Source organism: Amphiura filiformis, chromosome 16, assembly GCF_039555335.1.
Source record: "Amphiura filiformis chromosome 16, Afil_fr2py, whole genome shotgun sequence".
Classification (NCBI taxonomy): domain Eukaryota; kingdom Metazoa; phylum Echinodermata; class Ophiuroidea; order Amphilepidida; family Amphiuridae; genus Amphiura; species Amphiura filiformis.
Genome location: NC_092643.1, coordinates 28,623,103 through 28,695,191, shown reverse-complemented (window position 1 = coordinate 28,695,191; position 72,089 = coordinate 28,623,103). Strand labels below are relative to the sequence as shown.

The window sequence follows — 72,089 nt, the reverse complement described above, 5'->3', positions numbered from 1 at the left end:
CCTCGAAGATCGTCTGGGCGACCTGCGGAGCAAGGGACCATTCTGTAGGTCCCGACACCTTTCCTCGTGACAGATCGTCCGCGAGGATGTTGGTGACTCCCGCTATGTGCATCGCTCTCAACGTAATCTGCCTGGCCTTGCACCACCCTATCAGGCGTAGTGCGTGCAGGCACAACCGTGGTGACCTTGTGCCCCCTTGTCTGTTGAGGTAGGCCACCACGGTTGTGTTGTCCGTTTGGACAACGATATGAGATCGCACGATCACCTTCTCGAAATGCTGGAGAGTTCTCTCCACTGCCCAAAGTTCGAGAAGGTTGATATGGAACTCCGTCTCCGTGGCGACCATAGGCCGAGACTGAGTCCCGTGGATGTGGCCCCCCAGCCCAGTTTTGACGCGTCGGTCGTCACTACGTGGCCTTTTACCGCTGGTGCAGGGAACCTGACACCTTGAGTCAAATTGGGCTGATGGGTCCACCACCAGAGTTCTCTCTCGCGCGATCTCCGACATCGAACCGCGAGGATATTGGGTGACGACTGGGCCTGTAAAAGGCTAGAAGGTGTAGTTGTATAGGCCTCCTGTGAAAGCGGCAGTACGGTACGATGTCTACCATACTGGCCATAAGGCCCAAAACCTTCATCCATGCCACAGCGGGTGCTCCCTCTGACTCGGCCAAGAGTCGGGCACACCTCGCCATGTTCGTCACCCTCTCGGGTGAGGGCACCGCGATCCCCTCCTTGAGGTTGATCTGGGCCCCTAAGAATAGTGGTGTCTGCGTCGGGACCAAATTGGATTTCTTGGCGTTGATCAGAAATCCCAGGTCCCGCACCGTCACGGACTACTAACTCCACGAGACACTGTGTCTCCAGTGGGGTGCGTCCGTAAATGAACCAATCGTCCAGGTAGCAACACATGTTGACTCCCCTGCGCTTCAGATGCGCTGCCACCGCCCTGACCAGGAGTGTAAACACTCTGGGGAGGTGGACAAGCGAATGGCAGAGCATCGAAACTGGTAAGTTTGACCCTGTACCTTGAAGCGTAGAAACCTCTGATCTTGAGGTGCGATCGGAACATGCAGATATCGTCCGAGAGATCTAGCGATGCCGCCCACATACCCTTGATGGGGCAGGCTAGCACCGGCGAGAGTCTCCATTCTGAACCTCTTGGGCCTGATGAACTCGTTCAACGGCTTGAGGTTCAGAATGAACCTCAATCGCCGGTCTTCTTTGGAGCCAGAAAAAAGCGTGCTCCAAAAACCCTTGGTGAAAGGGGGTAGACCGGGACAATCGCTTGCTTCGTGAGAAGCTGAGTGATCTCTGACAGTAGTGCCCGGCGCTGGGGGCCGTCTGGCGGCACTACCGTGGACCTCTGAATCGTGCAGGCGCCACGAGGGTGGCTGGTAAATTCCAGCCTGTATGCCCCACTGACCACTGACAATACCCAGGCGCCCGGTGAGATGGCATGCCATCTCTGGGCGTAATGCAATAAGCGGCCGCCCACAGGGGGAATCCCCTGTGGGAAGTCCAAGGCCTGCCGGCATGGACTGTCGACCGCCGTGCCCTCAGGACCGATCTGGTTTGCCACCCTTAGAAGAACGGCTCTTCTTAGGGGCTTGCCATACTGGTCCAGCACTACTCTTGCGCTTCCCAGTCTTTTGGGAGGTGCTGGAGTAGCCTCGGGCTCGGGTGTAGTCTGTGGTGCGCGTCCTGCTGAAGCCGGAGCTGGCGCTGAAGAACGCTTAGAAGACTTCTTCTTCTTGTGCTTCTTCTTCGCCTTACTGCCCTTCCCTTGGTCAGGGCAGCCTCCGACTTCTTCAGAGTGCTCTCATTGGTGGCCTTCTTTGCCCGGTCCTCAACCGTAGCGCAAAAGGCCTGTCCAAAGAGTAGCCCCTGTCCCACCGAGTCTGACTTCTTCATTGCATCAGCAAAGTCGGAGCCGTAAGTTGACTGGAGGGACAGACAGGCATTCTCCCGGCGGCGAGATGACATCCTATGGGCTAGGCCCATAGAACTCTCGTTGAGGTTAGCTGTTAGCACCGCTAACAGATTAACCTCGCGGAAGAGTTCCGGCGTTGCCCGTGGTCGTTCGCTACCTTCCTACCGAGGTGCTCGGCAAGCGTGGTAGCGGCGCTAGAGACTCTGATAAGCGGCGTGCTCGCTTATCGATGAGCTTTTAGCTCCTCCTCCCACTGGGGAGAAACGACCCGTCGCCTTGGCCGCTAGCGGCAGGCGCTTGCAACGTCTGGATCCATGTCAGGGACCCTGAGGTAGGTTTCGTAGTCCTCCTGCGAAACACGCAGTGTGAAGCGTGCAAGCAGCGGCGTCGAAGCTCCAGCGAGCCTGACAGACCTACGAAACCTACCCTTGAGGTCCGCCGGGAATGCAAGTGCGGGCGACCCTTGTGTGGACGCGCTAGCTGGGCATCCTACTGAAAAGATGCCCTGGTCCTCCTGAACGGACTCCTCCTGAGAGAAAGCCAGGCCCAAACCTTGGGCCACACGGCTCATCACCTCAGCGGTGTCCGCAGGCAGACCATTGCTAGCGAGTTCCTCACGGGGAAGCGGGGAAGGATACCTGAAGCTAGCTGCACAGTCTCAACAGACTGTGAGTCGCTACTGGTTTCATCTTCCGACTCCTTTCCCTCGCCTTCAGACTCTGACTCACTCTCTGATGAGGAAGAGATCTGATGACGGGCATCTGAAGGTGGACAGGGAGGTGTCGCCACCGTGTGGCTAGCCAACTGAACACCAGCAGAAGAGGGAGTACTCCCGCTAGACCCCGAGATGCTAGCTATAGCACCCCGGGATCCGCACGCTCTCGCTGCTGTCGCCCTAGCCATAGCAGTGTGCGGCCTACCCTGAGCTGTATCAGGGTTAGCCACTCGCCGCCCGGCTTGGGTCACAAATGGTGGTACTGCTTGCCCAACGCTAGGCGGCGGCACTTGCTGCCACGGTGGAAGACCGTGGAAGAAACCACCCTGCGGCGGATACCACGGGCATACCCTGTTGGTAGCTGACCCTGAAAGGATCCGCCACCAGGGAAACCCCATGGAACGGCAGTACCAGTACCGCCTCCCCTGTTGCCACAGAGACTGTGGTAACCAGGGCAGTACTGCGGTACCTGCGTGGTTGTAGCGTAGGTGCCCGGTAGGGCTCCGGCTGCGTACCACTGTACCCATGCCTCACAGCGTTCCCGCTAGAGGATCAAGCCGTGTGTATGGGTACCCGCTATACTGGCTGTCCCTTGGCTAAAAGGAGCTTGCCTAGTATCACGGGTAGCTGAGCGTGTATACCCTCGATCAGTCACCTCGCTACCTGAATAGGCAGTATCAATCAATGGAGCCATGCTCCGCTGAATAGATAGTGATCGATCATAAGAGGGTAATTGACCCATTGACTGTAATGGATCACCCACGCTCTGCTGGCTCTCGAGGACATAAGTGGGTTGTTGATCAGCCAGGCTGTTCAAACTACCTACCTAACCTCTTGAGCCTCGCCCAAGGTCGCTGGGGGTGGCGGACCACTCACGGCAGCTATGGGCGCGTGCATAGTGGCTACCACTGAAGTCAAGCCGTAGCTTCGTCTCGGTAGCTGCCACTGTTTGCACTTGGGTCGCTGTCCCGTGAGAGACTGCGAGCCCAACCCCGGTATAGCCGCTAGCCAGTCCCGGAGGACAGCCGGCAGCCATTCCAAGGCCCAGGGAATCACTCGGCGGTCCCACCATGGAACGCTGCCGTGTGACAACCCCAGTTGGTTCTGCTAAGACTACACCTGAAGCGTTAGCCCCGTATCGTCTCTGCTAAACCCATGCACGTTTTCATTCGACCCTTGCGGGAACGAAAGGCGTGCTGCGTGCCGTGGATCAACCCAGGCAAGCCCGGGTTCCACTGGCACGCTGCGTGCTGAACCGGCCGAGGCAAGTCCGCTGCACGCTGTATGCTGAGATTCAACCCAGGCAAGCCGGGGTACCCTTGGCATACTGTCCGTCTCCGGCTACTTCCGCGGGTGGCAGACCCGCTCGAGCGCCAGCAATAGACGGGTGTCCACCTGCAAGAAGCTCGCTAGAGATCTCACTGGTAGACTGGTACTCGCCTGTTAGGGCAAGTACCGCCCTGCTGCCTGCTACTAGCTTAGACGTAAAGTCAGTGCATTCGCTGGCTGCTAGGCCTTCGGGCTCGCCAGCAGTCCCGGAGGGTCCGCCTGCTTGCCGGGACCGGAGCCCCAGAGGTTACCTTAGCGTGGCCCTTGCCTGCCTCGCTAGTACCTACCATATCAATCTTACCTGTAGGCTTCTGTTTCTTAGTCTTCGTCTTCTGTCTGTGTCGAAGACCCTAAACGAGCGCTACTTTCTAAATCCTCGAAGTGGATGTCCGATAAGCCTATGCAAAAGGAAGCACACTTATTTGATTTAGAGCAATCCCTGTGGGAGTAGCAGAGTGGATGCGGTCCCACTCTGGTACAAGGGAAGGGCATGATTGACAAGGCCTAGACATTGTAGTAATCGGGAGCGTACAGCACTACCCCCGAACACAAGCTCAAGCCCAATAAACAGACCCACACGCACAGTGGCTGACGCTGATGTAGTGGTATGATATAAAAATATATATACAAAGGGATGAAAAACTGAAAACCTTTTGGGGAAGATTTGTCAGGCTGGTCCATTCGGAAACCCACCGAACTATTAGAAGTAACTCGGCGTCATCAGACGCGCACTGAAAGATATAACGATAGAGCACACCATAAACATAGCGATAATCACTCACCATACATGTATACACAGTACTGTACAAACATCTATTGTAACTTACTAGTCTGTTATAGTTGTTTTACGTGAGAACAAAAATAAAATGGCGTCCCCTAGGGCGGCCATTTTTGAAAACGGTGTCCCGTATATGAACGGAAACACACATACAAGCTAAGTTTTTGGATCGTTTTGTCACTTTTCTAGCGAAAAATGTCGTCAAAACTATCTCCTAGCGACTATACTGGTTGGTTTTACCTCAGTGTAACAAACAAACTGTATATCTCGTCCTTTGGTTCGTAATGATACTTAGCGTTGGTAAAGAAAAATCCACACGTCTATCTCATCTAGAAACCAAGGAGGATAAGGGGTGATTATCGTGTGTGACGTCACCGAATGGGTGAGTCCACTCGGGGGATCGGGGGTTTTTGTTATTTATTCATTTATGTGGGACAAAATGACTATTGGTTTTTTCCGCATCTCGGGATCGATGCAAGAAGTATCTTAATCAACATCGGAAACGGTAAGATCGACCGGTGTACTGAGTCTAAACTTTTCATTCAGTTCATTGCCAAATAGAATTTCATTATACAGTCAGTGTCCGAATTAAAGAAAAAAATTAGGTTGTCCAGAGGATAACCTGAGCATGGATTCTGCTTGTCCTCAAAATATTTCACTTATCCTCAAATTGTGTGATTTTTTTTGGTGCAATTATTTTTTTAAATCAAATTTGTTTTAAGTTTTTCTACACCGGAAAATTCATATTTTACTAACAGTACACAATAAGAATACACAATGCACAGCACAATATCTTATTAAAGTTATTTCTTTTATCTGATGGATTACTGAGTCCAACTGCTCCATTATTTCCATTATTAAACAAGGAAGCTTGTCTTCCGGCTTGCCTAACCCGTTCCTGGGGTTTCCCCGGCGCCGCAAACGTATTACGCCATTACAAGAAGTCACTGAGATATACGGGCTCATTGCACCACGGGCTGAATTTAACACACACCGACGGGGGCGACGGTCCTACCCGCTGACGATCAAAAGTTAAAGTTTAGGATCGCCAATACTGATGACGTGTGCACTGAGCCTGTATCATTTCCCGATTTTGTCATGATGCATTGCATGAAACGGGGAATTACCGGAAAATGAATACGATAAAAATTAAACTATTAAAATTTCATGGAATAATGGATGAATACGAATAATACGATTAAATTTCATGGAATTTTAGCAGAATAAAGGTGTCTACAAGTAGCACAGAGAACATCAAGTGTAACAACTACATAATCATGAAATTGGGAGGTAAAATTTTGTTGTTATCCGCCGGACAAGTGCATGGTTCAATACGCTTGTCCGCCGTGATTTTTGGACAAGCGGACAAGCGGATTTAAGCACTTATTTCGAACGCTGGTTACAGTCTTACTTTTTACTGTATATTGGGTTATTTTTGCCAAGTTACTTTTCTGTCATTTTAAATTACAGCTAGATGCACAGCTTCATATTGAAACCTATGGGTTAACAACATTTTTGGAAGGTTTAAAAGTTACAGTTGCCCGTTTACCAGCAAAACGTGTGAAAATAACCCCCCCCCCCCAACTAAATATCCTCTATCTGGCTACCAATAATTCCACTGATCAGTGTCCTTACCCCGTATAGCTGATGCTGGATGACCATGTCCATGGAAATGATGAGGTATCATCCCACCCATAGGCGGATACTGCTGCTGATACGGTGGCACATTACCAAATGGGGCAAAGGGTGCAGGCGGTGGTTGTACATTGCTGAAGGTTGTGGGCGGATAACCACTCGGGACAGATGTTGAAGCTGCTGTCGAGTGCTGGAAGAGAAAATGGTTGCATTATATATTATATATTTTATTATACCTTGACTTTGTGCATTAAATTTCTCATCAAAGAGATGCCCCCTTGTGCAATGTGGTAGTTCCCTAAAAGCAAGTTGCTGCTTTCAGGTCATATTTTTCCAGCTTTGGTTATTTTGCTTTAACCCCATGAGAACTACCTGCCAATTGGCCAAAAAGAAGTTTTCATTATCAATTGGCCCAATCAGAAACACTATTAGAATAATTTCACCACGCAAATAAATTGGGGTAAATTATTTGCAAAGCTCCATTCTGATTGGTGATTAAAGTAAAAATATCATGTAATTGACCAATCAGAGGCAATGTTAGATCGGCAGGTAGTGCTCAGGGGGTTAAAAATAATAGTTTATTTCTGCAGAGTAATACATTGATCTTATAGGAAATGAGTCAAGGAATCCACTTTATATGTGTATTGCAGTTATTGAGTTCAAAATGACAAAATATAGGTCAAAACAAAGTTTCGCTCTTCCCCCTCCCAGTGAAAATCATGCACAAGGGAAGGGGGGAAATGTAATTATAATAACCCATTACAATCAGCCTTAAAATCTTATGTATTGAATCCATGAGCATTTTCTCTATGAGTGTGGGCTTTATTTATCTTTCTCAATATTTGAGGACAAACACTGCTGACTCACCCTAATCAACGATCCTGCTTAAATTTAGTTTTTGCTTTTTTTTCTAAACACATCACAAGAAACAAGTCCCCCTCTCAAAATTTCATCATAACATCCTATAATAAAAATTTGTACCAATAAAACTAACTTAGAAATAATTATATGACTGTTTACTAAGTGCTGCGTGAAAATGAAAGATGTCCATGACTTCATGGCTGAATGAGCCCAAATTGAAGACAAAAACTGCCCTTTCCAAAAGTCACAAAGTAGGCCTATGCTTGTTAACTGCAAGGTGTATTTGGACAAGAAATGGGACTGACCATCTTACAACTCACTGTGCTGAACTCTGCACCAAGGGAATTTGCATGGCTGAATGATCAAGAATCGACACACATTAGAGTAAATGTTCACTTGGTGAGGATTTTAAACTGCACTCAACCACATGGGTTTTCCATTTATAGTTACAAACCATGAATCAACTGTTGTGACAAGAGTAGGCCTACTTTGTGACTTTTGAAAAGGGCAATTTTTGTCTTCAATTTGAGCTCATTCAGCTCTGAAGTCATGGATATCTTTCATTTTCACACAACACTTAGTAAACAGTCATATATGGTCATTTTCACAGTAAAGGGTGTAACTTTTGATTTTTAGGGTCAAAATTTCAAACCACTTAAATATGTTTCTGTTTACTGAAATCATGCATAGAAGCAACTTAAATTCCAGTAAAATATATTTCAAGGCTTAAACCTTTTGATTTCTAATAAAACATTTGACATTTCCATAACATTTTGGTTAAAATCTAAGAAAAAATGTGTTTTACATAACCTCAGAAAATTATGACATAAAAGCTGGAATACATGTGAAATCCCATTCCAAAGTAAGTCAACATATATAAGTTCAAATTTTATACCATGTTTTGCTATGTTTGTAATTGCAGTTTTGAAAATTTTTAACATCAAGTGTCCTTTACAATGGAAATTTCCAAACCTTAAACATATTTTTAAAGTTTTAATTGGGTTCCTAAAATAATTTGAATGTCGAACTTCATGTACAAATTTACTACTTGATGAAAGGAACCTCCCAGCCAAGTTTCACAGAAATTGGAGTTATTTTTTAGAATTGGCAATTCAAGCGATTTGTGTTTCGGAGGCTTCAGTTAACAACACAGGTGATCATAAAAGTAAAATATTTGGCTAACTACGGTACTACAAGTTGACATAAAAAAATAGGTAAAAAATATCACAATTACCAATTTTCATGCTTTGCTTCTAAGTATTGAATTTCATTTGTGACAGAAATTAAATTATCACAGCAAGTCATTTTTTTGTTTCGGAGGCTTCATGTTAACAATTGTTAAACATTGCAGAAGTAGTTTTTTTGAAAACAACAGTGTTGGGATCATCTAAGCTGTTATTTTCTTGTGTGTATTGAATCAATGATTCTATGCGGCAGATATTATAGATTTATCACATGTTAATTTTTTCACCCATTTGTTAAGGGCTGGGGTATGAACGTTTGGACAGTATTTATTTTGGCACATTAGAGCACATCAGACATATCGAATTGCATTCTGAATACGAAGAATGTCATTTTGATATCAAATTATTTTGAATTTTTGAAATTCGCAATTTAATACACATTTTATGGCAAATCATTAAAAATTGATATTTTTGATATTTAACAGTACTTGAAGTAAATTTTATAAATCTGATGATTTATACTTAAAGTGTATGTAGGTGGGTTGAAAAGCCCGACGATCAATTGAAAATTTTGACCTTTAAGATTGAAGATATGGATTTTTTTTCCCAAAACACCAAAAAATTAGGTCTTTTTGGGAAAAAAATCCATATCTTCAATATGAAAGGTCAAAATTTTCAATTGACCGTCGGCTTTTCCTCCCTGCTGCATACACTTTAAGAATATATCATTAGATTTATATAATTTACTTCGAGGACTGTTATATATCAAAAATTGAAAAATATCAAATTTTATAATTTGTCATAAAATTTGTATTATATTGTGATTTTCAAAAATGTAAATTATTTGATATCAGAAAGACATGCTTCATATTCAGAATACAATTCGATAGGTCTGAGGTGCTCTCATGTGCCACAAAAAATACTGTCGAAACGCAATAAACGCTCATTTTAGATCCCTTAAGTATGGTGTTTTTTGCATGTGAAGCCTCCGAAACAGGCTTTTTGGGTATCAGTATATTTTTCAAACATTAACCATAATGTCAAATTTTTTTTTAATTTATGACATTCTGCACATATCAAGTAATAATTACAATGCAGAATTGCAGATATCAGTATGACACACACCAATTTAGATATGCATAGATGATAATTAATCTTATTGTTGTTTCGGAGGCTTCAATTGTTAACGGAAAGTTTGTATTGGGTCCCATTTTCAAACGGTGAGATATATCTCCACGATTTAAAAACATGTGACTTGAGGATCTACTTTGCTACATTTTGATAAATAGATTGGATGAGCTCTTTTATTTATATTTGCACAAGGTTGTTGAACAGTTTGTTTGGAGGCTTCAAAAAGTTAACGGAAAAAGCGGCTCTTTGAAGTCAAGATTTTATAAAAATTTTAAAAGCTTGCAAATCGACTAATTTCTGTTACCCATTTCAAGTTAAGATAACAACTGTTATGAATCAAGAAGAAGTGAAGAAATAACCAAGAATTATGAACCAAAGCTACACCCACAAAGTTTGTTTTAACAATTGTTAACGGAAAATGAAGCCTCCGAAACGACAAATATCGAAGTCCGGTTCTCAAAAATACAGGGCTGTTCACAATTAAATCTAATGTGGCAGTGTTTACTGAACATATGACTGTAGGCCTACTTTCAGGATAAGAAAAATTATCCATGAACTAACTGAAGAAAACACAGGGTTTTACAAAAATGTTATTGTTTTTTATAGTTTTTCAAAATGGCAATATTAAGTACATTTTAGCCTGCTAAAACTGAACGCAGTAACTCCCAAAGCTGAGTATGCTACCCAAGGTAGCTGCTAACTAGATGACTTATGTGGCCAATCATGGAATTCTGTGGCTTTATTAGAACACTACGGATTAAAATGTTAAAAATCCAAAGTTACACACTTTACCGTGAAAATGACCATATATAATTATTTCAAAGTCAGTTTTATTGGTACAAAACGAAACCTTACAATGTTATGACGACATGTTGAGAGGGGGACTTATTTCTTGTGCTGTGTTTACCCTTGCTGATATATTAAAACCATGTTTACCTGAAGGATAGCTGGATCATGGGCCAGGCCACTCGGTGGCTGCTGTGTTTTGGGTGGCTCATTTACACACAGGTCACTGATGTCGCTGCCACGGAAAATGATGTAATTATAAACTTCATCTCGAGGAGCTACAGGGTGATCTGAATGCCTTTCTTCAGTTCCAAAAGATCTCACTGTAAAAGAACATAGTAATAGTATACAAATTATTACAAGTTACAATGTGCGTTACCCCAGGGGTCCAAGGGGGCTGTAAAAAGTAAAGAAAACATATTTTCCTATGGGACCGTAACAGCGAAGAAAAGGGACCTCAGGGGCAGGGACTGCCTTTTGAGGAGAGCGAGAGCAATCGGTGTTCCCAATAGGGTGGTGTTGTTTCGTTTTGAAGTAAAAAATGACATGAAGCCTCCGATTTTAAATAAAGAAGTTGCGAGTAATTAAGTAAACGAAGATGCAGGGTGGTGCAATTGGGATACGGAATTGGGATACGGTTTGCATACATGTAAAGTCTATGGGAGAAAATGTGCACCCAGTTCATCAAGGCATATATTAGAACAATGAATAAAACCTTTAAATAATATACTGTTGTAAAGCTAATCAGTTGTAGGGGGCCTACTCTACTTTTATACCAAATTCAATTGTTTTGCGTTTTTGTTAACGAAGCACTGTAATTAATTAATTACCCCATAGACCAACAGTATAAGTTCCTGGGACACGGGACACGGATCACGCACCATCTTACATTGAAACACTCATAATTTACAAACTATAGACCCTATCATAGCAAAATTATACATTTTCTTGAAGGAAAAAGTCTATTCTATCCAAATGTATTTATTTTCCAGTAGGGGCAAGTCTTAAGCAGTCCAAGCAGTATTTCTGTATTTTCCACTCATTTTGAATGAAAATTTACGTAATATGTCATTCCCTGTATCATAACAGTACAGGGTACATCAACTAGGGGCAACCTTTTCAAAGTATACATATTTAGATGGGCTATTGCCTCTACTTTGCACTGATAAGGTTGTTTTTGTGATATGTGCTATGGTTTAGATGTTGCATATTTTTGTTGCGGTGCTACTTGTTGACATCATTTTCATGCATACAAGAATTTGCAGAGACTTAAGACTTGCCCCTACTGATATTTACATGTAAATGCCATATTTGGAAGGACTGGACATGAGTGGACATTATCCTTTCAGAAAATATACGTTTACTATGATAGACTTTGTAAATTATTAGTGTTTCAATGTAAAATGATGCGCCAACCTTGAAATTTACTGACGAAACGCAAGGGAACACCACTTTGTGACACACGGCCATACATGTAGGAGAGTGATTTTTAGCTCTCCTTAGTTGACCAGAGATGTCACAGGCTGTCCCAAAAAAATCCTGAACTTGCGAAGCGTAGCGAGCGAAGCTGTCGTGCAACACGGCCGGGGGTCCGGGGCCGCAAGGGCCCTGGTGGGGTCAGGGGCGAAGCCCGTCAAAGTCGAGGGCTTACCTCAATCCAGATGGTTTCTGCACATTTAGCACCACAGTAAAGGCCATTTCAGAGGGTAAAAAGAACAGTTCAAAGCTCCTGGCTTGTTCTACACTTTTAATGGTTCAGGGCCACTCCAAAAGCAAAAAATAAAAATTAAAAAAAATTTAAAAAAATTTAAAAAAAAAGAATTTTTTTTTTTTTTTTTTTTGAAAATCGGATTTTTTTTTAATCCCCAAAATCCGAAATCCGAAATGTGACATCTCTGGTTGACCAGTCTCTCCTTACATTATATTGTAAATGCTCTAAACAGCTCTCCTTTTTCCTTTTCTTTGCTTTTTTACGGGCCCACTACATGTACATGTACGGTCTCTTTTATTTGCCTTATGCGCTTTATGTGTCCAACGGTAGGCCTACTATAAGCAAGGGCTTAGGCAGCTAGCCGTGTAGGGAGTGTTTTACACACACAAATTTGTAAAATACACACCTACTTTGTACACAAATTATCTTAAATTTACACACCCAGTTTTTTGAATTTACATGTAGGCCTACACACCCAAACCTTCAAATCATGCTTAAGACCCTGATTATAAGGTCCGTTTTCTTTGCTCTTTTACATGGCCCATAAAAAGCAAACAAAAGTAGCGGGCTGTTGTACAAGGCTAATAAAAGTTGATTCTTAGTTTCCCCGTCACCCGCCCGCATCCGGGCCCGCATCACCTTTTCAATTTGACCAAAACTTACATTATTTTCATACAAAAAGTCAATTATCTGAAAATTGATATGGAAATAATCGAAATTGAAACTCAAAATGTCTGACATCCCCTAATGCATGATCATATAAACCAGCAGTTTTTCTTAGTCATGTTAGTTAGGGTAGGGGATGCAGTAAATGGAAATTTAACTTTTAAGGATAACCTAAGTATCATGTTTCTAGTGATTAAAAAATTGCAAATTTCTTTTCATTTTAATAAAAACAAATTAAAATCTTTTCTCAACTCAATCTGTTGCAAAATATCTGTAACATTTGATGATCTACATGTAAGTAGTTTGGGCAATTTGGTGACACTATTTTTGTCTGCAACTTCAAAAGTATATGCACCAGAAAGTAAACATGATTGACCCCGTATTGTTTAGAACTTCTTCTTCTTCCTTTGATTGAAGTACATGCAGTCCTCTCTACAACTTGTATTGTCATACATGCATAGGCCTACTGTAGGTATGCCAGGCAAACCTATAGTTAACACATTTGCTAGTCAGCGAAATTAGCCTAGACCGGGGACCAAACACAATACATACTAGGCCTGGCATTTTCGGGTAATTTTGTACCCGGATAACCAACGCAAATATCAGACGAATAACAAAGAAAAAAAAAAAAAAAAAAAATAAATAAATAAATAAATAAATAAATTGTCGGTTTTGTAGTGTCGGTGGACCTAGACCTAAATGCTAGGATCATTCATGGTTGACCTAAAAAAAAAAAAAAAAAAAAAAAAATTCAAGATGTTTTGTATTTTTAATATGAAAATTGATAATTTGTACATTCATGTCATACTCTATTAATGATTTCAAAATGCATTGAATTTGAATGCATTTTGTATTTTTTTTTGAATTTCGCCGGGTAATGTAATCTCGGTGGTACCAGTTTACCAGCCGAAAATGCCAACCTTAATACATACATGTACATGTATTTACATCTTTCAATTTTTTTCAAGAACAGGTCGGTCAAGGAAACCTACATAAATATGTTTTCTATACTTCACTTGACCCAAATATATGATTTTTTATGGTGAGGACACTCACACATGGAATTTTAGAGGGATTTTGATAGCAGTTCCATTAAAAAAAGCTGCTATATCATCAATTCATCATGAGACTAAGATCTAGAAACAAACCCCGTAATGCTGTTTTGGGGAATTTTTTGATGAAAGTCGATCTTTGAAAAGATGTAACTTTGCCACGGAAAGTGCTATGACAAAAAGGTTTTCAGTTTTGGCTTTCTTTACTCAAGCACTTGTCATTGTCAAGGGCTTTAATTTGACCCCGTAATGCTGTTTTGGGGAATTCTGCTAGCAGAATCTTTTTTGATGAAAGTCGATCTTTGAAAAGATGTAACTTTGCCACGGAAAGTGCTATGACAAAAAGGTTTTCAGTTTTGGCTTTCTTTACTCAAGGGCTTTAATTTGACACCCCCCGTAATGCTGTTCTGGGGAATTCTGCTAGAGAATCTTTTTTGATGAAAGTCGATCTTTGAAAAGATGTAACTTTGCCATGGAAAGTGCTATATGACAAAAAGGTTTTCAGTTTTGGCTTTCTTTACTCAAGGCCAAGGGCTTTAATTTGATATATAAAATGATGCAGTTTGATGGCAAATTTAAATTCACCTGGCATACCTACAATGCTACATCAGCTAAAAAATATTTTATGAACATCCCTAAATCCGAGTTTTTGACACAGTATTCACGATATGTACGTACGCCGTACATGACGTACAGGGCTACAGTGAGTGGTCGTGAAAAAATTACCCTTTATATTTACATGAATTTCTGGCCACTCATGATACCCCTTCACAGGCCCTTGTCATGCTTGTCAATGACCAGCAGTGCAGCTGCCCCCCCTCCCCGGGACATTTGCGTATCGTAGCAAGCCTGGTGAATTTGGCTGATAGGACACTATACCAGGTACTAACATTCATTTAGTTGTCAATCATGCAATGCAATGCAATGTCAATGAAGCCGAGACGAGATTTCATGTCATCGACATTAATTTGGCTGGGTTGGGTTTTTTTTCATATTTTTAATAGATATTAACACACAGGTATCAAGCCTTATTAGGTGTAACATACTAAGACACATTTTTTATCAATTCCTGCTACGAATGGACAGGCACAGACTTGCTACACAAACATGCACACAGGAAAGTATATCAGAGTAATTCATTGTTTACATTCACTATACCTTGCGACAATGTTACCGTCGACTCGTCGGTGTTAATTGTGTATAAATAACCCTCATATCTGATACCAGCCTTCGAAATTAGGCTAATTTTACTCCCAATATACGGAGTTCCCGAACTCATGATGGTTTTTTGAGTCCTAACGACTCGCTAGAAGGATGACTGGCGATAGAAAATCTCCCTTTCAGTGAGATTTCTTCGCGTATGTCCGGTCCCGTTCACGCAACGCAAATTGTTTGATAAATGGCACGCGCAGTGCATGATGGGAAGGTCATGTCTCTCAATCAATCAATGCAAAATCACAAAATTAGGGGCTGTGCAATAATTACAAGCCCAGATGGGAGGGTAAAATGGGGGGGGGGGGAGGCGGGGGGGGAAGGGGGAAGCAATTTTGGGCAAGCCGAGAGGAGCTGAGAGGGGGGCAAGCGATTTTGGCACACATTCATGGGGTGCCTTTTTAATAAAACGCCCTAAAAGGGACCGTTCACAAACACTTGTGATAGGGGGCCTGCAAAAAGGGGAGGCCCTGAAAATTGTTGACCCTCCTAAGGGGGGCCCTGAAAAAAATGACCACAAATTTCCCTGTGAAAATTGAGTTTATATGCTTTTCTATGGGGTTGACCCATAATTTTCATCATAAATGGGGGGCTGAAATTGTTGAGGTCTGCAAAGGGGGCCCGAAAAATTTTCGTGATGAAATTTTTTTGCATCAGGCCCCCTTGTGTTTGTGAACGGTCCCTAAAAAGGCATGGGAAAAGCCCGAGAAAATAGTAAGCCCACGGAAACGCTTAGACTAGCCTAAAATATGCAAATTTTTCTGCTTTTTTGGACTTTTTGGTAGGAGGGACTTGGAGCTCTGAACTTGGAAGCTCTTGGAGACTTGAACGGTTGGATCCCAGTCTTAGAGCTTCTTAGGCGTTTATTTTTCACTCTATGCCCTGGAATTCTAGCTAATTCTATATTCTACAGTGTTCATAATGATCATAAAATGTAGGCCTACTAGGCCTAATGCAGGGGTAGGCCTAACTTCGGAATTGATCTGTAAGCCTAAACACGACCTATAGGCCTACCGACAGCAAAAATGTGATTCTTAATAGATTAATAATTTATAAATTATCCAGTTTATGGACATGTTAAACCAATCACAGAACAGAGTTTTCCCTTGTCTCGGGCCTGAGACACTAGGCCCTATGTCAGGACCGGCACAAACTGGTAGAACAGGATAATCTTTATTCTCTATTGGAAAGCAATAATTCATGCGACAACCTTCTAATTATATAACTTGATTAGGGGGGCTGTAATTTTCTTCGGAAGGGGGTCATGAATATGGTGGGTTGTCATAAAATTTTAGACCAAAAATAGGGGGGATTATATTTTTAACACCCAAAATAAGGGGGTTATAGACCTACAATTATTAAGGGCTGGTGACTCAAAATGTCTACGCGCTGTGCACGCATTCTTTAACTTACCAATCAAAATGTGCGCACAATCTTTAGTTCATACTGTATAAATGCAAACTTTTTGCACACTCCGCGCACCTTATGCGTTTATGATCAAAATTTTAACGCACTCCACGCGCTTTCTTTGCCCTCGCGCTCCGCGCCTTAGTTCTGGCAATGAATAATTTACTCCAGTTACCGACATATTCATGCCCCCCCCTTCCGAAGAAAATGACATTCCCCTAATTGTGGTGCAGAAATTGCTGTCAAGTATTAACCTACCTCCAGAGGGCAGTCTTTTGCCACTGGATCTCATCTCATTAAATATGCATATATTCTCTAAACAGCTATGACACATGAGGTGGTTCAAAATCAAAACATTCTAGAAAATTTTTTGAGAGTTAAGAGGTGAAGTATGTTTAATTGTTTACCGAAATTTTAAAAACAGAGTTTTTTGGTTGATATCAATATTTGACACCATAAAATATGTATTTGTTGTATTTTACTGATTTATAAGCACTCGGTTTCCCTGATAAGTTGTGGGGTGGTGAGATGCTTGCATAAGGGGCAACATACAGGTAGTAGCTTACCTTATATTGAGCCCCTGGGAGGGTCTGAGACAGAAGCTCACAATTCTCTAGAGGGAACTGTTGTAATGACAGGTGGAACACCAAAAAGGGGCCTTACAAGATGCATTGGAGGCCTGTGACACTTGAGCAAAGTGGAGGCTGCGCATCTGTGTATTGGTTGGAACAAGTCCATTGCTGGCAAATCTGAGCGTTGCACTTGCGAGGTGGTACACCGTGCCATAACTCTCAATTCAGATCATACACTCTCACCATTCCTTTTGCCTAACATTGAAATGTAGATGTTCTGGATGTTATCTTGAGGGGGAGGGATGCCAGTGATTCATATTAGGCCACAAAGGAAGTTGTCAGTAGATGTCTCTGGTACCGTATTCCGAAATTTGCTTTTGTGCCCCGAGTCCAAAGTTTTGACAAGTTACCTATACTACCAATGATCTTCTTTAGGTCCCACTATTCCTATGGCTGTTGTTACGACTAACCCCGAGGCTGAAGTTGAACTGTGATCTTCTTTACCTAGCTGGGGGGGGGTTACACCCAGCTAGGTATTGTAATCGAGTTGGTTTCTGCTTCCTCTTCTTTTCTGTCAACATTCATCTAGCTCAGGCATGCTTGACACTGAAGGGGGTAAAAGGTCACAAAGGGGTCAAGTAGGGCAAAAATGTGATTTCAACTAAAATGCTCCTACAGATTACATGGTACAGTATAAATGAGATTTGTACATTGACCTTGGATATAGACGGTGCATATTAATGGGGACCTCACAGATTTGGGGTCAAAGGTCATTAAGGGGTTATTTTCGCTACATAACCAATTACCTTCAAAATGCTGCTTCTGCTACATATTAGCACAATGACATCACTTGCATCATATGTGCATCGGCTTTACCCAGTGCCCATAGCTTCTTCACATAATCATGGGGTCAAAAGTCATTAAGGAGGTAAAATCTTACAACTTTGCATTAATATATGGACATCTGTAAGGGGTATGGGGCTCAACTCAGTGACAACAAATCTCATGACCAGGGGAACATTTTGCAAGGGTCAGGTCAAAGATCATGCAGAGGTCAAATTTTAGAAATGCATTTTCTGGACATCTGTAAGGGGTACGGGGCTCAAACTCGGTGACCAGGGGAACATCGTGGAACACTTTGCAGGGCTCAGGTCAAAGGTTATCTTGGGTCAACGACCAGTGGAACATTTTGGAACAGTTTGCAGGGGTCAGGTCAAAGGTCATCTATGGACAAATCTTAGAATTGCATTTTATGGACACTGATATGTAAGGAGTATATACGGGATTCAAACTAGGTGACAACAAACCAGGGGAACATTTTGCAGGGATCAGAATCCGTCAGATACCTCCACAGCACCAACACGCCCAGCTAGGTGTGTGGTCTATGACCAGTTGACCACATAGGCCTATAGGTTTTTAAAAATGTAGGTTTTAAAAGTCAAAACCTCAAGTGTTCCTTATAATATTCAAATTTTATGCAAAATAATGAACATTAAAGGAGGATTTCGTGATCCTAGCGTCCTCTTTTTATGCCATTTTCCAGTAGATATCCACGAAGAAAGCTTATTCCCAAAATTTCAGTTGATTCCGATTTCGCGTTTGCGAATTATGCATGATTATGTGTATTACACATAAATCATGCATAATGATGTGTATTACACTGCTCCATAGACAATGTGTTGTAATTTCGTTCTGGTCAGAACGAAATTCAAATTTGGCTATATTTTTGCTAAACGAATTTATCTGCAAGAAATTTTTGGTACATAAACACTATAGTAGCCAGAGGTATCCAGTGGTATAAAAATTTCAACTTTTTTTTAAATAAAAAAGTGGGGGATGAGGCTGTAGATCACGAAATGCCCTTTTAACAATGGCCAATTCTCTTTAAATTGCAAATCTTGTACAAAAAGTTTTCGCCATGTTTTTGGCATTCGGTTGTAAATTCAATGAACTATATGACTTCGCTAAAGGGCACTTACAAATTGATGTGGCATGAAAAAAATAAATTGGCACCATAATATTATTTTTGTTTGTAGGCCTATATAGGGTGCGTGTCACGGCCATAAAATAATACGGTATTTGGCCTATAGGGGCCCGGGGAGGTGTATGTAAATTATTGTAACGATATGCTACATAGGCCTACACTGTAGAAGATTTTTTTTTTATAAAAATCAGTTTTTACCCACAACTTTGGCCAAGTTTTAATGGAACAATAAGGCGTGAGAAGCACGCGAAAATTTTCATTTTGCACTATTTTAGAACAAAATCAAAGCGCAAAAAAACACATAGGCCCTATTTCCAATTTCAACAATTTTTTAGCCCCAAATGAAATGAAGGTGCTATAATAGATGTCATGGCAGTGAGTAGGCCCTATCCAATTTGCTTAATTAATGAGTTATAATTTGCATAAATGCTAATGGTGTAGAACAGTGCGCTCATCTTCTCTGCTAATACGCTGGACGTCAGGAATGACTGTGAAGAGTAGCTAGTGAAGAGTCCGATGCCTTTCTATGATGAGGAATCCGATCAGGACGACCACACACACTGACTTGCAGTAAGCTCAGTAAGCCTTTGACTTTGTTCAGCACCTCCTGGGAAGCTGAGAGGTAATGTGAAGGGACGTCCAGCCAATTGGTCAGATCGCAGCAGTTGGAAGCTTGTAGTCGCCTGCTCCGCAGCCAACTGATTTTTTTTTTGTATGGGCAGGACCGCGCCGGGGGGCAGAGGACAGGTTGAGTTGAACTGGGGAAAATAATTTATCTGCCCACCTAGTTTATTTTACCTCTCTCAGATACCTTCAGATCATGATGTACGGTACATTGTGTTTATTGTATAACTATCATCAAAACTTTCAATTTATATACCAGGACAAAATCCGGACAAAATATCGGGCAAAATGTGTAGGCCTACAAGTGGCTAGTATGTTCGTGGACACACACAACATGAAATAATTTTCATTTCCGGATTTTGTTAGACAGCAGGTGGCGCTATAACAAACCGCGAGAAGAAAACGCCAAACATCCCATAATATCATATCTGCGCACACTCAGTTTCATTATCTTTGATGGCATCGCAGAGGAAAGATGGCGGGCACAACCTCCATAGAAGATATTCTCTCTTCAGAGGTCGATGAAAACGCTCTTTCTGCTTTGATTGGATCACTTGAGTCCAAAGTAGCTTCCCAGTCTGCCGGTGCATCTGCTGGACAATCTCAAGAAAGCTCTTCAAACAGTAATCACGTGTCCGAAACGCCGATTACTTCGGCGAATGCAAGTGAGAAACAACCCGTGCAAAAGAGTGTGGACAACAACACTACACACGGGCACCATAGGAATACTAGGTCGAATAGTGCCAGCAGTACAGCAGCAGGGAACGGTAAAAAATCAAACTCTGGTGTAAAACAAGGTGCAAGTAACACACCATCAAACTCACATGTTAATAAAGAATCAGGAGGTGCAACAGTTGTGATCAAAGACAATAAAATTAATACCAAATCAAATGCTAACGTGAACAATACTAGCAATTCGAATAGCAAAACAAATTCAACTCCCACGTCGTGTGTGCGTATCATTACTTTACCAACAAGTTCCGGAGGCCAGATTTTGGCCACCACCGGAGGAAAGAACACAACATTAACTGTTGGTAATTCAAGAACACAACAACAAACAAGTTCTGGGCCAGTAAAAAGTCGTAACGGCTCAAGGGTTACAGGCGTGGCGGTTCCGACCACCACGCTCCAACCCGTGCCAACCGTAACGCCATCGGGAGGCGGTGGTGTTAAAATGACCGTAAGGAACAGTTGGCAAAACAACAACAAGAAGTTGTAACTAAACCAACAATTGTAGCAACTACTTCAAACCCAACAACACCGCATGTTGTGTTACAACCTGCACCAACAACAATAGCCGCATCAGTTGTCGGAACATCTGTTGTTGGAACTTCTGTAGCAACAATTTCTAGGGCGACTCCTCCAGTTATAACTTCAGGCCATGCAGGAGCACCAAAAGTTGTAACTGTTAACTTGCCCAATTCATCTTTGCCTGTCACAACAATTGCAGGCCAGCAAGTAATCATGTCTAATGTTTTAGGTGGCAATTTGCCAACAACTGTAAAAAATGTAGCACCTGGCCAGGTTTTATCTCATTCAATGAGGATAGCTGGGCACCAAATGATTGCACCGAGGCCTGGAGCACCCTCGGGACAGATTCAGGTGCGGCTTCCTCCAGGAACAAATTTGCCACCTAATGTAGTATTGATAAACAATAAAGATGGCAGTTTACAAGCAGTGCAAGTTGGTGGTACTATTGCACAGTCAGGAGCAGTACCAGGCACTGTGACTTATAGACATGTACAGGTGGGTATTCTCAATCTGAATGGCTACATACAAATGTAAATGAAAATTTCTGGTTCAACCCCGGGGGTTCAACTTCTTTATAATTAATAATTATGTTAAAATTGATACTCATGTACACTTGTACAGTGTTGTAGTTGTACAGTGTACTGTTGTTTGTGTGTGTTTTCTTATTCAAAGAAAAAAATAAATACAGCATTGTGCATTGCAGTTTTTTGTATTCAAAAATAAATATCAAAAACCGCAGTGCGCATTGCACTTTTCAGTATAAACTTGTTTTGTACTAACAGTATAAAATAAAACTTGAGTTTGATGTACATTTGACAGTATGTCATACATTTGTACATTGTCAACCTGTACTTTTTAAGTTTTTATTTTTTGCAGGGGATGTATGTGATCAGTTCTTGATACATGTATACAATTTGTTAAGCTGTAAAATCATGACTGATAGTGTCAACAACAACTCTGTCTTTCCTGACAAGTTGTTTTTCCTTCCCATCATTCACTCGCAATGTTAAATGAAATACATGTAATAGGTGAATTGAATGTATGGTACAGTGTACTGATATCCATCACTACATGTACACTGAAGTTTGGCCAAACAAAAAATTATCTCTGGTCACCTGCAGGCATTCAGTAAGGAAAAACTTTTTTTTTTTCAAACTTTTTTTCTCTCACTTTTTTTTTCAAATTTTTTTATTACAAAATTTAAACTTCTTACAAAATGTTAACTTTTAAAAAGGAAATGCTAAGAAATGTACTGGACAGGTCATCGATGGTTAACATTTTTCAGGCCATCCAAGTTTGCGAAATGCTTATGAAATACAGGTGGATGAGTCACTGGCTATTCAAGTTACAAGGGTAACATATTTGGTGCACCTCAGAAAAAAGGAACTCCAGTTGAAAGGCTGTAAAGTTTATTTGGCTTATAGTCGAACATTATTCCATTTAAATGTAAAGTTCTGCAGGCTTAAAGAAAGTTCAAACTCATGCTCGCGTAAATTCACATTGCGTGCACCAGTCAATCACGCATTAGCCACGCGCAACTAGCATTAAAGTGCTGCGCCCAACTGCACGTACGGCACACTATTCTACACAGATGTTATGAGTCTAATTTTTTCGCCTATTATTTTAGCCAAACAATAGCTTTGTAGAGACTATAGCCTCATGCTTGTGTGTATGTTTTTCAGGGTGCCCCTGAAAGAACTATGGTTGGAAAAATTTATGGTATTTTTGTGCCTGAACCAACCAAACCTTTAAAAGTAGTTGATTGGTGACTTTAAATTTGGACGCAACAAAGAAAAACTATTATTTCATAAATTGTAGTTTCTTTTACTTATTAATATTTCTCAAAATATTTCTTTGTATTCTTTTGGGGTATTTATGGTATGATCAGTTGTATGACTATGGTTCTCCTAGGTGTAATTCATTGCATTGATGCTTTTCACACAAGTTTCCTACATGTATAGCATAAAATACAGCTTTCTGGTAGCGGTCAAACTTTTGATTCTCTACAAGAACAGAAGAATGGAAACATTGGCCTGTTGGGTGGATATCAAACACAGTGGGGTACTGCACCTAGCTGTGAACTACCACCCTTTGCAGGATAAAATATCACCCCAGAAATTAGCATCATTTCTAGGGTGACTTCGGACATATTTTACATGTTGCATCCAAAGTCACCACACTGACTGTCCCTAGTCACCCCAGTTTGAAATGAAAATCGTTTGAGTTGTTTGTTAAAAACATTTAGAAACTTGAAATATATGTTTTCATAAATAAAACTGATTTGATGAACTTTGCAACATGCCAAAAACACTCAAAGTGTGTGGAGTTTCCAATAACAAAAAATTATATTAGTATTAGTGGAAAGAGTTTTTTGCACCCATCTACACATATCCTGTACATGTATGTGTATGTCATTTTCAAGCAAATCTGTGCATGACACTGTAGCAGTTTAAACCATAGCTGAATACTAATCCTTCAGTTAGTTCTAACTGGCAATAAAAGTTAAATGTTAACATATTTGACAAATTTTTGGAAATACAATGTAAAGCCGTTTTTAGGGTGTTTTTCGTATGCTGTGACAATCAAGCCCTAAGACTTGTAGGGTACTAAGACTAATTTTGTGTTATAAATTCCAGTTTTTGGAAAACACATTTTCTAATAACTTTTACATAGAACCAATTATCAAAATTAACATAAAAAACTAAATTTATGAGAAACTTTTAGCATAAATTCCAAATTTTGAATGCTTAGACTTGTGCCAAGTCCTTGAATTTTGTGACTGCAAACTTGTGCAATAGTAAGAAATCATGCAAAATTGCATGTTTTTTGGCCCATTTTCCCTCAAATTGCAAAACTATAATTATTAAAATTTGACTTTTATTGCCAGTTAAGAAGTAGAACTAACCAATGCATAGAAGAATTAGCTTTGTTTCATAAATTTGGCAAAACGGGATACTCTTTTTTTTTTTTTTTTTTTAATCCAAAAAATTAGTTCTGTATCTTTGTGGAGTAGAATGTGAATGTGAAAGTCATGTGATGTATAGTGGGACGCACAACTAGTGGGAGGTGATGTGTTATATATTTTACTCTACTTTCAGGTTTCAGGTTTACCTTGCTGATAGTTTTGCAGAACTATTCTTTGTTTCATTGTATCATTGGGCTCATTTTACAGCCCGATTTACTGTGACACAATCTGATCCACTCAGACTCAGAATTTTGAAACTTCGAGTTATTACATGTTACCAACTTGCTATAGGCAAAATATCTAATTCTAGATCATGTCAACTTGGGTAGGCACAGATATTTGTGTCGAACGTACTACTACTACGCAAAGACCACACGCTTACGGCGTAAAAAACAGCTTATGAGAATTGGCCAATCAGGTTTTCGAATATGGTCGTCGCTAGGTAAGGTCAAGGGTAGGTCATGTAGGTTGCGCAATCGTGTTATTCCACAAAAGGTATATTTAAGTATCCTCTCATGATCGAGAATTAGACATTTTGCCTATAATATTGAAATCTCTAGGTCTAGATACCGAGGTTATAAATCTATTTTATGAAATGTTTTTTATTTTTCATTTGCTCCTGAATTTGGCCTATATCTGATCACAGATCCTGATCAGATTAACATCACATTAATAATTTTTTAAGTTAGTGATAAATGTTAACAAAGATATACCTTGAGTTGAGATAACGATGGACGTCCATGTACAAACACTATGAGGAATTTGGTGGAGACAGGGCAGCTTTTTGAATTAACAATATACTTGTTTGACAAACATTTCAAAACATGTCATTTTTCAATCTAAATGTATTTCTTTTTTCAGCCTGGCGGCTCTCAGCAGCAGCTAATAGCACCTAGAGCTCCAACGCCTACCATAATTCACCAGCCTCATCATCAGCAGCAATTCATCACACACAGTGCAGCAGGGAAACCTGGCACACCCGTCGTAGTCAGCGTCACCAAACCTGGACAACCGAACATGACAATGGTGTATACCTCATCGGGAGGCCAAAGAACTGTAGGCCCTGTTACTATAGGGGTACCCTCCTCCCAGTCCCCGATGCAAATGTCGCAGCCGGTGGTGACACATGTACCACAACAGCCGAGTACTTCATCAGGGACACCGGCCACAGTGCAAATTCCAATGTCTCAGTCTGCCATTGAGAATGTAAAGAAGTGCAAGAACTTCCTAACGACGCTGATTAAGTTGGCGTCCAATGCTAACCAGGCTCCGGAAACTGTGCAAAATGTCAAGGATTTGGTGCAAAATCTAATTGTAAGTACTGAATTTAAAAGGATTTATAGATTTTGACTCTTCCAGGTGAGTAATGGAATGCTCTTCTGGGAATGTGGTAGGAATAGGAATGAGTTTTAAATATAAACTGAGAGTAAAATTGCTATGAGCTTCGTACACATACATTTACGGAAGCTTAAAGTACATGTAGCAAGTTTTTCGGAAAACAGGAAACAATCATGGAATCAGTAAAAAATGGGGATGGAGCTTAATGGCAAAATTGAGCTTATATCCACCTAACAAGATTTCGGCTTTTTTGAATACACATTCAGCAAAAGCCCCAAGCAAACCCTTATCTGAAGGATTTTCAGCAGGCTAAAAGGGAGGGTAAGCAGTTTTGTCGCACCGGCACTGTACCCAAGGGCCCTTGTAATTATTGCATAGCCCCTGAGGACTTACATTGTAATTGTGCTGCAAGTTACATTGTTTACAGAAATTGTATTAAATGACAGGATATGGAGTCAGGAATCTGGAACTTGGAATTCCCTATGTCAATTTAGGCTACGATCTAAGGGATAAAATCAAAACTCGACCGGCTGTTGACCGCCGGTTCCGTCCGGTTGCTATTGTTCTAAACAATGGGAGCCGCCAGGCGAGTTTTGATATCATCCCTAAGTGATTTTTGTGGTGCTCCTATCCATCTGAGTGAAGGGATATTTCTGCAAGATAGCACTGCGGTAGTTAACCTCGAAATGACAACATTCCTGTATGACATGCAGCTGGCTAATTGTTTCTTAGGGGGGGGGGGCAGGATTGAAATTTCACAGTTTCTTGGCAGATGTAGCATAATCATCAATAATAAAAAATAAAAATATTTTTGAATTTATTCAATATTTATGTCACACCAACTGTATGAAAATGATTTCATTGCATAGGATGGCAGAATAGAACCAGAAGGATTTACACAGAAACTTCAAAAGGAATTGCACTCATCACCCCAGCCATACCTGGTGCCATTTCTTAAGGTTAGTGATAACAATATGATAATAATACTACATGTAATAGCATTTATAATACACCGTCAATCTCTAGTAAAAAAAAAATTGGAACGATTACCGAATAGGGTGCTATTCTACTACATGTAGTCTTATTACAAGACTGCCCTACCCCAACCCTAAACCCTAACCCTAAACTCCGTAAACGAGGACTGGACTCAAGTCTAGCAAGTTGCACCCTATTCGGTAATTGTGCCAAAAATTTATTTGAATAAACACAGCTGCGAACAGCGTGACAATTGGCTGCGTACACCGTGTGACGAATGCCGCATGAGCATATTAAACATGGAAGGGAACCAAGTCACTTGGGATTGGTTAGTATTTTCATTAAGTATGCTAGGTGGTGACCAGGGTTGTAGCTAGGACACTTTTAGTGCTCGGTGGCATTTGATGAAAATCTTGCATATTTGGCAATTTGTTGTTAAAATTGATCAAATTCTTGAATAATTCAACAAAATTGTGTAATTTTGGACTCTTGAGTGGTGGGTTCCAATGCCAAAATTTCAGCTGAGTGGTGGGCACCAAAACTCTGCCCACCACCTCCCACTGTAGCTACAACCCTGGTGGTGACTTCGCTTTATATTTTGAAATATGTTTGGGGTTTGATTGCATAGCAGTTGGCAGCTGTGTTCATTCAAATGAATTGAAGCAAGTTGAAATAGGGTTGTGTCATTATTCCGAAGGCTTGTTATTCCAAAGGGTCATTATACCAAAGGATGACAAGTAAGATATTTATATTATAGGGGCAAGGACTACAACTACTGCACTGAAAATTTTATTTCAGCACAAACAACAGTTGTGGAGTTACAGTCAAAAATTAAGGAAAACCATTATTTGATCAATAACTACTTGCCTTGAGTTGCTGAATTTTCAGTGCAGTAGTTGTAGTCCTTGCCCCTATAATATACATATCTTACTTGTCACCAATGCCCTATTATTTTTGAGAAAAATGCAAAAATAGGCACAAAATTTGCCAGTGGTGTACCCCCTTAAAACATGATGCATGGTTAGAAAATTGAAAGGTTTCTTTCAGAAAATGCTGTTTTACTTGGAATACATTTTATATTAAATGCTACTAATACATAATATCTTAATAAAGTACCTTTTGTTTTGATCAAAATTAATAGTTTCAGGAAATTCAGGAAAAGGTCATATAGTACTTATCAAGTTCTTACAACAGGAGGGTTTAAGTGCATTTTACATTTTAAGACTGTGGTTACATAAAACACAGGTCATACCAGAAAAGTATTAAAAAAACTCAGAGGTTAAGAATGATGCAACAATTTGGGCAAGTTTTGAGTTGTGCCAAAATGATATAATTTTCAGTTTTAAATGACCTGCACGATACCAGATGTATAATTATCTTTTAAATGCTTATTCTCAAGCAGCTCCTTTGAATAATAGGCTACATAGTACATACCGTATTATCTGTAATAAATGCCCTGGGGCATTGCATTTTTCCAAAGGGGGAGGGGGCGTTTATTAGAAGTGAATTTTCAGTGAAAAAAACTTTAAAATTGGGTTCAAAATAATGACCCTTCGGAAGAATGAACCGTTACCACTGAATTAGGGTGCTTGGTGCTCCTAGGGGATCCTAAAAAAAGGTTTGTCAAAGTGGTACATATGAGTGCCTCTATCCCAGGGGTTAGTAGCAAGGCAAAGGTAAATATCGTCTGCTCAGTGCCAGAAGTGGGCAAGTGCAAATAGCTGCAATGTGAACATTTGTCAATGTATACACAGTATATTGTTCTCGTGTAACACACATCGGCTACACATGGTAGCTATTTCACTTACCCACTTCTGGCACTGAGCCATAGTGATCTCATTCACAACCCCACAGCTCAGTGACCCTCTTTGAACAAAGCTCCATACAAATTTTGACCTCAAGTTGCAGAACATGAGTTTCTGTACTTGGCACATAAAGAAATAACCGTTACCACTGAAATAGGGTGCTTGGTGCTCCTAGGGGATCCTAAAAAAAGGTTTGTCAAAGTGGCACATATGAGTGCCTCTATCCCAGGGGTTAGTAGCAAGGCAAAGGTAAATATCGTCTGCTCAGTGCCAGAAGTGGGCAAGTGCAAATAGCTGCAATGTGAACATTTGTCAATGTATACACAGTATATTGTTCTCGTGTAACACACATCGGCTACACATGGCAGCTATTTCACTTACCCACTTCTGGCACTGAGCCATAGTGATCTCATTCACAACCCCATAGCTCAGTGACCCTCTTTGAACAAAGCTCCATACAAATTTTGACCTCAAGTTGCAGAACATGAGTTTCTGTACTTGGCACATAAATTAAAAGCCATCTTATTGACCTTTTCGGTAAATCCCAAGCCTTTGTAGGTTACGTCATTTGACGTCAGGCTGTTGTGCACATCGTTTAGCGAACATTGTTACTTGACATTTCACAGCTGTGATCACAGGTACACACAGGCTTATGGGATTTACCAAAAAAGGTCAATTGGGGTTAAAGAACTGTGCCCTAGAGACTGTTGTTTGAGATCCTAGTGCAATAACATATGAACTGATAACCAGCAGTTTGGATATTATTTTGTTATTATCATTTAACTTTGTTCCATTTTATTAGCACCATTTCTATACTTCACCCACAGAAAAGCTTGCCATTACTGCGTCAGACTTTACAGAGATCAGGCGCCACCACTCTCCAAGGTATCAATCCACAGTCGCTCCAGTCTGCCGGAACAGCAGCCACCCCTACCTCGGTCAAGCCGTCTAAGGCTGCCACCGTCACTGTTGGGTCGTCGTCGAAGCACATCATAGCAGGCAGCTCGGCAGGTGGGTCGGGCGGCAAGACGGCAACGATCAACATCTCGGCGCAGCAGCTGGAGCAGATTGCGGCGAGAGGCGGTAAAGCTGGGTTGGCTCAGTTGCAGCAGTTAGCTCAAAAAGCTAAAGCACAGGTAAACAAGGTGATTATGTCCAAATGCTTGCCGCTGCCTGAGATGCATGTACACCCGCAACTTTTTGTTTGTGCTGTGTTTAGCTGATTATTTTTGGTTTGTGAATACTGGTTTTGAGTAATGAGTGAATGTTCTTAGTCATACAGTAGTTTCAAACAGAGTTTTGGAATTAAATCTAATACTGGAACTTTGCAACATTACGTCTGGAACCACCAGACTTCATCAGGTCAGTTGCCTGATGAAGGCTGGTGGTTCCAGACGAAACGTCGCAATAGTTGCAAAAAGTAAGTTCCAGTATTACATTCAGGGTTGTAGCTAGGACATTTTTAGTACTGGGTGGCATTTGATGAAAATCTTGCATATTTGGCCATTGTTGTTAAAATTGATCAAATTCTTGACTAATTCAACAAAATTGTGTAATTTTGGATTCTGAGTGGTGGACTTCAATGCCATAATTGCAGCTGAGTGGTGGGCTCTAAAACTGAGTGGTGGGCTCTGTCGCCCACCACCGCCCACTGTATGTAGCTACAACCCTGGTTAGATTTAATTCCAATACTTGTTTTGAGTGTTTTGATAAACTTTCAAAGAAATTAAACTGGGAGAATTTGGACTCGCGTAGGCTTGTGTGTACCATTGTATACCATTGGATTGTCACTCATAGGGAACAAAACTGAAGTAAAATAAAAAATAAATGTAGATATTTATATAGCGCTTTATGCCGTAAACAGCCTCAAAGCGCTTTACATTTATTCTGCTGTTATTAGAATATGTCGGAACCATGTTTGCAGCCTACAATTGGCGCAGGATTCATCAGTACAACGACTGTGACTACCCCTAACAGCTTCCCATTACACCTGGGTGGGGTGAGGCAAGCGAGGCAAAGCGCCTTGCCCAAGGGTGCAACACGGTGGTGGGGACTCGAACCAACACACGTCGAGCAAGCTCTCAGTTTATGAGTCCAAGACCGTAACCACTGAGCCACCGTGTCCTCAAGTATGAACCTTTAGCATTTTTTGAAGAAGGCCCACAATCAAACGATGATTGTCGTGTTGAGCATTACTAAAGCTTGCACATGGTGTATGTAATTGGTGCAAAATATTACACTGTAAAGCATATTTAAATACGTAATTAAAAAGTTTGCTAGGCCAAAGGCAAAACATTCCAGAGGTATCTTATTTTCTCCCTGAGTGACACACAAACATCGCACAGTCCCAGTTCTCCCAGTATTATCCTTGTAACACCCTTGAATGTTGATTGCGAGTCTCCCTTGAATGTTGATTGCGAGTCTCCCTTGAATGTTGATTGCGAGTCTCCCTTGAATGTTGATTGCGAGTCTCCCATCAACCACCCATGTCACCTTTTTGAGCCGCATCAAAGTAATTTTGCAGAAATGATTCATTATTTTGACATTTTACTGAAAACTTGAATATTTCACTCTTTTTTATACTTTTGATAGTCTCTTGTGTGAACAAATACACCCTGCAAAACTGTGCATGACGGTTATTATACTAAATAAGCTGTAGTATATTAACCTGTCATTTTCTTGCCTTTAATGTTTTGTTGGTTACCATAATTTCGTGAAAAATCACTCAAATTTCCCCAGATTTGAAGCGCATCAAATCAAAGCAAAAACAATGGCAAACAAGAATATTGCAACTTCATTGCAACCAATTTATCCTTTGCAAATGTCAGAAATATTCCGAGCTGAAGTCTATGCTGTGGAGTCTCCCTGTCAGTCCGAAATACTGTCAGTCCGAACCACCATCAGTCCGAATTTTTAGGGTTATGGTTAGGAACCCTAACCCTAAAAATTTGGGCTGAATGTGGTTCGGACTGACGGTGTTTCGGACTGACGGGGTGTATCCTACATGTATGCTTTAGGCAACTGCAACAATTACCCCCAACAAGACAAAGAGACAAAGAGAATATGTGGATAATAATTAATACATGTATTTGTTTCTTACTGTTAGTTTGTTTGTGCATACTTGTATGATGTTTGCTCTACCAATTGTTTATCGGTAAAATTGTACATTTTGTAGCATTCATTTGTTTGTATTGTTGTGTGAGGAGTGAGCTAATCTCTCTGTTGTAATTTGTTGATGTCAGATTTGATAAATACATGTACGGTACAAAGAAAAATGTGCTCTTAGAGAGAATGTATGAATTGCAACGTTGGACTTTGCTATAGTTTATTTAGCTTATAATTGGTGAAAAAATGAGACTCATAGCATCATGTTTATAGAATGGAATGCACAGTTTGGCTCAGCACCTTCGCTTGTTGACCGTTGCAAATTATTTGACTGGCACGCTTATGTGAATTTACGCGAGCGTAAGTAGTGACTTAGCGAGAAGTAACAAAAACTGAATCATTTTGGCGAATTATAAGTCGAACAAACTATAAATCATATCTAGTGTTGTAATTCATGTTGTCAAAATTAAAAATATTAGTGAATGATAGGAAACTCTAAAGATGACCTAACCACTCTATAGCATCAGACAGGTTGTCTGCATAGTAACATCATTACTTAATGATAACCAAATGTTCTCATCATTTTGCAGGGTCAGCCTCCAGGTCAGCTAGTGACCACAACTATAGGTGGTCAGACTAAGACCATCTTCCTACCCCATAGCGCAATCTTAGGTGCCCAAGCCCAGGTCCAGGCGGCTCAAGCAGCCGCCGCAGCAGCATCAACGGGGAAGTCTGGTGCTACGCCAAAGACATCGTCAGGTTCTAGCAAACCAAGGTCCGGAGGAACGCCGTCACGCTCAAAGGACAAAGGCAAAGATCATGCTGCTGCTGCTGCATCATTCAAGTAAGTTCATTGTGAGAACGAAAGCAAGTTGTAATTCAGTAACGCGGTAGGTCATTCCAAGGTTGCAAATTCTGGGTAATAAATTTGTTCTGCCCGGTTGTTCTGGTTGAGGGAGAAAGAAGACTCCAAAATGGGCTGATTGGGCTATTTCAGTTGAAATCCACACTACCCCTGTGGAAGATTTTGGAAAAATTTTCCACAGGGGGAGTATGAATTTTGAATGGAATTAACACATCGGGCACCTCCATTTGAATTTCATGCACCCTTTAAGAAAGATTCAGCCTGAATCTTCCACAGAGGGAGGGTGAGTTTTAAATGGAGCTGCCTAATGTGCTAATTCCATTTGAAATCCATACTCCCCCTGTGGCAGATATTTCCAAAATCTTCCACAGAGGTAGTTTGGATTTCAACTGGAATAGTCCATTTGACATAAAACCCAGTTCGTTTCCATCACAATTGCACCCAAAAATATTTTTTTCCGAAGAGGCACTCTGCTTCCAATACGGGCACCCCCGCTGGTTACACTTCTGTTGTACAAAATGTAAGTGACAGTGAAATACATTGACAAATATGATAAAGGCTTCATATGGGAGGTTGGAATCAGGGTGACTGTTAGGCCCAAAAATGGTGGGGCCCAGTTGGACCCCATAATCTGCCAAATCTGAAAACTATGGGGTCATAAAGAAGTTTTTGAAGTCTGTGGACATACTAATTCTTACATGGTTATTAAGTTTTAGCATCAAATTATGGGATCCAGGACGATTCCAGGTGAACCCTATAATCTTCAAAATGTGAAAAAGATAATGGTCCCTCACAATTTTAGAAGACCACAAGACTGTCTAGCGGGAACCCTGGTTAGAATAACACAACTGATATTAATTCAATAGATTTGATTTCATCAGTTGAATGCAAGAAGATAATATGTGCATATGATAGTAATATCTTAGTCTATTCCATTTAAAATCCACACTACCCCTGTGGAAGATTTAGCTAAAGTTTACCACAGAGGGAGTATAAGTTTCTAATAGAATAGACAATTGTGTAACTTCTATTTGAAATACTTCCTCCAGTTGTGGAAGATATAGGTAAAGCCATTATACAGGAGGAGTATAGGTTTCAAAATGAATAACTCAGACCAATTACATTTGAAAAATATACTCCCCCTGTGGAAGATATTTCCAAAATCTTCCACAGGGGTAGTGTGGATTTCAACTGATTTCAACTTGGATCGGGACAGTCCTGTCACGAGCAAGCCAAATGGACTATATTAATATAATTTCAAACTTTTTTCTTATGGTTTGAAATGTAAACCAGGGAGTTTGAGTATTGAAGAGTATGCAGATACACCACCTTGATCGTGGGTGGCACACAGGGACAGTCCTGTCTCGAGCAAGCCAAAAGACTATTATTATAATTTCAATCTTTTTTCTTATGGCTCGAAATGTAAACCAGGGAGTTTGAGTATTGAAGAGTATAAGATTCAGCGTAGTTATTAACCACTTGTACCAAATTCCTTCTTCCTCCATTCCAGGGATGATGATGACATCAACGATGTTGCCTCCATGGCAGGTGTCAACCTGTCGGAGGAGAGTGCCCGCATCATGGCAACCAATGCTGATTTCATCGGGACACAGATGAGATCCATCAAGGAAGAGAAATTTCTTATTCAGGATCCCTTACATGACCATATTAATAGATTATGTAAGTGAGCAAGTACACTTGGTTATTATAGGCAAAATATCTAATTCTCGATCATGAGAGGATGTACCTTATGCGTACTGTTGCGTCAGCATACTTTTCGTGGAACAACACAATCGTGCAACCAAAGACCGTGATTGGTAAATTCTCAAAAGATGTGCTTGCGTCATAAACATGTGGTCTTTGCGTAGTACGCTTGATAAAAATATCTGTGCGTACCCAAGTTGTTTCTCATGATCGAGAATTATATACTTTGCCTATAATAGCTGAACCACTGAAGATGATTTGGGATAAAGGAATTAGATAGGAGAAGGCAGTTCTGCCATGTTGCTATAGGAAGCGAAACTTACAGGCTATATTGTGACGGACTTCAATGTCAAAAATATTCAATGCGACTTTGGTTGTGCGTCATAGCGCGACTGACTAGCGGCGCCCGTGTACCGCATCGCTGTACCGCGCCGTTATGACAACATCGCGTCCTGAAGTTCTAAAAACAACAAACTCTGTCAAAAGGTCAATTTAGACACAACTGCGCATGCTCTATGCCACAGGATTCCTGTTGCAAAATCTGTCACTTTTTTTCCACATAGTTTTCTCAGTCGTCAAAAAGACGTCAATCCAGAAGGTTGACGAATGAGGGCAGCAGTCTAAAATAATACCACATTGGCTGGTCTTAAAATACTACCATGTTGGCTGGTCTTAAAATAATACCACGTTTGGACCTACTGGAAAACACTTGTTTCATGCACATCATGGTGTTGACAACAATGCCCTATGATGACACTTAGATGCCTTATTCTGAGGCCGACATGCAGGCAAACAAACCACCTTATCTAGTTCTTAATATCTTCCATCTTTTATCTAGTCCTTCTACTATTTCCATCTTTGAGGGAAGTTTGTTTTGCTATGCAGTGGGTTGGCTAGTGAGCAGAAATTTGGTTCTGAGGGCATTTGTGTCAAACTTGCTTTCTGCGCATTTAATCAAGAAGTCACGAATTGGTTCCAAATGAGATAAGGAATGAGAACGAAGTATCGACGATTGGACCTTGGCCATTTTTTTCTGTTTCTGTTCTAAATCTAAAGTGACAAATTTTTTATGCTAGGCCGTATCGATGTGACTGAGCAAGGTGATGCCATATTATTTACATGACCATGTATTACTCATCAGGCTATAAAAACCAGTGATGATCAACGACAAGCAGCATTTTGGCGATACATCTATCACTCCACTGCTTTGCCCAAAACAGCAAATCTTACAGTAACTCGGGAGTGTTGTTGCTTGTGACGTATGGCATGGGTCACAATTTCTTGACCAATAAGCAAAGAGCAACAACACTGGTTTCAGAGTGTCGGTGTGCTAACTACAATCACCAAGCGGTGAATGGTGATGGCGCAACGACTGCTTACGACAAGCGGCACAATGTTCAGTGGCATTAGACTATGAAACAAGCATTGGGCTATTCCATTTAAAATCCACACTACCCCTGTGGAAGATTTGGCTAAAGTCTTCCACAGATGGAGTATGAGTTTCAAATAGAATAGGTAGTTGGGTAACTTCCATTTGAAATACTCACTCCAGTTGTGGACGATGTAGGTAAAGCTGTAATACAGGGGGAGTATGGGTTTCAGAATGATTAACACTGATCAATTACATTTGAAAAACACACTCCCCCTATGGAAGATATTTCCAAAATCTTCCACAGGGGTAGTGTGGATTTCAAATGGAATAGCCATTGTGACTAAGAACAGTGAGGAAATACTGAATCTACAGATAAAAAGAATCATGTGGGTTAAAAGAAAGGGCTATGAAATTGACGTCTAATCTTTGAAGGAGAAGAGCAATATTATATCAAAATTCTTCAAAGTATTAATGAAACAAACGTCAGACTCAAACAGTTCAAATGTCTAACCCAGGATAGTAATTACATGGATTTTTCTTGTTTGATGATTCCCAGGTCAAAAACATGGTTTACAAAACGCCTCATCTGAAGTGATGGACCTTATCTCATTAGCTACGCAGGAGAGACTCAAATTACTTACAGAAAAATTGTGTACTATCGCTGCTCATAGAATGGAAGCATATAGGGTAAGTACTGCGAGGATGCTGAAAGTTCAGTCTAATTTCTGTGAGGGAGAGGATGGTGCTGGTCAAGTCTGGAAATAAGCGGGCGTGGGAGCAAATTTGCCCTCGTAAAGCCACCAATTGCTCCTTGTTCTTGTAAAATTCACATGAACCAGGAGCGATTATTTTAGAAAATTGCTCCTGGTTCCAGTTTTTGTCTCGCCTGAATGTTCAGGGAGAGACTTAGTAATCACTATGGTGTGTGTGTGTCCGTGTGTGGGGGTGCGTGTGTGCGTGTGTGTGTTCGGAAAAAGCTTGTGAACGCGTTATCTTGAGAACCGTAAGTGCTATGATGATGAAACTTTATAGGGGGTAGCATGACCAAAGGGTGTCAACCTGATTAGATTTTGAGCGCAAAATATGGTAATTAAGTACCTAATTTGCATAATTTATGCGTAATAAGCAAAATACCTTGTGAACAGATTATCTGGAGATCCGTATGGGGTACAGTGGCGTAACTTGGTGGGGAGTAAGCGTGGCCAGATGTTCTCGACCTGATTAGATTTTCAGCGCAAAATATGCTAATTAAGTACCTAATTTGCATAATTTATGCGTATTTGATGCGTATCAAGCAAAAAACCCTTGTGAACAGCTTATCTGGAGATCCGTATGGGGTACAGTGACGTAACTTGGTGGGGAGTAAGCGTGGCCAGATGTTCTCGACCTGATTAGATTTTCAGCGCAAAATATGCTAATTAAGTACCTAATTTGCATAATTTATGCGTATTTGATGCGTATCAAGCAAAAACCCTTGTGAACAGCTTAGCTGGAGATCCATATGGGGTACAGTGGCGTAACTTGGTGAGGAGTAAGCGGGGCCAGAGGTTCTCGACCTGATTAGATTTTGAGCGTAAAATATGGTAATTAAGTACCTAATTTGCATAATATATGCGTAATAAGCAAAATACCTTGTGAACAGATTATCTGGAGATCCGTATGGGGTACAGTGACGTAACTTGGTGGGGAGTTGCGTGGCCAGAGGTACTCAACCTGATTAGATTTTCATGAGGTCAAAGGTCACATACAAGGTCAAAGGTCAACTGAGGTCACCAAATCTTAGATTTTCAGCGCAAAATATGCTAATTAAGTACCTAATTTGCATAATTTATGCGTATTTGATGCGTATCAAGCAAAAAACCCTTGTGAACAGCTTAGCTGGAGATCCATATAGGGGTACAGTGGCGTAACTTGGTGAGGAGTAAGCGGGGCCAGAGGTTCTCGACCTGATTAGATTTTGAGCGTAAAATATGGTAATTAAGTACCTAATTTGCATAATATATGCGTAATAAGCAAAATACCTTGTGAACAGATTATCTGGAGATCCGTATGGGGTACAGTGGCGTAACTTGGTGGGGAGTTGCGTGGCCAGAGGTACTCAACCTGATTAGATTTTCATGAGGTCAAAGGTCACATACAAGGTCAAAGGTCAACTGAGGTCACCAAATCTTTTAATAATTAATTTTCAAATGTGCATCACATATCCCAATAACAGCTTGATCGGTCATGTAATTACGGAAATATGACGACTTTAAGATAGTCGCTTTCTTTGTAAAGTAAAGGAAAGTAGCACTTTCAATGAGTGATAACTCGTAAAGGAAGCATCTTTCTGTTTTGATTTATTTGATGAAATAGTTCTTTGGTATTGCCAAATTTGATTTTTCAGCGCAACATACTTTATCCAATTTCGTGAGGTCAAAGGTCACATACAAGGTCAAAGGTCAACTGAGGTCACCAAATCTTTTAATAATTAATTTTCAACTGTGCATCACATATCCCAATAACAGTTTGATCGGTCATGTAATTAAGGAAATATGACGACTTTAAGATAGTCGCTTTCCATGTAAAGTATAGCAAAGTAGCACTTTCAATGAGTGATAACTCATAAAGGAAGCATCTTTCTGTTTTGATTTATTACTTTGATGAAATAGTTCTTTGGTTTTGCCAAATTTTTGGAAGGTCATTACGGGGTCATCCGAGGTCACTCAGGGGTCATCTGAGGTCAAGTTATTAAAAACTTCGTATGGGCATGAAACTTGATGGGTACAGTCAACATTTCAAGGCAAATTTTTGGAAGTTCATTTTGGGGGTCACCAGGGGTCATCTGAGGTCAAATTAGTAAAAACTGTCGTATGGGCATGAAAATTGGTGGGTACAGTCATCATTTAAAGCCAAATTTTTGGAAGGTCATTTTGGGGTCACCAGGGGTCATCTGAGGTCAAATTAGTAAAAACTGTCGTATGGACATGAAACTTGGTGGGTACAGTCAACATTTCAAGCCAAATTTTTGGAAGGTCATTTCAGGGTCATCTGAGGTCAAATTAGTAAAAACTGTTGGATGGACATGAAACTTGGTGGGCACAGTCAACATTTAAAGCCAAATTTTGGAAGGTCATTTTGAGGTTACCAGGGGTCATCTGAGGTCAAATTAGTAAAAACTGTCGGATGGGCATGAAACTTGGTGGGTACAGTTAGCATCGGCCAGATAATCGTGCCCAGCCGATAACCGCCAAATTCATTTACCTCTCTACCAACAGTTATCACTAAAGCAGGCGGTCACAAAAGCAGGCGAGACTCGTGGTTCGAGAACCGCCTTGTTGCACTTGATGCAGTAGTGCTGAAATGCTATATTGTATGCAGAAAATGATTTACTATTTGAAAATTGCTCCTGTTTCTTCAAATATTGCTCCTGGTGCTCCAGTGAACCAGGAGCAATGTTTAAAAACAAATTATTCCTGCTTCCAGTCTGCCTATTTCTAGGCTTGGTGCAATTTCATTATTGGTAGAAAGTTTTTCTCACTACGCTCGTTTTCAGAGAGGAACAGCAGTCTTTTGCTGTGATTGAAGCGAGCACCCTGTTAATGAGCAACATATGCGGAGCTTTGTGTTCCCTTCAAGAGCGCCGCTTTGCGCCGACCAACGTTTTGATGAGCAGTCGTCCAATCAGACTATCGGTTTGTTGTTATGATTATCAGACAATTGAATCGGCCAATCAGAACCCACTTCAGTGTTTACGCTTTGCACGCTCTCAAAATGTAAACAACTGCTGTTCTTCTCTGCCAGAAACTATAAGTGGTGAAAAACAGTGTATCGCTGGTGTTCTTTTTTTACAGGGCTGTTTATTTAATTTTTTGTTCAAGACTTATTTGATCATCTGGTTTTTGCAGTAAAGGCCGTCTAGAATTTCCATGGTAATATAACTTTCTTGTACTGACATACGGATACTCATTGAAAATTAATGTTAAAATGTGTTACATAAAACTCTCCAGGAAAATATCAGTAAATTAAGATAAAACACCTAAATTAGTATTTCTAGAAAATGACTTAGATATTGAATTTTTCCCTTCAATGCAAGACACAGCTGGAATTAGGGTTAAAATGGATGAAAGGAATGTACATGTCAGCAAATCCCTTGTGGAAAGCACAGCTAGAATTTATATAATGGATTAAAGTGGAAAAGTTCACACTTTGATATTACTATCGTATGTTATAATCATCTTTATTTGTCTCTTGCAGAATGATTCCAGGTTTGAGGTCACTACCGATATTAAAACGCAGCTTAAAGTATTTGAACAACTTGACTCATTAGAAAGAAAGAGAAGAGAAGAACAAGAAAGAGAAATACTGATGAGAGCTGCAAAGGTAGGAAACTGTTTTGGAATTTAATAATTAAATAACCTAGCAGACGATGTGAGCGCAATGTCATCCTGTAGGCCTATCGTCAATATAGCGAAACAAAAGTTTTCCTCTTGGGTGGATTGCCATCTGAGAAATTCTACAAGGACTTATAACTCAGGTGCAAGGAGTTTTGGAATTTACATCATTAAATAACCTAGCAGACGATGTGAGCGCAATGTCATGCTGTAGGCCTATCGTCAATATAGCGAAACAAAAGTTTTCCTCTTGGGTGGATTGCCATCTGAGAAATTCTACAAGGACTTATAACTCAGGTGCAAGGAGTTTTAGAATTTACATCATTAAATAACCTAGCAGACGATGTGAGCGCAATGTCATGCTGTAGGCCTATCGTCAATATAGCGAATCAAAAGTTTTCCTCTTGGGTGGATTGCCAACTGAGAAATTCTACAAGGACTTGTAACTCAGGTGCAAGGAGTGAATGGTAAAAGGGATGTTTGACTAGTCAAGGGTTATTCTATACCAGGTCAAATGTTCTATCGCAAAAGACAGTAACATACCGTAGCATTCCATCTGTATGCATATATTCCTCTAAACTTTTTTTGTTGAAGAAAGAGATGAAAGTCAAACACCCTCCACAAAACATTGGAATTTGAGCAAATATATTACTGATACAGGCAGCTGTACTAACATGGATTATTATTGTAATGTTTTTGTGGAGGGTGTCTGCCATTCGTCTCTTTCGTCAAAAAAAACCTTCTTTAGAGGCATAGTTGTAGATGGAATTCAATGGTAGTTTAAATCTCTTTGTATGCTACAACTTTTTTTCCATGATGTGAGTCAAGTAGAAAGCAGCAATGACAAAAGGAAGTACATGGTTAGTGATGTAACTAGAAGAGATGCCCTTTTACCATGTATTAGGGCTGACTGAAGAGGTTCAATTAATAAACCCCCATAGGGTTATATAGGGGTCAAAAATTAATCATGCTCCGATTTGATTCAATGGCATATCAAATTATCCGTCTGGTTGTAAGGATTACAAAAATATAATTTTTAATCCTGTACATTGTACAGGATTAAAAATTATATTTTTGTAATGTACAACCTGTACAACCTGTGGTTGTGGAGTTATGTGCCAAAAAGGGTCGAAGGTCAATTTTGAATTTGTACAGGGGTCAAAAATTAAAGTTGCTCAGATTTTCATGAAATTTGTACCAAATTGTTTGTCTAGCTTCAGGCTGTGAGAAAAAGATAAGTTTTCACTACCTTTTTTGGATTCAGCAGGTCCAAATTAGTAAAGATACCTTGGTGATCAACTTTTACTCAAAAATGCTTCAACAATTTTATATAAGCACATATTTGAGATTTTCCTCTAGACTATAAGGTTCTGAAGATATTATAGCACTTGACAATGCCATTCTGAGAAATAAACCCATGAACTGCGCTATTCCAGTTGAAATCCACACACCCCCTATGGAAGACATGACCTTAATCTCACAAACAGGGGATATAGTTTTCAAATGAAGTCATTTGAAATTCACACTCCCTTTGTGGGAGATTAAGGTCATGTCTTCCGTAGTGGAATGGCACATTTCTCCAATTACACACCACTGAATTTAGATTTGCAAAAAGTCACCAGGAAATTTGTGATTAAGTGGGCCTCATTTTCTCAAATATTTTTATTTTATATAAGTAATATGGCTGCCTTGTCAGAGATTTGCCATTTTCGTATGGTATCTTTCTAAGGCCTATATAATCACAATTAGAGCTGCTTTATTCGCTTTGTGCGTATTGTTAGAGAACAGTCCGATTTTTTTTTCAACATATTGCATGATTATTTGTCACTAAAGGAAGGAAACTTTTGTGTGTGTGTGCATATTGAAGTCATTTATTTTAAAGCAAAATGGTCCTTCTAGTGTTGACCAACTTTGTTTTTTTAAGGGTACAAGAGGTATTCAGCCAAAAACCTGATTTCATTATCTAAATCAATATATTATTGAAAAATAACACTATGTTTTGAAAAAGTTCATTCTACAAATCATATACTCTGAAAACTTGCTTGATTTATTGTTGTTAATGAATTATGTACGTTTTACAAAAGTGTTGTTGTTTCAGCCCTCTTTACAACATAACTCGAAAACCACAGGACCTACAAAAATATTTGTGATATTTGAATTCTTCTACACGCTCGCTATGAAATGATCAATGCAATTTTTGCCAAAGCTCACTTCCCATTTGCAAGATGCTGTGAACTACCAAATCACAACATTTTAAAATAGTTGCTAACCTTATCCTTAACCTGAGGTACCATGCCAATGATGTAACTCAAGGATACTACTTTTTGAGGATATGCTTTAATTAGAGAAATGTATACCTGAATACTTTACCAAAATGCTGTGCAAAGTTGTATGTAAAGTAGAGTTTTAAATTCTTCTGTGGTGTGTGCTGTGCATCAGTGTGCATCAAGCGTATAATGAGCATGCATACAGAAGTGATGCACACTCATGGAATATCACGGTGACTGGATGATCATCGTTCATGACAAGAAGACGGTTGACACATTGGTGGTCATTGGTGCGTAGAAGGGGAGGATACGTCACCTCTTCTATGCGATCACCGATCGCTAGCGAGTTTCCGGACCACAAGAATTTTAAAAATTTATTTACGCCTAAAACTGATTGAAAACATTTGTTGTAGCGGCCTTTGTACTTATACTTGATCAGAAACCAACCTTGACCAATGTTGATTGATTTTCATCCCTTCCTTCCACAGAGCCGGTCTAAGCAAGAGGATCCTGAGCAGCTGAAACTGAAGCAGAGAGCCAAGGAGATGCAACAGATGGAACTAGAACAAATGAGACAAAAAGAAGCGAATTTGACGGCGTTGGCAGCCATTGGCTCTCGTAAGAAGAGGAAAGTTGACTCGCCTACACCTGGGAGCGTACCAGGTGGTCCAGGACAGGTAAGCAGGGCTGTACCTTTTTAAGGCTTTAACCCCCTGAGCACTACCTGCTGATCTAATATTGCCTCTGATTGGTCAATTACATGATATCTTCACTTTCATCACTAATCAGAATGGAGCTTTGCAAATAAGTCACCCCAATTTTTTTGTGTGGTGAAATTATTCTAACAATGTTGCTGATTGGGCTAATTGATAATGAAAACTTCTTTTTGACCAATCAGCAGGTAGTTCTCATGGGGTTAAGAGTTATAATAAAACATACTTTAGTCAGGGTGCGTGCAGAACCTTGAAAAGCCAAAAAAGTGCTTGAAAGTACTTGAAAATCAAAATGCCTTTTCAAGGCCTTGAAAGGCTTGGAATTTTGTTGAAAAGTCCTTGAAATTTATGGAAAGTCCTTAAAGAAAAAATGTGCTGAAACAATAAAAATTTATGTTACAAATAAGTAAGAAAAGAAGTTTGGAAATAAATCTGTCTTGTAGGCCTATATATTTTTCATTTTATGTAGGCTATATACACATTAACTCTTTCTGGACTCATATATTTCCAATTTTAAAATGAAAATTCCTTATAACCCTGACTGGATGACTCGACTAGATAAAGGTTCTCATTTAACATGCATGTGGTCAAATTTTTATCTTATTGAGAACACCTTTTCATGCCCAAAATTGATGAATTTTAGTCCATTATCGGACCAGCATGTTATATGATTGTGTCTGTTATAAGAACAAAAACTCATCTCTTTTTCCTCAATGAATATTACCCAAGTAAGAAGTATGTAATGTGTATTAATGAACGATGACGTTTGAGATGATGCTGGACTGATGATGCTGATGCTGTATAGGCCTATATGTATACTCTAATATCAAGTCATGTTTAAGTCTAAATGGAAACAAACTTCGGTCAAAGGTTTGATATGAACCTTTTAGCTGTATCCTTTGCCTTTGTGTAGCCGTCGTTGTGAACATGGGGGTGGGGTGGTGGTGGTGGGGGGGGGGGGGGTGGGTGGGGGGTGAGTGAGTGTGTGTAGGCCTATGTATTTCCTTTGGGATAGGCCTACTATTGTAGTCCCAATTTGTAGTGACATCACTCTGTATGTTTAACATACCGAATTTTACAAATTACTCTTATCATACAAGGTATTCTTCATGCACATTCATTAGTACCCCCCCCCCCCCATGTGGACCCCCTCCCACATACCCAAAGAGGGGTGGGGGTCAAAAATTTGTTGAATCATTGTTTTTATATTGCACATTATATATATCAATTTCAATCATGTAGGCCATGTTAAGCCAAAAAAACACTTTGAAGAATGTCTCTCATGTACAAAAGTATAGGAAACTGAACATTTAAAACCATGTTTTTAGGATGAAGGAAGCATTTTTTCAAAAAAAGTCTAAAATAGGTTTTAATGTCAAAAATGGTCTCTTTTGGGGTGCTAAATCTGCTAAAATGTTTGTCGTCCTGAAATTTTAACCAAAAAGCACATTGACCATCAAGGCCCAGGATGGGTTGCCAGTTGGTGGGGGTGGGTGGAGTGGGGTGGGGGAGGTAGTGGATGCAAGCACAAATGCTTAATTATTGTTTTATTTTTCTGCTTCACATATCAACATCAGCCATATTGGTCATGTAATAAAGCCAAAAAACATTTTTTTAGAGGGTCTCTTGTGCATAAAAGTATAGGAAACTCGAAACTTTAAAGCATGTTTTCTGGAAGAAGGAAGCACTTTTTACTAAAAGTGTAGAACAAGACAGGAGCTTTGAAATGTTCTTTTTACCCTCTGAAATGGCCTTTCCTGTGGTGCTAAATGTACATGTGCTAAATGTTTTCTGTATTTTTTAGCAAATTTTGCATGCTTTATCAGGGTTTTCAAGTACTTGATCAGGTTTTAATTTTGTGAATTAGCACGCTGCTCCCACCAGCAAATAAGGGCATGGAACCTTAATTCTTGTTGGGATTTCAGCGAAGGGAGCTCTCTATTTGCACATGAAATGTACCCCAAGGCAGAGGAGCCCATATACAAGTGCGCCATTAGGCGATTTTGTATGGTATATGTGCCGTCACAACTGTGTGCAGTCCAAATGCCATGGTAACTCTACAGATTACAGTGTCAAATTATGGGAAAAGACCTTTCAAAAAGAAATGAGTTTACCACTTGGATGATGTTGCATAAAATTCACGCTTTATTCTGTATTGGAAAGCTTTGCGACAACCTTCTAATAATTATATAACTGGGATATTGTGATTCTGAATTTGCAGTCAAGTACAACCCTACCTCCAGAGGGCAGTCTTTTGCTATCTCATTAAATATGCACATATTCTCAAAACAGCTGCTATCATGATCCATGATGAAGTAGGTGCTCAAAATGATGTTGAAAACATTTAAGAAATTTGTTTGAGGGATAAGAAGTGGAGTATGTTGAATTAGTATGTTTTAAATTTTAAATATTCTTGACTACTAGTATTTGGTTGATATCAATATTTGACACCATAGAATATGTATTTGTGGTATTTGACTGATATATAAGCACTCAGTTACCATCTTTATGGCATGGGGTGGTGAGATGCTTGCATTAGGGGCAACATACAGGTAGTAGCTTGCCTTTGTTGAGCCCCTGGGAGGGTCTGAGACAGAAGCACACAATTCTCTAGCAGGGAACTGTTATAGTGACAGGTGGAACACCAGAAATGGCCTTACAAGATGCATTATAGGCCTGGGAAACTTGAGCATTCTATAGTAGTGTGATAGTGGAGGCTGCGCATCGGTGTATTGGTTGCAAAAGTCCATTGCTGGCAAATCTGAGCTCAATATGTGAGGTGGTACACAGTGCCATAACACAATTCAGACTACACTCTCACCATTCCTTTTGCCTAAAATTGAATCCAATCTGTAAGAACCCTGCATGTTGCAGGAATTTCTGCTATTTCTGGCTTTTTTTCCCTTTTCTCTTGGAAGTTACTTATTATTAGAATAAGCATAAGACAGTCGTTAGGCCAGCAGCTAATGAGCTCAATCGGCATATTGTGTAATGTGCTAATCTCATGGTTTCTCGCTCGCAATTATTGTGCAGTTTACACTAGGGATGGGTTATTCCGTTTATTTTCCGACGTAGTACATGTTTAACGCATCAGTGATGCGTACGTTTAACATATTAACACACATTGATCCAACCCCGTCTGGTGGCAAGATTTCATGAATATACGATAGGTGCGGTGCACCTCACAAAACAGGAATTTCTAACAGAATATACTTGTACCAATGGCACCGTACATAAGGTAAAATTTGCAATGTCAACGGCCCAAACATGTCAGAAACTATGCATTATTTCGACGTATTAGTGTTAAATAATGAATGTTTTGAGGTCGTCTTCAGATTTTGTTACTTTCAACTGTTGATTAGCATTGAAGAATGGAAAATTGAAGGTTGAAAATGACTTGCATGTTACACGTTTACCGCAATTGCTAAATGTTTAACGGATCATGCATGCGTTTAACGGTACATGCGTTTAACACAGGGTTCGCAGGTTTTTGCCGCAGGTGGAAAAAACCGCGGTTTTAACCATGGTTTTAACCGCTTGGCAAAAAACAGTTTTTGCCAGTTTTTGCCGGCAAAAATGGCAAAAACTAAAAAAGTGATTTAAAGTTCAGATTTTTGATCTCAAAATGAATTATTAAATTAAAAAATTATTTTCTGGAGTGTAACAAGGCCAGATTTTGTAATTAAAAATAACATATTAAGAAATTAAAGGCATGCATTTTCATTGCTCACTTAGGCATTTAACTGAAATCTGGCATATCAAATTCAAAACTTTTTCATTTTAAGGACTTGATGAGACAAAAAATATGTTGAATGATTCATTAAAAGTTGTATGTTTACTGTTTATGAGCTTTCTGTGTACTTGTTAACATTTGAGTGACTATACATAAGTTTTTGCCATTTTTTTGCCATTTTTGCAGGTTTAAACCAGGCAAAAACTGGCAAAAACAGGTTTTTGCCAGTTATTGCCACTTTGTCGGCAAAAACAGGTTTTTGCCGGCAAAAACCGAACCCTGGTTTAACATTGAATTCCCATGCCTAGTTTACACAAGTGAGCATTGGCTCACCTGAAAGATATGGTATATACTGGCCAACGACATAGATGTAGATTGTCGAGCTCGAGCTACTATGTTTCTGTTTCATTGAAAATCACACACTGAACAACCCATTATAAATTAACTGAAGGGACCTAACAAAAACAGCACCAAATACTAGTTAAATGCTAACTGAATTTACTGTAGCATGTATGGATAAATGCATTTAAATGAATTTCATATTTTAGCACATTCAATTTTACTGGGTACCATTGTTTTAGCTTAATATTGCTGAATAATAAAGGCAAGCATACTCCTAAATCAGTAAATCTACTACATCTGTCCCGTTGCCATACAAACTCTACCACAATGGCGAATGAAGCCGACTGTCTCGCAAAAGCGGTAGCGTTCATTGTTAAGCACAGACCTGTAAGATCTCTGATTTTTAGCGGAATTCTGATTTTTTCATTTTTCTAACGGATTTCAATTTTTTTAAAATTATAACATCAAAAATCAAAATAGTGTCTGTACTTCTTTAGCATAAAACAATTTGAGAAAAGAGACTAACGATGCTTGAAAGGTCATGAAACGCAGGTCATAACATCAGCGCGATATTCTTTGATTCCTCGTCCTTACTCATTGTGTAATATGTTTGTTTGGAAAAGCGCCCATCGGAATGATGTTATGTCGCTGTGGTCCCTGTGGGGAAATATGTGATTGTCCGTAAGTGATTTTCAATCCAAACCATCCATCGGAAGTTTCACATTTGATTTCATAAAAATCATATGGAATTAAGAGAAGATACATCATGGCTACCATAAAATGTAATTTTGTCGAGGGAAGCTCACACTTAGGCAATGAAATGCGAGCTTATAATCTTCAATTTATCATGTTTTATTGCTGGTGAAATACGCACGGAATAGCATTGAATTTGTACTGTAGTTTGGTAGGTAAATTTTCCAATTTTTTTAAAAACCACACTGGTAGATAAATTTCCCGATTTTTTTTAAAAGCCCACTCACAGGCCTGTAAGCATTGACAAAACCTACCAGATTAGAGGATGTGCTTGCGTTCTTTTAATTTAGCAATAATTACATAAAATCAGGGTACATTGTACTCTGGGAAATTTAATGCGTTTAAGTACATAATTTTTTTTAACTTTGTCTTCCTGTGTATACACGAAAGTAGATCTCATGGCGAATTTGGTAGTATTTGGTGCTGTGTTTCATAACCTGTTTTTTATTTCATTTGAGTAATTCAGGGTTTGATTTATAAACATATACTAGCAACAAGCAACCTGGAGCAAAAATGGGCCTTACAAGGTGCATTGGAGGCCTGTGGATCTTGAGTATTCTATAGTAGTGTGATAGTGGAGGCAGCCAATTGGATGGTGTTGCATGAAAGCCACGCTTTATTCTGTATTGGAAAGCATTTTGCCACAATTTGGCATGTGACAACCATCTAATAACTATAACTTGGATATTGTGGTGGTGAATTTGCAGTCAAGTACAAACCTACCTCCAGAGGGCAGTCTTTTACCATTGATCTCATTAAATATGCACATATTCTCTAAACAGCTGCTATCACAACCCATGATGAAGCTGGTGCTCAAAATGTGGTTCAAAATATTATAGAAAATTATTTGAGGGCTAAGAGATGGGGTATGTTGAATTATTATGTACAAAAATTTAAATATTCTTGAGATCAATATTTGACACCATAGAATATGTATTTGTGGTATTTGACTGATTTATAAGCACTCAGGCACCATGTTATGGCATGGGGTGGTGAGATGCTTGCATTAGGGGCAACATACAGGTAGTAGCTTGCCTTTGATGAGCCCCTGGGAGGGTCTGAGACAGAAGCACACAATTCTCTAGCAGGGAACTGTTATAGTGACAGGTGGAACACCAGAAATGGCCTTACAAGATGCATTATAGGCCTGGGAAACTTGAGCATTCTTAGCAGTGTGATAGTGGAGGCTGCGCATCGGTGTATTGGTTGCAAAAGTCCATTGCTGGCAAATCTGAGCTCAATATGCGAGGTGGTACACAGTGCCATAACACAATTCAGACTACACTCTCACCATTCCTTTTGCCTAAAATTGAATATGTGGATGTTCTGGATGTTATTTGCGGTTTTTTTGCCAGTGATTCATACTAAACAAGAAAAGAAGTTGCCAGTTGAGCATTCTGTAATCTTAACACTTTGCTTTTGTGCCCAGACTGAACAAGATCGCAGTCCAAAAGTTACTTTTGAAATAATTCATTGTCATTACATTTTAAGACTTACGTGTTTGTTTTTCTTGTTGTTATTTTTGCAGGCAACTGGAAGTTCTTTCTTAACTAATTTGTCAACACCAAGCTCTACATCTAGGAGGAGACCGGTAAGATATTGTACCCATGATTATACACTTGTTCATAAATGGGACACCGTCTACAGATTTGGAGGGTCCATGTTTTGGGACGATTAATAATGGTACATAGTCTACATTACCAGTTGTTATTCATGGACCCAGGGGAGGGTCTACATGTTGACAAACAAAAATTGCAATAAAGCCATAGTGTTTGATCTTATAATATGAAATTGGTTCAATTTTTTCAAACCTGAGTTTTTGGCATATTTGTTTATGATAATATCCCATCATACACCTAAAATTGAAGCAACCAGATTGTTTGCAGGTCAACAGAGCAATTTTGACATAAAGTCGTAATTATGACTTTAAGGGCAGAATAATGGGAGAGAACATGGACCTTTTCGAGCATCATTATTTCTTAATTGTATGTCCAAAGTATATAAAACTATACATTTTTGGAAAGGAAATGAGTCAAGGAATCCCATGGTGACGTCAGAGTTTTTCAAAAATCTCGAGTTTTTGAAAAAATCACAAAAAATCACTTTTTTACCCCAACTTTTTTGTGACAACTTAAAAAGAAATCCGTTTGGAGTAAAAAAAAATTCAGTTAGCTTTTTATGAAGAAGAGACATGAACTTAGGGAAGGTTTTCTCATTTTTTCAAAATATTTTTTTTAAACAAAAATATACACCATATTGAAATAAACACGTGAAAAAAACAATTTTGTCACTTTATTCAGCTAAAAATTGCACATAATGGTGTATATTTTTGTTTAAAAAAATATTTTGAAAAAATGAGAAAACCTTCCCTAGACATTGATGTACTCTAAACGATGGTGCTTGCATATTTTTCGAGTTATCTTGTCACAAAAATCGTGCAATATTGTCAAAAGTGAACTATGAGAAATCGACGTTTTAGTAAAAAAATGTCAAAATTATGCACAAAATGTCCTTATATTTTAGAACGGCAAGACTTTCACGCTTGTAAAAGCTGTATATGGTGCATGGTCTAAATATGCATCTTTTTGCACCAATGAATATATAATGTCTGCTTTTAGTGTGCCAAAATTCAAAATAATTAAAAAATCTAAGTGGCATTTTGACTGCAAATTTTTGTTTTGTTTACACCGCATTTGCCAGCATTAACAACATACCGAATGCGCCTTGACTGCGGTGGACATACGTGCAGAGTTGCGCCGCATCACGCGACGCGAATCGCGCACGTAATCACAATATTGCGCATTCGCATTTCTGACTCATTATTTCCCGCCAATTTATTAAGCTGTCTTGAGCCATGTGACTTTTTAGAGTTGAAAAGAGTGAAATAAATCAAGCAAAAATACGTGTAAATATTAACAAGTTGTATTTTATCAGTTTCAAGTGAAAGAATACATCTTAGTGTTGATAAATATCAAGAAATCTCAAATTCGGGCGTGGACGAATGTGTCTTCCATTACTCTGGCCTTAACACCCCCATAGAACTCAATAATTAACGGCCAAAATTGCAAGTGGGGTTTCTTTCACTTTACCTTGGTATTTCAGCTAAAAATGGACATTAACTCTTCTTGGCAGTTATTACTAATATTATTTCAGCATTTTGGGCAAAGAATAACAAAATTAGAATTTGACTCAGGATGAATCGTACACTATGGCTTGAAAGTGTAGTGAGAATCGCACCTGCTATTATCATCAATTTCATTTGAATTGTCTCATTTTCTTATCATTACCACAGATGCCTAGAATCAAGAGGGTCAATCTCAGAGATGTGTTATTCCTACTGGAGCAGGAAAGAGAAATGAAGAAATCACAGCTGCTATTTAAATCCTTTTTGAAATAATCTACTATCAATTCCCTTATAACCCACCCAATTTGCCTGGTTCACGCCACATCATGAGGAGGTAGCGTATAGTTCCACCGTGGGATGGATACGAGACATGGCCTATCAAGTGAGAAGTGGGTATTTAGAGGTTGCCTCTATGATACCCTGAATCAGGTCGCAGGTCGCAGGGTGAGGATGTCAAGCACATAGTGTCACCATGGAAGACTTCACGTATTGAGAAGTGGCAGTTCAGAATATACACCATCGCCACATGACACCCCATCATGAGGATGTCAAGATTGTGTATAGTTTCATCACAGAACTATCGAGCAAGAGAGATATTTCAAGATTCCTCTATAGCGCATACCCTGGACCACGACACATACACTTCTCAGCATGGACCCTTCGGATGCACTTACCTATGTGTACGCACAGGTCAGGCTAGGATCACGCGATGCTACACGGTTTTGTTCAAAGTACGAGGTACCAATATTTCACGAGGCAGTTCAATTAGGTAATCGGAACCCCAATTGTGTATTTTGGCAATACACGGGCTACAATCGGCAAAGAGTGACAGAACGCTGATAAGTAATTCAGTTTCACCACCGATCACAAGGTGTGACGTACATGTATTCAGAAAGGTACTTCAACGGCACCTGTATCAGAGAAGGCATTTTCCACTGAGTAATCAAGAAGAGTAATTGCTTGTACTCGTTGTTCAAGAGTTGAATGGACAAATGACATGTATGAGTCCATGGGTGTCTTCAGGCCTGTAGCCAGGGGTACGGGGTGCATCAAAAACATTGTTGAAATCAGCCCTTTTTTGAACAATTTTCAGGGTTTGAGTTTTGAATATAATAGGCGTGTTACAAATCGTACTTCTGGAAATGTTAAGGCGGCTGTCAGGCGTGCTATATAATTGCACTCAGTAAAAAGTTTAGGAATTGAGGTGTGCTATAAATCGCACTCAGACAGACGATTTAAGGTGTACGATCGCACTCACGTGCCTTAAAACTCGATCCCTGATTTTTTTTCAAAAGGTTCACTTTTCATCCCCCGAACCCCTTAAAATAAATTGTGGCTATGGGTCTGTGTGTCTTTCACTGATTGTTATGCAAGTACTGTTAAAAGTGTGGTAACTCTGTGAACTGGTCGTAACTTACAAACTGTGCGTACAGTTTGTCTCATAATAGAGTTTGCGACTTGTAAACGGTATGTAAGTCAGCAAGAGTCATGGTGTAAATTCATTGTAACTAGTGCCACGTACCGTTTGTGAGAACCGTACTTAAATACATCTTAGTGAAACTCAACCCAGAGTGGAATATGCACCATAAATTTGTCCATTCAAATTTGAACATAGAGAATCATGCTAATGATATATTGTAGATGTATGGGAAGAAAGTAAATGTGGGTTTCTGATAGATGATAATTAAGTAAGGTTGTTTTCTTAAGTAAAGAAATAATAATTAAAATGATACTTTTATGTCAATAATTATATGTGATGTGATCAAGCAAAATCAGTCCGAAATCGGAAATGTTGATTTTCAGATATAGCCAAACAAAGGAAATAATTTCTTTTGCTGTTTGTGTTGGAAACACTTCAACTGTTCATATCTTTGGAACTAAATGGTCAATTTCTATGGGGTGTTTTGCAAAATGTAGCTTTGCAAATGCCTCATACAATCATGTAGAAAACTGAAAATTGAATGTGCCTGACTTCATTTGCTTGATCACACCACATATGAAGCCTTCTAAAACATTTTCTATAAACACCTTGATGTAAAAAAATAAATAAATAAAATGAAAATTAAAATAGATGATCAGATAGAATAAATTCATCTGATCTGTACACTCACCTAGCTTATAGTCTGTCCAGGGAACAAACCAAAAGTTTGATGACGTCCTGAAAATGAGAGTGCTTTCATTAGGAGGCTGACTCCCCTCCATAAAATGCAAGTGTAAAAATTCCAACCAGAAAGATCAACTATGAATGTAATCGGACTTTTTTTCCGCTCCCCCTACCCAAATAACTTATTTATAGGATGTCATCATATTGATAGGTGGGTGCTTAATGGGGCATGGGCAGTTAATGTAATGAATACAAGTACACAAAAATGCATGGATCTTCCATAAATGGAGCGTTGTGTCATGTTGCCATTGCCAACATATGATAGAACATACTTAAGTTGTTAGAGATCATGCAGAGAGGCCACTTTCCAGGGTTTAGCCAGAATTCAGTTTTTTGTGAGTCTGTGTTTTTATTTATTTTATATTTTTGACCTGTTTAAGGGCTTTTTGGCCTGCTTTCATATGCTTTTTCGGGGTTTTCTCACCAGTTCAGGTTTTTTGAGTGAAACTGAGTGGCATCGCTGATTTAGAGAAAGATGGAACATGATTTTCGATCAGGTGTATGAGATAGCAAAGGCTAATCATGGATGGGGCCATTGTCTATTTTGTACTGGACAGACTATATAGTGTCATATTACATGTAGGTATAAACTTAGCCAAAATAATTTTGTCAGTCAATTGTAAACTTCATTTGAGCGTAGTGTTCAATTTGATCTGGTGACATATGATCATTTACAGAATAGCAAAGGGAGAAAGGTTGTGAATCTTGCATTTAAAGTGGTTTTCCTTGCCAATAACTTATTTTATTGTGCATGCAAGTACCTATCATGCAGTTGACAGGGAACAATTTCTTATAAACCATAATCACTACTGTGTACCGGCATGACAATTATTCTATAAACAGGACTTGCAGTTGTGGGGTTTTTTACTCCCAATTTTCATTTTTTTATTTATTTTAAATCCATTTTGGAACATTTTTTAAAATATTTTACACGCTTAATATTTCTTGTTTTTTTTCTCTTCAGGATTTCCCTCTTTATTTTTCATTTAAATGGATTTGCATGCCTGATTGATTTACATATAAATCTTGGTGTACATTACCAGATTCTTGTGGTACTCTGTGTGTACCAGTGAGGTACCTTGGCGACGGTGTACTTGTGCAGGCAGCCAACTTCACAAGTCACAAGTACTCGCCCTCCTCCGTACCTGAACATTGCCTGAATTTAATTTAATCCATGATAACGGTCCGTTGTGACCAAAACTTGTTTTGTTATTATTGCCACTAAAATCAAGCAGCAAATTTTGTCATTGCAAATCATTTGACAGAGTAACAAATCCAAAATCAGGGGTGATGGCCAGTATGTAAAAAAACAAAAAGAGAGAAAAATATCATGTACAATAAATGAGGCTGTAGTTTGCGTAATTGGTCGTGATCAGAGATAGCGTTTAAAGTGAAATTTATACCTCCACTCAATCATCTGATGGAGTAACAAATCCAAAATCAGGAATGACCTGTATGTAAAAAAAAAACGAGAGAAAAATATCAAGATGTTTATATCATGTACAATAAATCAGGCTGTAGTTTGTAGGTCATGATCAGAGATAGCGTTTAAAATGCAATTTATACCTCTCCAGTGCTACCCCTGGGTATGACACAGTAAAAATGTAAAAACTGAATGTAAGAAAGAATATACCGGTAGTACATAACACAAGCCAACTATTTTATTACTGATAGTGTCTGTCCAACTGAACCTAGTCTTCTTAGATGATATGACATTAGCTTCAGTATTACAAACATAAAGTCACTGGGAGGGAAAAACCTCATATGTACTTTTGGCCCTTGAACATGAATAAAGGTGTAGACTTTATGTTGAAGAGTTTGCTTCATCCATGTTCAAGGGCCAAAGTACATGCAGGAAAAAACTCATATTTACTTTTGGCCCTTGAACATGGATAAAGCCTTGTAGGTGTAGACTTTATATTGAAGCGTTTGCTTCATCCATGTTCAAGGGCCAAATGTACATAAAAGAGTTTTCCCGCCCAGCGACGATAAACAGTGCAACATATTGGACCAACTTGGCACTCTGGACACCTTGGACATTTCATTATTTGCTATTATAAAAGGCAAAGGTCATTACCCTTTGAAGGCTACTCAATTCTGTGCTTTGTTTGCCTTCGAGTTTGGTATATTGATGTTGTGGCAGTATCGAATCGCCTGTGATAATATAATCCTACAGACCATATACACACGCGTACGGTTTGTCGGGACATTGAAACATCAACATCACAACCAAGCTTAAGGTGAAAATAAGTATAAAGCATTTTTGTTCTCTGTGGTCTTTTATTTGTAAGGTTAAATGATTTACTTGAGATAAGAAATGCATCTGGGTCTACAGAGAACAAAGCTTGTGGTTAGGCTATGCAAGTGGTAACTTCGTGTTGAACCTTTGCACAGTCATTTCAAAACGGGGTTCTACTTGCGAAGTACATGTTATGCTGTATACACATTGCAAAAAAGTAATCTGGTTCGTTATGTGCATGCATTTGCACACAGAACTTTGTTTTGGTCGCAGGATGGCAGATCAGTGCAAAAGGTCAATACCATTACCCATGCCAAGTTTGCTGGCAAAAGGGACAATAGTCAGTGAGGTATACACTATTTTCCCTCCACGAGTGACAGGCATACATGATGGGATGGGAGTTAAGATTTGTCCTAGTCTGACCTGTTACTGGCTCTTGGTTCATTCTTGATCAAGTGTTTGCATCATGTATGTATACTACAGGCCATTTTGTATCATGATTGAAGACATGGTAAAGCATTTTGAAGTTTGAAATTTTACAAAAAATTGTAATCTATTTTCATCAGGTCAGCTGATATGTCTAGCAGAGCTCAAGTCAATTGGCGCAATATATATAGTTTAATCATTTTACTCATTCATACATCATGAAAATATATTTTAATTTCCTTTAAAAAAAGGTTAAAATCACAAATTCATTGGCAAAAAATCCTCATTATGGGCTTGAAAAGTTTTTCGCCTACCTGCAGTGAAATTGAACCAGGCGTGACTGCGTAGCTATACGCAAAAATATGTGCATGTAAATGTGACGTGATCAAGCTAAATGAGTCATCTGTCGCTAATATTGATTTTGAGATTTAGCCAATAATAGTGGTCAACTTCTTTTGTGTTGTGTTGTTCTGAGCAACACTAAAATGATCGTATCACAAATCAATGCATGAAATGTACGTATCAAAGCTCAGCTGCTGTTGGTTCATTGCATCATGAATATTAATAATTTTTCTGATGCACTTATCAAAGGTCAGCTGCTATTGGTTCATTGCATCATGAATATTAATACCATTTATGATGCACTTATCAAAGGTCAGCTGCTATTGGTTCATTGCATCATGAATATTGATACCATTTATGATGCACTTATCAAAGGTCAGCTGCTATTGGTTCATTGCATCATGAATATTAATACCATTTATGATGCACTTATCAAAGGTCAGCTGCTATTGGTTCATTGCATCATGAATATTAATACCATTTATGATGCACTTATCAAAGGTCAGCTGCTATTGGTTCATTGCATCATGAATAATTAATACCACTATGAATAGATATCAATGATATCTTTAAAATGAGAGTGACAATATGAAATGTCAAAATTTTGTAATTGTGTTGTTATTATGTAAATTATGTGATGATTTTGCTCATGGTGAGCACACAATTTAGAAAAAAAAACAGAATATATTATATAATGTCATGTACATTTTTGAATGAAAAGCAATGGATGAATGATGTGAGTATATGAACAGTAAAGTATTTATTTCTATGTTTGTGTTGTTTCCGATATAAAGGTATTTAACTTAGGCATTGGGTCTAGACTAAAGCCATGATTTCTCCGTGTTACAAAATTTAAAGTCTATGTTACAGATTGGACGATTTCCATGATTTTCTGTTTTCCACTATAAAGCACTGAAAAGTTAAAACAAACATGTTTTAAAAGTGTATTTTGTCTTAAACTTTTCCTGTAGTATGGCCAGAATCTTGCATTGTAGGCCTAGAATAAATGCTAGAATGGATTGTTTAACGGTTGGTTACTGCTAAATAATCACTTTTCTTTGTTTTATTTTGCAAATCAACACCTCTAGTTACACATTTTACACAGCTTTTCACTATGTTGTGGCATTTTCAAATTTCCGTGAGCAAATCCCGAATTCCATGAATTTTTCTGTTTTTTCGTATCGCGGAGAAATCGTGGCTTTAGCCTAGACTACGCTGAAAACATTTATTTGTTAGGGATGGGAACTTGGGTGACAAATTCACTTGGTTTTGTCAAAGAACAAGGCAGTAGTGTCAAGTTAATTCTAATTGTATCGGGATCATCATTGAAATTAATCAGTAGTGTAGACTCTAGGGCTATTCCAGAAATTAATGGTACACCCCCTATTGAAGACATGGACCCCATGCCAGTTTTTGCTGTGGGAATTCCCAAGAAAAAGGGCCATGTTTCTTCAGAAATGGTATAGAAGACATGGAAATCCCCCCTCCCAATTGTTTTTCAAGCACTTTTTGGAATTTCTAATTTCTGTAAGGCATAATTTTGCCCTGGGAATTCCCAATATTTTCTGTTAAAATCTATTTGCCTTTTATAGGGGATTCCATCAATTTCTGAATAGCCTATTCTCATATAAACTGGCAAAAAAAAATATCACATACATTTTTTCTAAAGTTTTTTGCATTAAAGCTTTTGCAAATCTTTTTAGCAATACAAAATCATTCTGTAGATGCAAGCATAACATTTTGCTATCTATTATTATTGCTGTCTTTATTTTTACTGTTAGGAATAGCCGATTTTACAGCTACTGGTTCAGGACCTATTCTGGCTTCCAATGAAATTTGTCAATTTATGAATTTAAAACGTCCTGCATCAGGCAGTTTGGATTAGTTATTAGGAAAATGTTGAACATGTTGTGAAAAGAGAAGTACCTGAAGCACAAACTTTAGCTTACTTAGGTATACATGCACAAAAACATTACCCAAACACATAATTATTATTTATTAGAACATTAATTTTGTCAAGTTTTGAATGAAAGAGTTATATATAGATTGTTTCTATTTATGTTGAAAAAGAGCAACAAAATGTTTTGGTGTCTGAAGCCACTGGTAGCAAAGATGACAGCAGGACTTAAAATAGGATTAAATGTTTGTTTATTTCAACAGTCACTCCGTGCAGATACTCGCTTGGGTCCTAGCGGGACCAGGCTCAAGCAAAATGCTTTAGCTAGTCTAAAAAGCCTATAATAAGCATGCTTGAAGATAAAGAACAAGGAAAAAAAGGTAATTTCTAACAATCATGTTGTACAATTTTACTGTCAGCCTTTGGGTTATAAGAGAGGTTTGAAATTTGAATCCAATCTCAACCGCTGCAGAGGCTTGAATGGATGCACACTTGTCTGCCCATGCAAAGTTGACAGCATAAACAATGATTGGCTATTCCAGTTGAATTCCATACACCCCCTATGGACGACATGACCTTAATCTCCCACACAGGGAGTGTAGATTTCAAATGGAGTCACCCATTTATGTAACCCTACTTGAAATTCACACTCCCTGTATGGAAGATTAAGGTCATGTCTTCCATAGTAGGGGTGTGGATTTCAACTGGAATAGCCTGAAGAGGATGCACCCTGATTTCTGCAATGAATCTCATTAATCATACACATGCTATTAATGCATTAAGGTAATAATAATAACTTACAGTAACTATTTCAGTGTACCGTATATCGTCAAATAAACGCCCCTGGGGCGTTACATTTTCCCAGGGGGGGGGGGCGTTTATTCAAGGTCAATTTTAGAACGATAATTCCCATTAAAATCATTAGGTAAACTAAAAACACACGCTAAAATGACAAACTATGAACTAGAAACACTGACTTATGACTCACTAAAAGGATTCTGATCCAGATTTTCGCCAATTATTGACGCTATTATGGACCATGTGCGCAACTTGGTAAGCTTACTACACAAGATAGCATGGAAATATCGGCATTTTTGAAACATCTTGGTTGAAAAAAGTGGTGGGGGGCGTTTATTTGAGGGGGGGCGACTATTTGACGAAATACGGTATATTTTGGCTACAAGTTGCCAAAGGTCCATGACCAAATCATTATGCCACACTTCAAGAAAGTTCCACTGAAGAAGGCTGTAGTTGTTACCAACAGCTGAAAATTTGGGAGAAAAATAGTTTATATTTAGATCAAAAAGTTCGATTTTCAATGTGGATTACCATACCAATACAGATGAACTTTCATGCTAATATTTTAGCTTCCATGAAAATATGCCATTGCATGGTCTTAAAATACATTATCAACTACAACAGATTTCATATTTGGGCATTATCTTTTCAATTGAAAAAATGCTCTGAGAATAAAAGATTTTTTCATTTTCCAATCTAGCATGATTGCCTGTATTGCTTAAAATGAAGACTGGTGTTAACTATAATAAAGAAACAGTGTTACTTGGTATCTGTAGCAGAGACTGATACAAGGCACCCTCTGACTGAACAGGACCATATTTTTTTTTTTTTTTCTTAAAATTGGTTGTACTGCCCTCTGTTGATGAAATCAAGATGCTAGTCTTGAAATTATTGTGATATGCTTGCATGACTTCTTGTGGCTAAATAGGATGTAATAAATGAGCAATAACCACTCGGTTGTCTAGCAGGACATGTTTCAAGAGCAGTGGCGGCGCCAGAAATTTTTTCAGGGGGGGCAAAATCAACAAAATGTGCGCAAAATTACTGCAAAAAGTGGAATTTTGCGTAATTTTGGGTTGTTTCTGGTGGAAACAGTTCTGACTGGGGGCACCCCCCCACTGTTCAATAGTATTTGCCAAATTGCAAGCTCTCTTGTAAATGTCGGATTTATGTTAACATTAATCATGGTTTGGTCAATGCACCAGAATTTCTATGCCAACCGTTTGGTCATACTATACTGACCAGTCTTGGTATGCAGATTTTCAAATAGATTGTTTAAAATGTTTGCAATCCGACATTTTTTTGCATTTTTTTCAGAAAAGTACTGTTAATTTCAATAATTTGACTTCTTGCAATAGTTCAGTACACCATAAAAAATATGTGTTAACTTTTCACTCACAAGTAACAGTACTTCATGATTGGAAAGTGCCAACAAATTAAAACTACATACGAGTTAATATTATGCATGCATATGGTAAACCCAGTGTGACTTGTGCACCTGATCATCACCATGTTATCAGACGTATCAGGGTTGTAAATTCTTAGTGTAAGAGTTGGACACAAATGTGGAACAGGTCATTTGTCCAAAGGGTCATTAGTTCAAAAAGGGTTCAAGTTGGGATATAGGGCATTTTAGTTCAGGATGAGGTTAAGGTTGGGGTTAGGTAAAGCCATGATTTTTCCGTGTTACGAAATTTAAATTCCGTGTTACAAATTGGATGATTCTGTGATTTTCCGTTTTACATTATAAAGCACTGAGAAGTGCATACATTCCCATACAAGCATGTTTTTAAATGTGTAATTTGTCTTATATAATTATATGTACCTTTTTACTGTAGTCTCCCCTCAACATCCCCATTAAAATTAAACATCCATCAATTATCTTGTGTGTACTTCCGATAGCTGTATCGGACAGAATCTTGCATCGTAGGCCTAGAATAAATGCTAGAATGGGTTGTTTAATGGTTGATTACTGCTAAATTATCACTTTTCTTTGTTTTGTTTTTGCAAATCAACACAAAAGTTAGACATTTTACACAGATTTTCACTACTTTGTGGCATTTTCAAATTTCCGTGAGCAAACCCCGAATTCCGTGAATTTTTCAGTTTTTCCGTATCACGGAGAAATCATGGCTTTAGGGTTAGGGGTAGGATAAGTGTTAGGATTAAAATTATGGTAACTGTTATGATTAGAGGTATGGTTGGGTTAGGGTTATGGCTTAGGTTATCGGGTTTTTGGACCAATGACCTTTCGGACTATCGACCTGTAACCCACAAATGAACATTATCGGTTCCCCAGATTATGGGGTCAAGTCAGACCCCAAATTAGCATATAATATTCTCAGTCATCAACCCATGTCGTTGACAACTGAGGGCGCCAGTCTGGTAATAATTACCTGGTTATGTGAATCATGCTATTTCAAGAATTGTGAATAGAGTGATACAGAATAAATGTTTTGATTGACATTAATGCACTCCTGGAACAATGTAGCCAATCAGAAAAGATGTTAGAAAAGACTTTGCACGCCCCGTGTGCATCGCATAAGGCTTGATTAACATTGGAACAGGGTGCAATTATATTGCAAGTGTTTTTCAACATTTTGTGACAATTTTGCCATAAAAACATTACTTGTTGAAGAAATTAGACAAATTGATCCACTTGTGTTAAATGTTATATGATGCTTATCCAATGCCTCCGACCCATAACGGAATTGTTTGAAATGTGTCAACAGATAAGAGTACTTACTGGCCATTGCAATTGCAGTAAATAGGTAGGGGTTATTTGAGACAATCTCTTTCACAGACTAACATAAGTCTAAAGGCTTCATATAAATCTGTCAATACATCGAGGGGTCAGTGACACAAAGACGTAACTCCATTTTTTGCGAAAATAAGATTTTAATATGTATCAAAACTTTCAGAAACAAGAGTACTCTGCAATAAACACATAGAAGTAACTCCATTTAGCACCCAATTGAAATCAATGGCCAGTGAAACATAGACTTAACTACATAGGTCAATGTGGACCATTATCTTTTTTCTCAGAATGGCCAAAATGGAATTATGTCTTTGTTTCACTGACCCCTCAACATGTTGTGTCATTTGTTTTATGTCAACCGGGTTATATAGGTTTGTCGGTTGGGGTTTTATTTTGGGTAAATTTCTGTGTATACTTGTAAAAACAGGGCATACGGCTACTGACAATCGATCTTGTGTTTCCCATCACATAATTTCTGAAAGCAATTATTTTTTCATTATTCATTATTTTTGTTATTTACCGCTCTCTCACTCAAAGATGGATATTTAGCACAAGTATACTAAAAGTATATACTAAAAAAAGAGGCTGCAAGTTTGGTAGCAAAATGGATGTTTAAATTTTGATTTTTCCACTAAAATGTACGGATATTCATCTTTTTATTTTTGCAAATATAACCAGTTTTTATTGCTATTTTTGGAAAATCACAATAATGAATTCAAGTGAGGGTCAGAAAATGAAGTGAGGGTGGGTGATGGGAAACTCAAAATCAACTTTCATTAGCCTAATCAAGTTTTAATCTTAGGTTCATATGTGATAGATATCATATGTATGTATATCATTCATGCTAATGAGTTAGGTCTTCTTTGTGTGAATGAACAGTTTTGCAGATGGGACTCAAGTCGTGATCAATGATTGTTTGAATCTTCCCGGATTTAAATTATGTAAAATGGATTATTTTTATATGACAAAAAAGAAAAAGAAAAGAAAGTTAACATTGACTCAACAACAAGTTCCTCAACCCACTTGACTTAACCCCCTGAGCACTACCTGCCGATCTAACATTGCCTCTGATTGGTCAATTACATTATATCTTCACTTTATTCACTAATCAGAATGGAGCTTTGCAAATAATTCACCCCAATTTTTTGGCGTGGTGAAATTATTTTAACAATATTGCTGATTGGTCCAATTGATAATGAAAACTTCTTTTTGGCCAATCGGCAGGTAGTTCTCATAGGGTTAAAAGAATTACCTTTCATCTTGTAAATGACCATTTTACCAGTTACGACACTGCCGTTATGCCAGTAATAAACTTCCCAAGGAGGGAAAATTTCACAATTTGTTTCTTTTAGTATATAGTAGGGGATTTCATGGTTATTTGTCTCAAGATCTGTACAGCTTATCAAATGTGCCATTTTTGAGGGTTTTTTATTTTTTATTGACTTAATTCTTGTGAAATTAGTAGTCTTGTGTGACTGATGCAGAATTCATAATTGTTCTAAACTTAGATATGTTAGATACAGAGACTAGACATGCACTGTGTGTGTAATGTTTACATACATGTATTTTCACAAAATGTGCATAATCATTATCATTCTTGTAGGGTTTTTTTGCTCCAATCAAACTATATCAATGGTACAAAGTTTGTCTCTTCATCAACTTTTAAATATCACTTCAGCAAGGGAAACTTACGACTCATTGTTTGATATACTTGTGTGCAAGAGAGTAAAAGCGAGTGTGACTATTTATAAGTATAATAGTGTGTTATAAAAATACACTGTAAAATTGTAGATTTGATTAAGGGAACAAACCAAAAGATCGATGATTTGTTCTATAAACGAAACTAGTTTCGCTTTAGGGGAGGGGTAAAATACTCGATGACGCTTTGTACAAAAACATCGGGTCTGAAGAATGTGTCATTATTATTATTATGTCAAAATTTTCAACATTTCATTATTACGTTTCTGGCAGGGAGGGAGGGGGTCGGCTGAGAAACTAAACTAGTTACGTTTATAGGATGTCATCGATCTTTTGGTTTGTTCCCTAAGATGTGGTGTTTTTTCTCAGTCCATTGTTTCTAGCTTGCAGTAACTTGATACTTTTGAAAAAATAACTATGTAATTGGACATCAAGAAACATTGCAACACTTATTGTATTATAACATGAACAGAGAACTATCAGAGGTTATTAAAATACCTTGATATAAAACTAGTTTTGTTATTGTACTGTTTTTGTATATCAATATGGTTTGTTGTTTTTATGGTAATTGGCTCCTTATTGCATAGATTATGTGATCAAGTAAAATGAGTCCGATGTCGATCAAAATCAAAATTCAGTTTTCAAATTAATTACAAGAGCCATTCTCAGGGCTTTATATGCTAGAACCCCATCATAATGACACTTGACCATTTTAGTGTTGCTCAGAACAATAAAATACATAGGAAGTTGAATACTATTATTGACTATATCTCAAAATCAATATTCCCAACATCCGATTCATTTTGCTTCATCACACCACTATTAGCCTTTTCGAGAAATAGTGGACACAATAGGATGGCGCTGCACGAAGTGGGTAAAGTCTTTTGAATTTGCTGAGTTTTACCCAACTTGAAGACCCGCCCTCCTTTTGTGTATGCCATACTTCGAAAAGGCTTATAATGCGAGTGCAAGAACATCTTTTGTGCCGAGACAGGTAATAGCTGCTATTTGCAGATTATCAAAGGTACAACTTGGAATGGACAGATATTGGTCATACGTTTGACACAAAGCAGCTATTCAACTCTAGTTCATATAAGATGTTTTTGCACTAACACAACATAATGTCTTACTCAATTGTCTTAATGGGATTACAAGTTGGATGTGCATACTCTGGTACCTACACTGTACATTTAGTAATCCTTCTCATTGTTTGGGGTTCATTTTGTCTACCTTTGTGCGCACCTTTGTACATGCATTCGTGTTCGTCCCTGCAGGTTAACACTTCTGGTGGGTTATGGAATTGGTCATTTTTGGCTATCAAACTTAACCTACTTTTGTGCCTACATTTGGTGTCCATTCTGTATACGGGTGTACCTTGCTCTCTTTTCAGTTGTGCATACATCATGAAGGGAGGGGGGGGGGGGTATCAGCCTCCTGTAGAATCAGGACCATTACCACCCAGACTTGGTTTTTATACCTACACTGGGTTTCAGAGAAGAATAGCAGTCCCTTGCTCAGGTTGACGCGAACGCCCTGTTAATGAGCGACCTACGCGGAGCTTTGTGTTCCCTTCAAGAGGGCCAAACTGCGCCGACCAACTTTTTAACACGTAATTGGCCAATCAGATTATCAGTTTGTTGTTATGATTGTCAGATGATTGAATCGGCTAATCAGAACCCCACTTCCGTGTTTATGTTCTGCACGCTCTCAAAATTAAACAACTGCCGTTCTTCTCTGACAAAAACTGTAGGTCCCAACTTTGCTAATTATTTTATGATAGATTGCTGACATGTGATGTGCAGTGAAAAATTATGTTCTTTTCAATACCCTCATTAGCATACTTCTGATTCCAGAATCATACAGCACTAATTTTTGGAATGTTTTTTTCTATAATGCTGCATGAAATGTTCTTGTGCTTGAAAATTTTGGCGATTGCTGTTGATTTTCGAAAATTTCATGCACATAATTTTTTCCTTCCTACAGACCTTAAAATGGAAATATACAAATTCATAAAAAATATCATGTTGCAGAAACATGGGTTCTCTCCAAAATGTGAAATTTTAATGCTGTGAAAATATCATATTTTTACAGTATCCTGTTTTGTCAAATAATCTTGTTTGTTTGACCTAATTGGGAATAAAATTTCATATTCAATCAATGTTTCGAAAAAAAAAAGACATGCATTTTTAGGGTGCATTTATTGCTGGAACAATCAACCCCAAATATTTGTGCAAAGACTAATTTCAGTATATGCATTCCGAAAGGAACTAGACATTTTTCTTTAACAATCAATCTTTAGAAAAAATCCAAAATAGTGAAATTAGAGTGATATTTTTAAAAGCCCTAATACTCGATTTTGAATAGTTGACCTGTACCAAGTCTGTTCATATAGAATAATTAGAGACAGTTTTATAATAAGGTTTATTAGACCTTTTTTCCCCCAAAGTGGCTTAGATATGGAATTTTAAACTTTCATTACCAATTAGGTCAACCTCACAGATTAGGATTGAGCTATGTTTCATCATCGAGATAAAAATATTTGATCTTGATTTTATCTCGATGGTTTCATCTGGCAAAACAAAAAGATTATAAAATCCAGCACTATATTTGCCCTCTCAAAACCAAAGTATGCCTATGCCACTGGCAAATGCCAATATTCATGATAAATGTTCACTGCAAGCCAGAGCAAGCTATCCTTTGTTAAAACAGTCATCATATCTTTATATTTTATTCAGGGGAGTATCATGTCAATGATCATTGATGAATTGTGTCATAATTGGCTGTTCCAGTTGACAACCACACCCCCCGTGGAGACATGACATTCATCTCCCACAGGGGGTGAAGATTTCAAATAAATTTGTTTAACCCCATTTGCAATTCATACTGCCTGTGTGGAAGATTAAGGCCATGTCTGCCATAGGGGGTTATGTATTTGAACTGGAACAGCCTAAATACCGCCAAGTGATCATCCCACAATTATAATTATCATCACAATTGTCATGTCACTATCACTAACATCATTATGAGTCACCTCTAATCACAGATATTAATATTATTATATGGTCATATCATAGAATGCTGGGGATTACCTATGACTGAGATAGCTGCCTTCTGTTTATACAGGCTGTATCAAAATGATTGGTACCCATCACTTTTCATGTTTATTGACTAGCCTGCTGCTTCCAAATACAACATTGGATCATAATTTATTGAAATTGCAACAATTTAGAGTTGACATCCTTTCACAACAATTATCTTCAAATTATATTGGGTGAATCTTAGGTTGTATTTTGATGTGGCAGTCTTTTCTATAACCACTGAAAACTGATGGTTACCCATCATTTTGATACAGCCTGTATGTTAGTTGAGGCTATGATGGTGTTACATGGTACCGTATGTGTTCAGACTAATGATTGCAATGTTGTGGGTTCAAGCCCGGGGTTCAAGTCCCAGTTGTGCCATCATGTTGGGGATTAAGGCAAGGCCCCAACCTCGTACTGCCTGTCTCCACCTAGGTGTAGAAATGGGTGGCAGCATTTGCCTACACATGCCTACATTTTGTTGTCCACTCTGTATACGGGTGTTTCCCCACATCAAGTTGGTGTACCTTGCTCTCTTTTCAGTTGTGCATACTCATGAAGGGCAGGGGGGGCGGTGCAACCCTCCCCGCTGTCACCCCCCCGCTTCGTCATTGCCGCCGGTTCATGTAAGGCCGTCAGCCGGTAGACGGAAGGCGCTAGTGAAAACAAATTGGGTTAACAATACAAATTGGGTTAACAATAGACTATTTTTACCCAGGGTGACAGAAAAAGGGGAGAATTGTAAAAAAAATGATGAAAAATTGTTAATTATACATTAAACTCTAAACTCTCCACTGCCTGTCTCCACCTAGGTGTAGAAATGGGTGGCAGCATTTGCTGATTGCTGGCGAATTACCACAGCATATTGTACCAAGAATATGTCAGCCCCCAACAATTTGTCTGCACTCAATGGTTATTTGGTCCTCTGAACACAAGCTAGGCTTGATCTTGAACCTTTACCCTGCCTTTTTCAGGTTTCTATACATAAGGTATCATTTCTTTGGTAGTAGCTCCCAGTAGTAGCAGCTCTAGAATTGGTTAGCATGAGAGCAGTTCTGAAGTGGCAGCCTATCCTGTCATAATCATGTAACCAGTTCCTGTATCTGAATCCAAAAGTAAACACTTCACTCCCGGGACTTCACTCCAGTGCAAATTTTCCCTTAACCTATTAAGCAACACTTAAGTGAAATCTGTAATCATTTATACTCAAATTGTGTGTGCTGTGTTCTTCGGGATAATTAATATCGGGATTAATATCCAATACATTGGCTCAAACATTGTCAAAGGTTTTCTGCCAAAGAAATGCCCGTAGTAAGTATATTTATGTGTATTAAATATATGGAATTAAAGGGCAGAATTATTGTAGAATATTTTAGAAATAATGTACTTACGAATACGGCTTTTGGATTTTATATATGTGGAATCCCCAAAATCTATCATAAGGCAGCAATTGGTGACACACTCACTAAATATTATGCCACAGATTGTTGAGAGGGATTGAGCTGTCATGTGTATAATGATGGCCGACTATACCCCCGACTATACCATACCAGAAGCTTATCCTAAGGCAAGATATATGAAAATTTGTCCAAATGGATCAAATATGGCATGCTAGTAATATATTTGTGATATTCAGTTATTTACATCAGAGAATAACATGATAGATGATAGATCAGAGTTGGATGAGGGAAAGGAGGTGGTGTGGGATCCTGGACCGTCCAAATAGACCCCGGGGTGGGGAGGGATGTAGTTCGGCATAATCGTCACACCAAAGTGGACCAAAATGACAAAAGCTCATAAAAACCTCGAAATTCATTTTTTGTATTTTTGTTTTTGTATAGAAAGCAAATACGATTATTTTAAAACAAATGTTTAAATATGACTTGATCATCATTTCCTGCCAATTTGTAGCATTGATTCAACCTTTATGCCGCACACATGACACAAGGATTTATATCATGTGCCAGTCAGATTCGCTTTATGAAATCCACTATATGAAGTCTACAGTCACATTTTGCAACATTTTTGTTCTGATCTTCTTGAACCCGAGGCTGCAGGCTGTCAACCTTTGAAACATGTATATCCCATGCATACAACATAAAATGTCACACTGCCAAGACTACACAGTGGGTTAAGTGTTTGATATTGAGGGGGACGGGTATATATATATAGGGAGGGACGGGTTGTATATATGAGGGGTTGCCTGGCAACCATTAGGTTATTGTGGAAGATCCTAAAGGGATGACTATAGGAGGACGAGGCGGGTTGCAACACGCCTATCTCCAGGTCCCGTGACTCTATTTATATTTAAAGATGCTTTTAAAAAATATGGCAGTCGATACACCGTAGATTTTTGGATAATTCAGTGTGTAACAAAAAACTGTTCATGCTGTTGACATTGCCTTAAAACTATGCATTATCGGTGTTGCCATATTGCCGTTTCGGAATATGTCCCCCATGCATTCACGAGGCACGTCAAGCCTTCAATCAACTCGGCTGCCGGCAACTAAAGGCAAGGCTTATAAACATGATAAACTATAGTATGTTTATCCGCCGAACGGCTAAGGTTTAGCATAATTTATGAACACTGCAGTACGACTGTAAAGAAATAGTTAGGCGTTGTGGGTTCAAGGTGTTTTGCCGTCGGCTATTTGGCACACTGCGAAAGCTTAGCCCGCGGCGTTTTCAGTGCGCCAATAGGCCTTATGTAAATGTAAGATGCCCTGTTGCCGACGGCAAAGTATAATCCAGATCGTTTGCGTCGTGAGTCCGTGGGATGAAAGGGGCCCGTGAAAGGGGCAACTTTATAACTTGTGTTATATTATATGCCTGTATTACATTTAGAATTTGTAACAAATTAATTGTTGTCGAATGAAAAATGTTTGATTAAAGAATTTCTGTTCGTTGGAAAGTCAGAACACGGAATAGGACTGCGCCATCTCGTGGTACGACTTTCTGAGAATTCTGTGTGAGTTTATGTGGTGTGAAAGTATACCAAGTCATCATTTGTCATGTTAATTTGTTACAGAAAGGTTAGGAAGTTATAATACATCTGTTTAAACATGTTAAATAACATGTTCACTGTTTAATACTCATTTAAGAATACACCCGAATTTGTCACTCGATCAATGGTGTCGCTTTCTCACACCATCAGGCCGGGCCATCAGGACACAAACACCACATACACTTACAACCACCACCCCCTAGCTCAACTCCTGGTTTCGCACGCGATGCAAACGCACCCCACACTCCAACACAAACAAACACACCAGAGAGTTGCAACCAAACGAGGAACTTATTGATGTGTGCAATTTTCCCAGTCGAAGCCACCGTACCCTCACGCCGGTAAATTCAGACTTGTGGTCTTCCACGGTTCGTAACGATCCGCTGTGTTCATCATGGTCCACTGTTGACAGTGAGTCTTACACACAACCCCAACATATCCCGTTACGCACACCCCCTCCTATCCATAGACATACTTGTTTGTCTGGGCTCCTATCTACAGGCACACCCACATCCCATCCCAAATGCACACCATCTTATTTATCAGCCGATTTATCGACGATCCTGGTGAGATCCCAGCAAACACAAAACGTGACCGAATCGTTTAAATGTCGGGTTATATAATAGGGGGGGTCTCCCCGTCAGTCCGAACCACTGTCAGTCCGAATTTTGAGGGTTAGGGTTAGTCGGGTTGTAATAGGGGGGTCTCCCCGTCAGTCCGAACCACCGTCAGTCCGAATTTTGAGGGTTAGGGTTAGGAACTCTAACCCTAAAAATTGACGGTGGTTCGGACTGCACGGTGTTTCGGACTGACGTGATGTACCCATGTATAAAACGTTGGATTAACATGATTAATATTCAAAAACATTTGTAAAAACATGCTACAAAACACAATGTTAATATTTTACACCAGTTTGACAACAATTTTGTGGGCTGGCAGTTGTAGGTAAAATGACCACTTTAGCAATCCGTCTTAAATACGCGCATTTCGGCTGAACCACTGGCAGGCTATGTTAGCACATCTATGGCAATGACAAAGGTACCAAAATCTGAATTTTTATGATTTTTATGATCGTCCGGATGAGCAAATCACTGAATGGGCCTTTAACTTCATATATGTTTACACAATTTGCATGAATGTCATTTCAGACGTCTGAGGTCATTGAAATTAATAAAGATGGTTGGATTTTCTTTTAGCCTGAAATTTTCTCGCACATTTGTCCTATACTGATGAAACTTAGTATAAAGTTAACTTTAATACGTATACGAGTCGTACTTACTTGTTAAAGGCGACCCACCAATATTTTATGTGAATGATATAATGATCGCAGCAGCCGAGAACCGCGCAATCCGAGAACCGCGAACTCCTAGTTAAAATGTTGCTTTTTTATATGAAACTTTAAAAAAACGTTTTCATGACTATCCCGTTAAAGAAACTTTTGTCTCAGGAAAAAAAAATAAAAAAGGCAAAATACGCAGTTGTTTTTTATTAAATTTATTGATACGTATGTACGTCACAAATAAAAGTTATTAGAAATTAATAAAGAAAACACGAGGCAGCCTTTCCATCACCGCTCTTTACAGCTATTTTGTCATCTTCTGTCTACACATTGCAAACTGGTTAAACAAAGAGGGCGTGCCCAAAAGCTGTTAGTTCTTCCTCTGTGGTGTGTGCTCCGTGGCGGATCATTGAAGAAATCAACTTTGATTTTCAAGTACAAAGATTGATGACTTAAAACCCGATAATTTGCTCATAATGGAGTAACTTAACACTGCTGTCGGTTTGATTATGCAAATTATATAAGAATGGGTTCATTTAAGTCTCATTAGAGCATTCTAAGAGTGTTTTAAGTACCATATTGTCGGATAATAAAAGAAGGCGATAGTTGTTGAGCATCCGTGTTGAGCATCAGCAAATGACCATCTGCTACAATGAACGGATTCACTATGGGAAGGATTATAGCAAAAACCTCAAATAAAGTATTTAATAATGAATAATATATTCGATATGAATGAGATTTTCCTTAGGTATACTCGTACTCTTTCAGCTATATACCACTTGAATTGGTAACCATGTAAACTATACGAAAATTAGTAAGTGATTAGTGAGCGATACATTTTCTTTTAGAAGATTAAAAAAAAATTATCATGTTAGTTCACTTGCAATATTGTTCATATGGGTAATTGTAGTGTTCATTGTTTGACTACATTATGATTTTTGCACCCCCACATACAAATGAATAAACTTATCATTTTCCCCCATCCTACACACCCCACACCCACAATCCCACATACACAACACATAAATCTAACACCAATTCACTACAAAATGTGTTGCAAATCTAGAAATAATTAGCAAACAATGGCAATGTTTCAAGAAACATCTGAAGGAAACTTTTTTTTAACACGGATAACAGCCACCTGTTCTTCTTTTAGGAAAAAAAGAAGAACAGGCGACAAAGATCATTTGAAAAAGACAGCAAGGTAAAAATAATGCCGGGAGCATTGCGGATTGCACTGATTGCGGATATGGCGAAAACACAATGACGACGCAGGGATTCGAACCCACGACCTTAAGATCATGAGGCAAAGTCCATATACCGTTGCGCTATCATTCCCTTTAACCAGAACGGAAGAAGGAAGGAAAGAAAGAAGTTTCTAAGACAGAAGAGAACAAATGGCATGGCGGAGATGAAGCAGAATGTATAGAAGGGAATAACATAATATCTATACAAGTAGTATTTTATAGCGATTTTCATAGCTTGGCAAACAATGACCAAATCGCTTTACAATGGCTACCAAAGAAACATGCAACAATATAATAAACACATCCCAAAAATTAATTACCCCCTTTATTACTTGTTGTTAGATACAAAAGTACCAACCCAAACATTTATATGGGAAACAAATGTGATGTGATCTCAAGCAAAATCAGTAGGAAGTCGGAAATATTGATTTTAAGATTTATCCACCTTTTGTTTCCTACTGTTTTGGAAACTTAAAACTGCTTATATCTTTTGAGCTGGTTGTCCAATTTCTATGGAGTTTTCTGCAAAATGTAGGTTTGCAAATGCTTGTTACAATCCAATAAGAAAATGAAAATTGTATATGACCGACTTCATACTGATTTAGGATTGTTTAGCTTGATCACATTACAAATGTGTTTCACTTTTGATCACTACATTTGTACCAGAAGACTCTTCCCGAGATAGTCAAGTATTCCACAGTTTAGGAGCTAACTTTGATTGAAAAGACGTTATCACCATATTTCCTGTCCTGTTACAAACGAGGCGTGATTGGTCTAATCGTGAGCGTAATATTGTGGTGTAGGGAGCCTACGTGAAAGTGTGATTGGTTGAGTTTAGTAATAAAGAAACAATGTTTTAAATGAAATAGCTTCTTTGATTGGTCTTAGTAGC

At 39.0% G+C, this 72,089-nt stretch overlaps 3 protein-coding genes across 4 annotated transcripts in view; 2 read left to right on the top strand and 1 right to left on the bottom strand.

Moving 5' to 3' along the window:
• The window catches only part of LOC140135847 (protein LSM14 homolog B-like), a 24,787-nt gene extending 9,612 nt beyond the window's left edge, over window positions 1-15,175 (bottom strand). For both annotated transcript variants that reach the window (XM_072157486.1, XM_072157487.1), the window contains exons 1-3: window positions 14,940-15,175; window positions 10,503-10,675; window positions 6,391-6,580 (exon numbers count right to left, since the gene is read on the bottom strand). In XM_072157486.1, the coding sequence (XP_072013587.1) occupies window positions 6,391-6,580; window positions 10,503-10,675; window positions 14,940-15,060 (484 nt within the window). In that variant the 5' untranslated portion in view covers window positions 15,061-15,175. The remainder of the gene's footprint in view (window positions 1-6,390; window positions 6,581-10,502; window positions 10,676-14,939) is intronic.
• A 4,872-nt stretch (window positions 15,176-20,047) lies between these two features.
• LOC140135839 (uncharacterized) lies at window positions 20,048-20,799 on the top strand. The gene has a single exon (XM_072157478.1). It carries the CDS (start codon window positions 20,056-20,058, stop codon window positions 20,797-20,799), a length of 744 nt encoding a protein of 247 aa, XP_072013579.1. The 5' UTR covers window positions 20,048-20,055.
• On the top strand, window positions 20,797-50,673 carry LOC140135838 (transcription initiation factor TFIID subunit 4-like). Its single transcript, XM_072157477.1, has 11 exons — window positions 20,797-21,326; window positions 24,658-25,110; window positions 26,004-26,093; window positions 28,742-29,050; window positions 31,610-31,863; window positions 33,395-33,564; window positions 35,517-35,647; window positions 39,197-39,322; window positions 42,089-42,277; window positions 48,670-48,732; window positions 50,434-50,673. Exons 1-11 carry the CDS (start codon window positions 21,045-21,047, stop codon window positions 50,536-50,538), a joined length of 2,172 nt encoding a protein of 723 aa, XP_072013578.1. The 5' UTR covers window positions 20,797-21,044; the 3' UTR covers window positions 50,539-50,673.
• Window positions 50,674-72,089: the final 21,416 nt, after the last annotated feature.

Excerpts from the sequence above, each read along its gene's own strand:
- LOC140135839 (XM_072157478.1), top strand. The coding sequence starts at position 20,056 with ATGGCGGGCACAACCTCCATAGAAGATATTCTCTCTTCAGAGGTCGAT.
- LOC140135838 (XM_072157477.1), top strand. The coding sequence starts at position 21,045 with ATGTCTAATGTTTTAGGTGGCAATTTGCCAACAACTGTAAAAAATGTA. Across the intron at positions 25,111-26,003 it reads ATTTGGTGCAAAATCTAATT|GATGGCAGAATAGAACCAGA; the intron begins GTAAGTACTGAA and ends TTCATTGCATAG. Across the intron at positions 48,733-50,433 it reads CTACATCTAGGAGGAGACCG|ATGCCTAGAATCAAGAGGGT; the intron begins GTAAGATATTGT and ends TCATTACCACAG.